The sequence below is a fragment of the Mizuhopecten yessoensis genome, unplaced genomic scaffold (assembly GCF_002113885.1).
Source record: "Mizuhopecten yessoensis strain PY_sf001 unplaced genomic scaffold, ASM211388v2 scaffold10997, whole genome shotgun sequence".
Lineage (NCBI taxonomy): Eukaryota > Metazoa > Mollusca > Bivalvia > Pectinida > Pectinidae > Mizuhopecten > Mizuhopecten yessoensis.
The window spans coordinates 113,788-180,081 of record NW_018408827.1 but is presented as its reverse complement, the minus strand read 5'-3'; the positions used below and the strand labels follow the sequence as shown (position 1 = coordinate 180,081).

At 35.3% G+C, this 66,294-nt stretch overlaps 4 protein-coding genes across 5 annotated transcripts; 1 reads left to right on the top strand and 3 right to left on the bottom strand.

The window, feature by feature from the left end:
- Positions 1–5,919: 5,919 nt before the first annotated feature.
- Positions 5,920–20,221, bottom strand: LOC110464486 (interferon-induced protein 44-like). The gene is made up of 7 exons (XM_021519735.1): positions 20,122–20,221; positions 17,239–17,778; positions 16,759–16,811; positions 14,705–14,902; positions 12,144–12,290; positions 8,911–9,082; positions 5,920–7,847 (listed from the first exon to the last, which is right to left on the bottom strand). Exons 2-7 carry the CDS (start codon positions 17,768–17,770, stop codon positions 7,537–7,539), a joined length of 1,413 nt encoding a protein of 470 aa, XP_021375410.1. The 5' UTR covers positions 17,771–17,778; positions 20,122–20,221; the 3' UTR covers positions 5,920–7,536.
- A 2,769-nt stretch (positions 20,222–22,990) lies between these two features.
- Positions 22,991–35,873, bottom strand: LOC110464496 (interferon-induced protein 44-like). 2 transcript variants are annotated; one of them, XM_021519745.1, is made up of 8 exons: positions 35,827–35,873; positions 35,481–35,557; positions 33,663–34,202; positions 30,869–30,921; positions 30,477–30,677; positions 30,015–30,161; positions 28,216–28,363; positions 22,991–24,622 (listed from the first exon to the last, which is right to left on the bottom strand). In XM_021519745.1, the coding sequence occupies exons 2-8, from the start codon at positions 35,494–35,496 to the stop codon at positions 24,312–24,314; spliced, it is 1,416 nt and encodes a 471-aa protein (XP_021375420.1). In that variant the 5' UTR covers positions 35,497–35,557; positions 35,827–35,873; the 3' UTR covers positions 22,991–24,311. The 2 variants fall into 2 exon arrangements, with proteins under 2 accessions (XP_021375420.1, XP_021375421.1); XM_021519746.1 differs by lacking the exon at positions 28,216–28,363 and having other exon boundaries at positions 30,074–30,161.
- A 4,351-nt stretch (positions 35,874–40,224) lies between these two features.
- On the bottom strand, positions 40,225–56,698 carry LOC110464495 (interferon-induced protein 44-like). Its single transcript, XM_021519744.1, has 7 exons — positions 56,519–56,698; positions 52,653–53,195; positions 51,323–51,429; positions 50,069–50,266; positions 48,151–48,297; positions 44,216–44,387; positions 40,225–42,945 (listed from the first exon to the last, which is right to left on the bottom strand). Exons 2-7 carry the CDS (start codon positions 53,185–53,187, stop codon positions 42,590–42,592), a joined length of 1,515 nt encoding a protein of 504 aa, XP_021375419.1. The 5' UTR covers positions 53,188–53,195; positions 56,519–56,698; the 3' UTR covers positions 40,225–42,589.
- A 2,749-nt stretch (positions 56,699–59,447) lies between these two features.
- On the top strand, positions 59,448–66,162 carry LOC110464507. The gene is made up of 5 exons (XM_021519760.1): positions 59,448–59,864; positions 63,384–63,465; positions 64,941–65,057; positions 65,372–65,547; positions 65,964–66,162. Exons 1-5 carry the CDS (start codon positions 59,544–59,546, stop codon positions 66,021–66,023), a joined length of 756 nt encoding a protein of 251 aa, XP_021375435.1. The 5' UTR covers positions 59,448–59,543; the 3' UTR covers positions 66,024–66,162.
- The last annotated feature ends 132 nt before the right edge of the window (positions 66,163–66,294 follow it).

Genomic DNA, 66,294 nt, shown 5'->3' with positions numbered 1-66,294 from the left:
TTTTATTGGAAAAACCCGTCGTTTTAATTTTTATATGACTTAAAGCCACGATGTTAAACAAAAATATACTATATATTCTATATTTCATCCAGGAGATTCTAGTTGAGCATGACTACTGTCTATTACGTGTACTTATCTTGACATTGTAAATAATTACACTCTATATGTATTAAATGAATTTATTATTTTTAATTGTAACAGTTGTTGGTAGCAGTGACCTGTGCAATATATGCACATGGACTTTTGGTCTAAGCCTGCCAATATTTGTCTAGGATAGTGTATATATATGCTGAAATAAATGTATTTGTACATGTACTTGTATGTGTGTATGAGGTGTGTGAGATGTTTCCTTCATGAGTTACTTCCCCTTAGCCTTGTGTTAATATGAATTATTTTGTGTTATTTTTTTCATTTGCAACATGTCTAAAATATTATGTCTCATTGTTTATTCCACTTTGGCCATTTGATGGAGAGAATTTATATAGGCTTTGCCTGTTATTCAATCCAATTGACTACGACATCTTGTCAATAAAATTTGATGAAATGAAAAAGGACAGGGAAACTCGAGAAAGGACATTATAATTGTTACATCAATTGAACGGCTTGGTAGTTAGCCGTGCTGTAAGTAGAGATCAAGGTAAACGGATCAATCACATGCATTCTTAGTGTGTTTGATTTCAAGTGAGGATATAAACGATCGATGTAGTCAATACATTTGCTGCTATTTATATAGACTGCAAGTGATAAATTTACCTAAAAATTCAAACTGGAGGACTTTGCAAAATCAAGACCTGACATAGACAACATCAGTTTTTGTTTTATTATTACATTAATCAATTTTACAACTGATTATGATGCCTTATTGTAATAGGACAACTGTAAAATCACCTTGAACACTATAAACCTCAAGATCCAGGACCTGTAGATGACCGTTCATCACAGTGTTGTAGTCTTGTCCCTGCATGTCGTACGCATATCCTAATGTGGCAGAACCATTCAATGGGAAAATAACTCCGGATTGAATTATAGTTCCACTAAAGCAATACAAATCATATCCACTTCCAAATGTTGGCCCATAGTTGGCGTGTCCATAGATTGCTTTTTTTCCGTCCGTTTTATTGGGAAACTTCATGGGTTGTGCTGTACCATTATACTTTAGTTTAAACAAAAATGCTTTTGCGTCGATGCTATAGGAATCATTTGATTGCCAGCTTTATTGTACAGGACGGTGACGGTCGGCCCTTTGTTGTCACAGAGACTATGGAAGGTCTGAGCGTTACATCCGTCACGGCTGATCTTGTACAGTAAGGTAAAATTGCGTCGCTTAGACGGGTCAATCCATGTGGAAAGTTGATCCTTATCGTGTTGTTTTAGATTTGTCGTCATAATGTTACCTACAAATAGCGTGTTTTTAGGTCACCTGAGCTTTAGCTCAAGTGACCTATTGCTATCCATTTTCGTCCGTCGTCGTCCGTCGTCCGTTAACATTTTACATTTTAAACTTAAAGTCAAGTTCTGCTTGGCCGATTGAACTGAAAGTTGGTAGGAATGATCGCTTAATGGTCCTGACAAAGTGTTGTTATTTTTCAGGTCAATCAGAAATCCAATATGGCCGCCACGGCTGCCATTTTGAAAAACTATTTCAAACTTAAAGTCAAGTTCTGCTGGGCCGATTGAACTGAAAGTTTGTAGGAATGATCGACTCATGGTCCTGACAAAGTGTTGTTATTTTTCGGTTCAATCAGAAATACAATTTGGCTGCCATGGCCGCTATTTTGTAAATACCTATTTCAAACTTAAAAACAAGTTCTAATAGGCCGATCTCACTGAAAATCGGTCTAGGAATGATCAGCTCATGGTCCTGACAAAGTTAAGTTAACATTGTACTTAACTATTTTTTACTCAAATTGGTACATATTTCAACAACAAAAATAGATACTGTAGGACTCAGGTGACCGTTAAGGCCCATGGGCCTCTTGTTTATAGTTAAGACTGAATAACTTAGATCATTTTGCTGATAGTATTTTGATGCGTACAGGAGAGTATGTATGTGTGGGCAAAGATGAAGGACATTTAATATTGTATATACCTTTGTACACATTGTAATGCATAATGCTTCAATCAATAATTAAATTATCAATATAACTATTTTGGAAATACCTGTTATTCAATGTTTATTTACGAATCAATTTTGAAATATGGCGGAATGTCAATTTATTTTTACATGATCAGTCATAGATCGTCTATCAAAGTGAAACGACATGTGCGTAGAAATAGTGATAAAGACAATTTCTGTTTTAATTGATTAAAAGGAATATTATCTGACACCGATCAGGTACAAATTGCAGAACAGTTTATACATATATGTAGCTTTGCCATATCGTGTATATACATCTAAAGAGATCGTTACAACACTGTCCCCGATGGAATATTTTGAAAGCAGGAGATTGCCAGCAACCATCCGACCTAAATAAGCTACAGCGTTTTTATAGTTAAAGACGGTGTATGTAATTACTGGTTGGTGGTGAAGGATATTTCCCTTCGAAGGTTTTGCTTGGAGGAGATTCCGTTTCGGCCGCCGGAGGTTTGGCATGGCTGTAGAATGAGCTTTCACTTTCAGGGGGTTTCCCACGTTCTCACTCAGTCACGTGATGGGCTCCTCCGGTCGTATGACAAACGTATGGATTTCGTGTTCAGGCGTATGGGAGTCGTATGAAAGGCGTATGAAAGTCGTGTTGAATCGTGTTAAAACGTATGAAGATCGTATGAGTTTCTTTCCACGCTCCCCAACACGACTGAACGACTGAACACGATCTTCATACGATTGAACACGACTGTCATACGACCTTCATACGACTGAACACGACTTTTCAGCTCGGATTAAATCGAGAATGCTAAAATTTATAACACGATTTAAGCCGAGCTGCGACGTGCGCGCGACCGACCACGACCTAACACGAATGAACACGAATGAGTGCGCGACCTTCATACGTTCTAACACGATTTAAGGAAACACGTTAAATCGTGTTCATTCGTGTTCAGATTCGTGAATGTGAGATAGGGGCTTTAGTTTGATATAATTTCAGGAAGATAGATACAGTCAAGAAACTAAAGGTAAATATCACTACTTCTGGTAAAAAGTCTTTTCGCTGCGAAGCCGCCGAGGTGCGAAACAGTCTACCTAATGAGGTACGTTAAGCAGAAAACTTCAGAGTATTTTGTATTTTGTTGCGCACCTGGGATGGTGAAATCTGCAAATACTTTTTTTTTGTTCCTGACTCCATTTTAGTTGTAGTTTTATATTTTCTGTTTGTTTATCTGCAAACTGGTATTCTTGTTTTTATTTTGTTGATTATTCTTATTTTGTGATTTTTGTTAGGTCTATTTCAAAGAAATGACTACATTGTTATTTCATAGCTTTGTCTTATAGGGCTAGGTAGGTAGGGACTGGCCCAACCACCTGTCCGGTCTTACACTCCACACTTATATCATTTAATGTTTTAGTACAGTAGTCTGTATATGTATTGTTATATCAACACAAACCTATCTTTTGTAACTTTGACGTACTTTATTTAACTCATCTATATTTTATTCGTGCATGTAGGCGTATGTTTATTTGCATGCTTTGTTTTGAATTGTTTTAAATTCTACCTGTTTGTCGCAGAAATAGCTCTACCGAGCTAATGTTTGTATGTTTATGGTATGCGACGTTAAATAAATATTCTTGTATCTTGTACCTCGTACCTCTTTCACGGTTGACCAGTGATACAAAACATTTACCCGTTTTCTGGTAATTTACAGGTACAGGTAACGGATATTTGTTTACGGTTTATCTGCATTTACAGTACGTACGTGGTGTGACCGTAAAGCTACAGTACACACGATAATTTAACGGTCGTTCAACGATAATTACGGTATTTCGCCATTCCGTGTTGATGAACATCTTTCGTGAGTAGAGTGTGCGGACTGTCAATACCACGTTGTTCATAAGAAAAAACAAACTTCATCAATGTTGATCAACAGTATTCTGTACTTACACCCAAACTGACGACGGTCCAAACCGTAAAATTGGTCACAAAGTCAAAATCACAACATAGGACAGCTTCACGGGTTCAGGTTTTTACAGGAGCCAGTATGGCTTTGAAAGTCAATCGAGGGATTTAAAGAACAATACGATAATTGCTATTGATTACATCAAGTTGCGGAGGTGTCAGGTGTCACATTTGGCTTTTATGAATCAATGTTTTACATGTACGATATAATCTGTTTGTGTGTGTTTTCATTTAAAGAATCAAGTACATGTATGCGTACGCTCCATTACAGTGATTTGTTTTAGACTTGCGATATGCTTACTCCTTATGAGATACTAAGGGTTTTCATCCAAACAATCTTGTGGACGTTATATATACGCATCGTATAGTACAAGTTAACGAGGTCGGAGACAGCTTGATAGTTCGATTTTAAATGTAACACATCAGAGGTAAAACTTGACGGACTTGCAAATACAAATGAAGACCTAGAAAGACTAGCCAAATCAACATTTAATCACTAGGCCCGTCCATATTTCATACCGAATTCGCAATATGGTGAACCGTTTTTATCGCGTTAAACGAAAGTGCGTTTATCGGAAAAAAAAAATGTTGTAAGCGTGTTTATTGTAAAATAACATACAAGTATTTGTCCTATTGATTACGTATGTATATCATCCATCAATTGATTATAATCATTCGCTATTAGTACAAATCAACGACTGCTAGTGCTATGTCCAAACAGTAAATTTCATACCAAATATGTGAACCAGCTTAACTCGAACACTCGGATAACTCGAAGTTTTCCTACGACCCGGTCGATAACGAGGTTCGACTGTAGATACTCATGTTAATTAGCTGAAATATGGCAATATACTTAAATGAGGAAATTCACAAGTTTACATAAGAATTCGTATTCAATCACAGGATATTCCTTAAGATATCAACCACGATACTTACCGTACAACTGTGAAATAGCTATCGCACACTTGTGCGTACGCTTTAATCGCCCAATTTTTCATTTTCATGTGCGTGTTACATTGTGCGATCCGACAACAGTACCATCCTGGCCTGGGTATTTTGTTAAGTATGCATCGTTTATTCATTTCTCCGTGTACTGTTATTATCAGCAGTTTTATAGATAAATGCTTCATTTGAACAATAAACTATACGGCTTGGGTTTCCTACCGGATAGAAGTTATGACCGCCGGATCAATGTCGTTAAAGAGACGCCAGGGGGAATATAACAGGTGCATGATGATATGATTACTCCTTATGAGATACTAGGGATTTTCATCCAAACAATCTTGTGGACGTTAATAACATCTTCATTTCGTTTTCATGAAGTGTTGTTTCAACAGACGGTAACGATTGTTGGCCTGTGCGTGGCAATTTTATACATGAAGCTGGTTTAGCAAGTAGAGATGGGCAAAGTGGTATTATCTTTAATATGCCGGACACGTCACGAGGTATTCGGAATCCATCTATTTTCAAAGTACCTTCATTTTTTCAGAGCTAGGTAAAAAATCATCTTATTTTGTCTCGTTAATAGTTTGGAATATTTTAAAATGAATTGATCTTTTCCTTTCCATTGCCATTTTTAAGAGCGAAGAATATTCTTAACTTGAAAATCTTAATTTTAAAGTTCACAAATTGAAGTATCTTATGCATGTATGCGATGACAAAGATTTTTTTCTCTAAAAATAGTATAACAGATAGAGAATCAGAACAGATAACTGACTGTGGTACATCAATTGATTTAATGTGCTCAAGGCCGAGATAAATAGCATGGGCGTCTGTGGAGAATATTAACGCATTGTCAAGGAAATGTACTGAGTAATATTAGGATAAGACGAACTCACACCCAAATTGAGTAAACAAAGGCATTAAATATACAGATAACAAGATTTATTCACAAATCTAAAAAAATTAACAATGGAATATACAATATGATTCACACAAATGAACTATGTTGTCAAACTATCAGTGTGGCAACTATTTATACACACTCGAGCCCTCTAGCTCCTCAATGTCTCAAATTTCATCCGGTTCTTTCAAACACACCGAACAAAAATACACCTGGCACATGACAATAAATGCCATGTAGATTGAGTATGAACACACAGATTGAAATATTCATTGTCCTAAAATTACAATATTTCCGGGCTACTTACACTGTATCGAACACAAAGGTTTTAACCAGGTTAAAAGGTTTGTACACACTGTTCTCACTATAACATCGGTGTAACCGATAGCATTGCAAACACAGTTCTAGCAAAGACTAGCATTGAACACACAGTTCTAGAAGAATTGAACACAGTTCTAGCATTGAACACACAGTTCTAGAATTGAACACACAGTTCTCAACTATTTATGTTTTCATTATAAAATCAAGTTTGAAACACAATGTTCAAAACTAAACCTCATAACAACTGTCATGATGACCATGGGGCTTTATAGTAGGTAAAGTTCATCAAACGTCCACTCATATCTTGTCCAGTCAGCTGGCCCTCGTCGACGTCAGCCTTGACCTGTGCCTCCATTAGTAACACTGGCCCCTTTGGAACCCCATGGATGGTCGTTTTCTGTCCATACCCTCTAGGCTGGTACTGTTCTCTTGTTCCTCAAATAGCTGTAACTCCTGCCCCGTACGTTACAGGTTTCCACCCCGCCCACCCACAGGTGTTTTGTTATGGCCCAACATTGGCCTCTCTTCACTTGGCCGCTACCACAGAGGATGTCTCTCAACAGGCAAACATCTCCCTCACAACTTTACAACATTGGGAAATGTTAACGCCCATATAAATAGCACCAGCGAGCCATTTTCCACACCACGGCTCACACCGCCTCACAGTGTCTGCCAAGATGACGGACTCCAACCTCCCCATATGGAACTCACTCAAGTCAGCAATGAGAAAAATGTCATTGTTTACTTAAGTTGGACTCCATGAAATTGCCAGATAATGTTTTTCTTTTATTAACATTGCTAGTGCGTTTGAATACATTCTTTCACATTTGGCAAAATTTAGTCCAATACAATTTAAAACGACATTTACATTATGTTTTCGTATCTTATTTTAATTGCTGTTTTGAAGTATGACCTTACACTACATTGCTGTATGATGGACCTCCAATGGCGAACTATATTTCTTACATTACGTTAGTACGTAGACTTGCACTAGCTTCAGTACCAGCGACAGACCCTAAAAAACGTCACCAATTCAAGTAAATAAAAAATAAGTATTAATTGAAATATAAGGATTGGATCCTGATTTAGTTGATTTCATTGAGGAAAGTGGTGTCTTTTATGTGTGTTTGTTGTGTTTACGGATGTGATTTCACTAACACTGTGACTATATGTTTGAATACACAATGGTATATTTAATAATGTTATTTATATTGCTTATATATAAAATGTAGGGAACTACAAGCTAAATGATTTTTTTGTTTCAATATTCACCTTAACTGCCATACAAATGCTTTTCTCTGTTATATCACAATATAAGTTTCAATCACGGATTTTCATGTGTTGCATCTTGTCAGTCACAATTTCATCAAGTTTGTTGTACAGGTAGTCGTCAGCGAAATTGAGAATTCGTCTGAGGCTGAGAAGTGACAGAATGTTAGTGTTCTGATCAAGCTCTACCTCACATTCGTAGTTTTTGACAGGAAGTATGTGCGACCTGGGCAGCCCCATGACCATGGCAACCCTGTCCACACAATCTTTCATCCTTGGACTGAAAAACACTTTGCTGATATCATTGGAGATCTCCTCACAGATTCTGTCGATTTTCGTCAGAAGTACAACCTGGGGAATCCCTGTAAAAACAAGTTTTGATAGATTCGTTAAGATGACTGAACAATGAAGAAATTGCAACGATAAAAAATGGTTATTCACTGCTTGACGTTTGGCAATTAGGGAAATGGACACAACTAGTTCACCCCATGTCAGTATAATGAGACCGGGAAGTATGCTGCGCTGGGTGCCTTTTGCATGGTATTTCAGTGAGATAACGCCCTTAAGTTAGCATCAGATCCGCGCTATCGCAACGAGGCAATCACATCATAAACAGATTAGTTTACACTATTTAGGTGACGAACTTGTTAAAAATATCCTATCATCTGTATTATCTTTTACAATATTGTCATGATTTAAAAAAACGACACCTGGACAAGGTTCATTTTTTATATAGGTTATGTATGCCACAACTCCTCGTCTTTCTTCTTTCCCAACATCAAGTGATTATCATTTACTTTAGTTTGTCAGGGTCAATTCTTTGAAAACAACGATTAGTCCATCATCCCAGTAAGCAATAGGTCAAATTTCATAGTTTTAGGTATTATGGTTTTTAACAGAACACATTTAAAGTATTTTAGACAAACTTGATCACTCTGACCTTGCATGAAATAACGGTTATTCATTTAAAAACTTTACGTAACTTGCCCTTTATATCAGCAAGCTATCGGCATAACGGCATGACCAATCGTCTCTAGTTTAATCTGAAGTTTGTTTAAATGTTTAATTACATTTGAATCATTTAACATTGACGGCTGTTAAAGGTCATTCTTTTAATCAACTTTAAAGCTCGTCATACATCATGTTACAGACCAATATTATTAACCTATGCCTCTTGGATATTTGGAAGAAGTTTCGGCGAGACGGTGGCCACCTCATGCTAAGCTGACATGCCCATGCAAATGGTACACTGATCGTTAACATTCATTTCATTTAAAATGCTTGTGCTACTTGAGTATCTTCCCAAATCTTAAAATTATATTAATGTTGTTATGCATACATATTTAGCAGTTATACAAAAATACAGACAACCAATAAGTTACAGTATCCCTTTTTGGAAACATCATATCTGTTTTGTAAATTTACCTCTTTGATTCATTCGCAATTGTATGGCCTTGATCCGCTCCATCACTTTCTCGGGGATGACATCCACAGTACTACCATCCAGAACAAATGCCACACAGTGGATTCGTTCGGACAAATTCGGGTTCTTCACAAACCCAAGTGCGTCGGTTGACAGTGGAACAGCAGGGTTAAACTGGTAGAAATACACATGCGTACATAGTGAATAACTCTTAAACCCATTCTGAGTGCTTAATTGAATGTATATTATAAGAAAAGTGCATCTCAAATGTTCTTAAACCATTTTCGATTCTTAACTTTAAGAATAATGTAAACTTTCAACAGATTCTTAAATCTTCCTCCTCGAATTTTAGGCTGAGAACCGGTTAAATATTTGAGAATGGTAAGGAGCATGCTTATATATTTAAGTACGTGCTTGAATGTACAAAATGGCCAACTTACAGCAAATTACTAATAGGGTCTTTTATATGTGGTTAAGAGGGAAATGAACATTTTAACAAAGGGTTTAGAATTAGGATTTAGAATTAGGCAGGTTCCGACCCCATCCGAGTGTACAATTCCCATATTATATATATTCCAAATATACAAAATAAAACGCTCTTTTCCTTACACATCTTTCCCGCAATTTCCGCGAAGGAAATATTGTGAATGCAACGATTGATGTCATATCATTTCTAGAAAATGTTCCATTTCAGACTAGGGGAGCTTATTTATGGAAACCTATTGGTGAAAATTAAAAACTATATTTGTTTTAATATGTTTACCATCACGTTACAACCTGTTAATCTCATTAAATACATTAGTTATCTCATTTAATATGAGATCACTGTTGTGTTTTAATCAGATAATTACCGTATTTTGCCGAGATAAGCATTGTGTTTTCAGGGGATACCCAACGTGTTATCGCTTTTAAATGAATTGAAATAACCAAAGCGTTTTAACATGATAGTAAACAAGTTAAATTAAGATTATTTGTTTTTCAAATTTAACCTGATAAGCTTCTGTACCAGACTTTTAAGTTTTAGTATGGAACGCTTTTACACCTTCCGCGGTAAGATAGGGTGGTGTGCAGGATAAGGGAGATGTGTTCCGTACATGTACGTACATGTTATTTACCTTTTTCATCGCTCTATTGACTTCATATCTGTACAACTTATTGAAATTTCAAATTTTGATCAAGTGCATGTTTGAGAATGCCTTAAAGCAGTTTGCGTTTCAAAGTCCTCCACTACTCTATTATCAGGGATTTATATATAAATATAACATATGTAGCTGTACCTTTGTGTAGAAAAACTATCAGTCATCGCTCTATTAAAACTACGTACATTTTAAATACATTAGGGTCAAGATGACCGTCTTTTTCTGCTTTAGGATTTAATCGCAGTTAAGGATAATAATTAAATATTTTATGTTGATATCAAGCATTCAATGATATGTCTAATATAAAGATAAAACTGGTGTCGTCTTTTATTAATCTCCAATTGTGCTTGAAAAGGTAAGCATGGTTTTCAATGCTTGTATATACAGCAAAATAGTGCAGGATTGTTTATCCTAGTTTTTTATTGATTAAAGTGTTCCAATTAGGGCTACTATGTATCAACAATCAAATTCTTAGTTAAGTTCGTTCTCAAATATTTCAGAACGCCTTTCAGATCCACCATTTAAGAACTTATCAGCTAAGTATGTACTTAGCGTAGGAATTTAAAGTTAAGAATTGAGAATTAAAGATGTTTCGAGATTCCGGGGCCTGGTTTCCAGTTTTTACTTGGTGGCCGACATGTTGCAGCCTGCTAGGCATGCTGTCATCAGGCTATTTAATGATTGTATTTTACCCCTATGACCTTACAATTTGGTTAAGGTTATTCATTTGAACACACTTGTAGTCCGTACATTCCCCAATGCCTCTTGACTATTCAGAAGAAATTGTCTTAGCTGTAACACATTGGACCCGATTGACTATGATTATAAGAAAAGTTATTTTCTTTATGCAAATTTTGTAGCTTTCCATGCTAGCAAGTGTTACTAGCCAAATGTTTTGACTCTAGGCCTTAGTTCTTTCTATGTTAGTTAATCTTTGTAAAAAGGACCCCGTAACCTTGAACATAAATGAAGATTATTTCGTTAAACCAACTGTTTAGTACTCCATGCCGTTAAAGTATTGGAAGCCATTTCAGCATTTAAATAAAGTTGATCACTTTGTCCTAATTCAAAATAATTTATTTTCAATAATTGTCTTTGCACTCAACGCCAGAAAGTTAGTAACCAAATATTACCAATCTAGCTCCTTCTGTTCTAACGTTTAAAGTTTGAGGACTTTAGTAAGAGACGGGACCATTTCATTTCGCAAATGCTACCTGCCAAACGCGATGACTTTGTGCTGTTTGGTTCTAAAAAACAGAAAAGCGATATAAACAGTTTGATTTTCAATATTGGTCATTGCTGTTTACAAACTTATTGTCTGAAATCCCATTTCACATTTTGACTACTGGGACTTTAAAATGTAGTCAAAGTATATTTTGCAGAATTTGTCAAGCTTTATAGCAGGAAGCCACTAGCAAATAAAAAGCCCCAACGCCAAAGGTATTTAACAAGAAGACGTTTTACGAACCAAATCAAATGCTCAAACGTCAAGCTTCATTTTGTGAAGCATTACTAATTGTAATAAACCGCTTCTTGTATATGCCTCAAATGAAATCAACATTTCGGCAGAGGTAGGAGAATCAAATGAATGCATGTACACTGAATATTTTTAAAGCAATAATCAAATATCTTTGGGCGTTTTTTCTGTTATTTTTCTAATTTCGTAATGAAACTACTCGTAATAATACTTTCCACCACCCATAAATTGAATTTTACTTATATCTATGTGTATTGCACCTTTCTGATAAAACTTCAGACCTATGATGTATTGATCGATCATGCATATTATTTAAAGACCAGGGGAACCTTCAAACCATATCAAAGTTTAAAAAAAATCAAATATTTCTGTCAATTGTTTAAAAAAAACGCGATAGCAAATTTCATTTTAAAATCCAAGATGTCGGTCTTGCAGCCATTTTGGTCCTCCGATCAGTTTCGAAATGCACTATGTAGATGCACAAAAGGGAACCAACGCATGACAGCTGTGAGGAAAAAACGAAATCTGTCAAAATAAAAAAGAAACGAATGGCTTGTAACATATTAACCCCAGGAACAAACACAGGTAATTGTCTGTACAAAGACACATACACACTCACCTTGTACTTGTCTGGTACGTGACCCTCAAGTAGATAACCAATCTCATGATCATCAAGACCTTGGTCCTCTTCAAGGCCACGTGTGTCGCATAACCGAAAGTTGAGAGGTTTTCCAGCATATCCGTCCCTTACTTGATATGTCCTATACTAAACGTTGCAAAATAGAGAGAGAAAAACAATAATTACGCTTTCTCAAGTTTATTTTGAATCAGCAAATACAGAGAATTCAGCAAGAACCAGTACCTTAACGAGAACATGACCCAATTTCTAGATCAACTTGAGCCAGATCATAATATTGATAGTTCAGTCACCTCATAATTTATCAAGCCAGTATAGTTTTACATAAGTCAATACATGTGTTAAGTTTTACCTGAGGTTGTATACGGTTTCATGTGAATCAGTTCATAGTTTCAGGTGCAAACACCTGCTTGTGTGTTACCTTCATCTTCAAGATACATTTGTACAAGGTGGTAGATTCTGCTGGTGGATTTCTTAGTCCCTGGAGTTTGCCATTTGATAGCCACATTGACTGTTTTTCTTTTTTCAACAGCAGTTTAGACCTATTGGAATTCAAACACGTTTTGGCCCCTACTATTACCGATGACTCTAAAAGAACGAAACAGCTGCATGATGCAGTGTCATTCATGTTTGGCATCTGTAAATATTACCAAACTTTTGTAATCACAAGTGTGTGTGTTTTACGTTCATTTTTCACTTGAGTAAGTACCTAGTTTTAATGTAGTAAAAGGTTTTATGTAAATCAGTTCAAGTTCATCTATGCCATTGCATACTTTCATGAAATCCAGTTCATAAGTTTATAGTAGTTTCTAGTTTCACGTTAGCCAGTTCACAGTTTCGTTTGATCCACTACAATTCAAGAGGCGAAGATGGCCCTTAGCTAACCTGGATGTGTAAGCAATTATGATAAACAGCTCATCAGAAGTAATCCTGCTAATCCTGCTGACCACATCTATAAAGATATCACTTGTTTAATGGAACTGATTTTAAAGCACCCTATTGTATCAAAGCTAAACGTTTATATAGAGACAAATTACAATGATTGACCACTTCTTGGACTTCTCTTGAAGATGACCTATAAAACAGGTCTGATTGTAGTGTACTACAAACATTTTCCTATTTTTGGTTCGCCTCTCAGCACTGAAGGAGACGACACTTTCCATTATCAAAAAACCGTGTGCCCTAATTACAGGGAAGCCTCCTAACCAGTGTGATTACAATATGCTCAATTTACTGAACACGAAGAGTAGGTTCTTAAAGACTTAAACATCTGCAAGTTACTCCTTTTTGAATATAACATCTAAGCCCTCAACAAAATTAATACTTTCTGAATTCAAAACTCGACCACTTGGTCCGTATGATCAATGGTGCTTAATGATAAGTTTGGTTGTGATCAATATGAATATACTTATGTATAAATTGAGGGTCAAAACAGTTCAACAGGGATCCATAGGACAACCATTGTAACAAATGTACGTATATAAGGTTATGGAATAGGGATCCAATTATATCTGTGTAATTACTCAGAAAATCAAACCTCTGTGGCAGGACTGGGCCCATTGGCAAATGCTGTTAGCATGAGTTCATACATTCCATCATGCCTAGCAATTTCAATATGGCGTTAAGGTGCGGATTTCCATATTGGATATGTTTTGACTCAGAAACTCTAGAAGACGGACCTTAGGATAAATCCTGATTTAGATGATATATTGATTTGTTTGCCACTTTGTGCCCATCGACGATATATGCAGTTTCAGACTAAGTCCATCAGAAGGGTGAACCCCAGCTCAAATTCGTTTTGTATGCCCACTTTGAATGTATGTGGTTATATAATTGGATCCCAGTGGTACAGCCCTATATTATCCGAAATCCCCCAATTCAAGGGCACTATATCCCACCTACCTCAAAGGTCATACCGACTATATGAATGCAAAATTATAATCACTTTGCTGAAAGGATATTTCAAACTCTCCGGCACGCCCCTTTATCTATACAAGATTGAATCTCATTGAACTTATGATCATGCCAACCAAACTTAGTTCAAATCTTATGTCTTATTCAGGAGAAGGCTTTTAAATGTAGACTTGATGGAGAGATGACGAGGTGAGATGGGTTTATAGACAATGAATACCACGCAATGACATGGCATTCTTGTGAAATATACGCCTCGGATTGGCATTTTTGTATGTTATAACTATCAAAATATTTTATTGGGCACTATCACTCATACTTATGACTTGATACAGGTTCAGCTGTTTAAACATCCTTGGAACGTTGACATGTTTCAAGTCATTTCTTCTGTCTTACTTCATTTTGTATCACCATATGCCTTATTACGGTCCCTACAGATATGCTGAATCGTTTTCTTTAGTAACCTTTTCACATGAAACATTGAAAACATGGAACTGATCTGCTGATCCAATTGTTTCATAAAAAATATAATAAATAAAAAATAAATAGAAGTGGCCTAGTCTTTGACGTCATGATGCAGATTCAAAAGAATGTTACACATGTTTTGGTTTGCTATTTAATGTTATACTTACAGATGTTGTAAGACTATGTTCAGCGCTTCCAGCGTTGGCCTGGGCGCTTATGTGTCCCCGGAAGATGGAGTTGATGGTGTTGAAGTAGCTAGACTTCCCTGCCCCGACCTGACCAACCAACAGGATCCTCGCCTGCTGGAGGTCCAATCCGGGTAACGGTTTATAGGTGGCCACCTTGTTCTTTACCTCTTCCTCAAACTGTATACCAAGAAACTAGATTAATTAGAGATCTTATTATCTGAATTGTTTTGTTTCTTAGAAAGCAGCGATGCTACTCACATCCCGTTAATGTATCTGTTTTGGAGATAAAACAAATTACACCATGGTCACATATAATCACCCATGCTCATTTAACTGACCACGAGCAACCACCATGGTGACACCTGACATGACCATACTCCATCATACTTGCCAAAATTGAAACGATTCTACAAAGCCTCATCATAAACTGAATGTCGTCAAAAGAAGTCCGAGAATTCTTATCCCACTTTGAATATAGAATGAACCAATCAATGCCTTATGAAGCCGATATATACAAATGGCTATAACCCAGTGAGCGATAGGCTTACAATGATACTTTGGAAGAAGGCATACATTATTGTGTAAAGTTTTAGAAGGCATTTCAATTTAAGATAATTGCATCAACACAGACTATGGCAGCAGTGATTTGTGTGACACAAGATTTGAAAAAAAATCATCTGTTAATGCAGTAAGCACCAAAGCTAGCCCCATTACAACTGACAGCTAGTACAGGTTGCTCATTTATAAAAAAACAACCTGATATATATGTGTATTTAGATATACTTTACAGTCAGCTTTTGTTGTTCTTTTTTTCCCCCTGATTAGTCTCAAAATAAAATATGCACAACCGATGTCGAAGGGAATATTGTAACATACATATGAAATTTAAAAAATTTTATTCTGTCAGACACATTTTGTGAAATATTGATACCATCTCGAGCTGTCAGAATAAAAGATTACGGCCTTGTTGTCATACTGTTTTTCAAAACAGTCTCATAAAGAAACATGCTCAACTACCAATCAAGGATAACCTTCATGAAAGATCTGTTATACGTCTTGAGAAAAAGAAGTATTAATCTTGATCTATTACAATCCAAGATGGCTGCCTGGCGGCCATCTCGATTTCCTGTTTAGTCTAAAAGAAAACAAAATGCACAAATATTGAACAACGGAAACCTTTATATGAAATTTGAGAGATATCTGTCCAATGCATTGTGAAAAGATGAACGACTACGGACGGAGAACAATTTGATTATGAACAGCACTCTAAAGATGAAGGACTATAAAGATATGTATGTGAAAGTATTCAAATGTAAGTTAGACCATATTTAAATCATGGTTTTGTTGCAATTTGGTTGTCCATTTATAGTAACTGACCGACTATAATTGACCATGGTTAAACCCTCTTTGGCCGTACTTTTCACTCTGTGTAGGAAAACACGCATTATTTACTTTATGGTCTACTAAACTATGTAACATGGACATCTTTGATACTAGACAGATTGCGGTCACTTATGCTGGAATATGTCATAGCAAAATTGAATGCGCAATAAAGTTATTTGATTTTGGTGAAGGCGACACCCGACTACACAGCTAGTTTTACCGGTATGCGATCGCGAGATCTTTTGAAGTACATCAAAGGATCAAACTTATCTTCTTGTCTCATCCACACAGTGCCAAGTTAATAGCTTTCAATTTCGTCATGACATATTCCAGGGGTGCAGAGAAAGGAAGTGAGTATCGCGAATGCTGAAAAGAGTACTTTACGTATGACGCATGACTTATCATAATACCTGTACTATAATGTTCAAAGTAATATAATTTTCACCATTTCACAATATTTACTCTACTGAAATGCTTGTTTTTCTATGATTGATATAGATGCCTAATTAATCGGTTATCATTATCAATCTAAAAAATAACAACAAAAAAGTGAAATACAGCGATACATCTAAACAGTTTAAAACGTAAATACTGTTATACATTACAGTTATACAAATACTGCTATACAAATATATGTATACATTACAGACCTTACGACTCCAGTCCACATTCCGAATCCACGGCTTTTGTAGCAGCTCCTGTTCTGTAAGTAGTCAGATGGAGAGATAATATTGACATGAGCATAAGCCATGTACTTCTTTAAAAAATATTATTGTTGGACAGACAGACAGACAGCTTCAAAACATATATTATGTCATTTCAAATATTACTGTTACGCAAACCCAACATTCATACTTAACCCTGGTACTTACATTCTAAAATGCATTTTTATATCATAACGTACATGTATATCATTTATGCGTCAAAAATTCATTTTTTCACTGAATCACTTTGTTTTGGCTGATTTACTTTATAAACATTGAAAACCATAGTTTATTTTACCAGCCATTTGGAGGATCTAGAACAGCCACTATCAAGAATACCTCAATTACATAGCTTTGATGCAATGAGTAGACGTTTGCAAGCATTTAACATTCAAAATCAGTATTAATGGATGTGCCCCGTGTTACCTTCGATACTGTAGACCTCGAGGTCCAGAACCTGTAAGTGACCATTCATCACAGAGTTGTAGTTCTGCCCTTGTACGTCATAGGTTCCTCCGAATGCGTTGGTGTTACCATTTAAAGGAAAATTATTTCCGGATTTGTTCACTGTAGCAGAAAAAGAATGAAGGTCATGTCCGCCAAATGTTGGACCATAACTCGCATCCCCATAGATTGCGCTTGTTCCGCCTGTTTTGTTGGGAAACTTCATTGGCTGTGCTGTACCGTTATACTCTAGTTTAAACAGAAACGCTTTAGCGTCGACGCTATAGGCACCATTAGAATGCCAGCTGACAGCAGTGTAAGCCCCGTATACCGACTTGTCAGTATTGTACAGGACGGTGACTGTCGGCCCCTTGTTGTCACAAAGACTATGGAAGGTTGGAGCTACACATCCATCACGGCTGATCTTGTACAGTAAGGTAAACTTGTGGTTCTTAGTGGAATCAATCCATTTAGAAAGTTGATCCTTGTGGGCTTGTGTGAGCTCTGTCGCCATTTTGTTTACTTGAAAGAAAAATGATATATATATATATTCAGAAATATTTTATACCTTGGTGAATCTTTCTATGCTCAATGTTCTAAATATGTTCTGTTAAATTTATGTATATGACCTTAATGATATTATTTTATGATATGAATATAATTAATGTATTTATACTGAATCACTGATTATCATATTTCTAACTGCTGTATCTCATGTATATGCTATATGATTCCATGATAAAACGAATACATTTTAGCAAAGATAAGGTTGACTTATAGGCTAATATTTTAGATGAATTATGTGATGATTTACTGATGTATGATTGCATGCAACTCGTCTCTAATACACTGTTATTCAATAGCAATAGGCTCATTTTATAGTGTTGAGAAATATGTTTTAAAATGTGTGTATTTTAATGACGATTTATGTATTTATGTATGTACTATTCAATGAGTTGAGACGTAAATAAATAAGTAAATTTAAATGGCAGTTTTCAGGATATGCAAAACAAATAAATATATTCAACCCATAGTTTGCAGGGCTAGACAATCCTGGATATGAAGGCCTAGTGCCTGTCGAGTTGGTTTTGTGACCAGGTAAAAATTTGTTTCTCCGGATCCCTTCCTGATTAGTCAGTGTAAATCAGTCAACTTATTTTTCATTATGTTTTTTTTTACATATTTTAAAAATATATAACTGATGGAAGACAATCATTGTCATATTGGAATTCCCTCGGTGTCTCTGTGTTTACAGTTATTAAAAAGTATGAAAACGTTCAGTTTGGTAGATAAGTTGAATTACTTGAACATGATTTATTAACAATGAATAAATTGTTGATTGTAAGGATTATAAAATAGAGAAGTATTTGGCACAGTTATGTCGAATTTACTGATAGAGGGGTGTTTTTTTAGCTAATAGTCTGTTAGTTTCCTTTTTCTAATTTACATGTAGACTGCAACGACTATATTTATGTTTGTCGTCTGTTATGTTATAGCGTGTGACATGTCCCTGTGGTTGTCTCTAATTACCTATATGTAGCTTGCTCGACCCAATGCTCTCATACAATATTTCACCCGTTCTCGTAAAAGTGTTATACATGTACATGTAATGGGTTCATAAATTGTCATTACACACCAGCCACATAAACAGTTCCTGTTTTGTTACGATACCGTGATCATACAGGTGACCCTAAACATTGACAAATCGACTTAAGATTGTGAAATACACAGTTTGATCGTAAAAGCTTACATGGACACGCATTTAGAAATAAATTTAGTCAAAACAATTTTTGAAATGTCAGTCAATAAGAAATATGACTTCTCCTCTTTAATCAATCATATACACATCCATTACAACTCAATAAGCTATTCAGCAATATTTGACTGGAGCTCATCCTTTACACTAACTCTTACACCAGGTCTGACAGTGATACTAATTTGTTCAGACTTCTTTAGTTTTAATTGTTGTATCACGTTTGGTTATATAAATATGTGTGCATGAATAAGAATGTTGTCGTAATGATATTGAATGCTTGGGTTTTTCCAAAACCTACTGGTTTACAAAATTCCGGTTTGGTTTTCTGAGAAATGTATTAAAAGAAAGTAAAAGTACATGCTTGTTTTCTATTTAAAACCCCAACCAAACCCGGCCATAATGAACTGGATTGCTAAAAACCTGAGTAGGTGTTATGTACACTTGTACATGCACACATTTTTAGAAAACAAAACTACATTCATACTTTTCATCTTAATGTATGTACCAATGAAACCTTTTATGTCCATACTATTTGTATGTATAGAAATGTGATCAGCCTGCCTGATGAAGGTATAGCTGTATACTGTAGCTGAGATGTAAAAATGCAATTCTGCTTGTAACTATCTCCTTTTCAATATAAAATATCTAGTTTTATGTGTCGGACGTGTAGTGATGGGGTGTATATGGGGTTTGTGAAGGGGGATGTGTAGGGTGTGTGTGTGTGTGTGTGTGTGTGTGTGTGTGTGTGTGTGTGTGTGTGTGTGTGTGTGTGTGTGTGTTAAACTTAAACCACAACTGAAGTTAAAGGTGTATGATTTGACATTAGCACAAGTAGCATTTCCATTTTTATGACTCTTAAATAATGCAAATAATAAACATTATAATATGAGATCTATCAAGGAAACGATCTGAATTCTAAACAACCGACATCCGCCCCTTCACAATGTACAAAGTCCTCGCTACTCGAGTCATCTCCTGATCGCTGTAGGCCTGCATTTGTAAACAATCTAACATTTAATATAATTGGCTGCACACAGCAAATAATCACACAAGAAAACATCATTTGAAAACAACATTGATGATAAAATAAATGCTAAATGCATACTTACTTCCCGTGTTAGCTCTAACAAATAATGACGATCCTCCTGATCGGTATTTCCCTAATTTCGTGGAAAGCCAAAACCGAAAGTAAAACCGGATAACAATGAATCACCGAAACAGAGCGTACGTGAATCGACACGAACTGAATGATATTGATAAAGAAGGAACGAGAGGAATTTTAGTATACAAGATACCAGAGTTTATTACTTAAGTTATTTAAACGTTATCAGCGTGTAGAAATCGGTCACTCTAAGGCTAGTAACACAAAGGGAAACAACTCTATCTTCCTTAAGCCGAAAAGCGATTTCATAACAGATTTTCATCAAAGTTTATGCGAAGGTCATGCAAGAAAACCTTACATGAGTTCGTAAGGTACCAAGGTCAACGCCACAGTCACTGTTGCTATTTATACAGTAAGTCATCTGGATCAAAGCCATTAATTGCTACATGTGCTATTGATAGCAAATTTTCAAAAAATTAAACGAGTTTGAAAGTGCCAAGCTGGAATACATTATTTATCTTACAGATATTTTTTCTGTTTTCGGGGTTATATCGTATTTATCGAAAAATCCCACTTTTGCACTTTGCATAAATCCGCCAATAAAAACTTTGATTTGAACTAAAGGTATATAATATTTCCCTTCTTATTACAATTAAATACATTAATCGTTCAGCTGTTAATTACGTCGTTCAGTTTTGCATATAATTATAAATTTAGTTCGTAATAATTTCTCAACTCCTCTCAGAGGTATAAATATAAGTATGGTAAATATTCCACGAGTTAAAAAATCATTTAAAGTCGTATTAACCTACCAAATTCAGGTGGCATTAATTTAGACTGTAAATCCAATGGCTCACGTGTTGACGTCATCATTTATATGACGTAATAACCGTAAAGTTTGAAACTGATGACACTCATTAGAACAGGGGTGTACTATTCATTGAACAAGGATATACAATACCTTCACCATTTTGAACTATATGCGGTATTTTTATACAAATATTTTAATTAATTTATGATATTAAAATACTAAAAAAGGGAGTAAATATACGTATTGAACTGTGTTGATATGGTAATATTATTTTATACAAATGATATAGTTTTGCCAACAAAACAATCTTCATGTGCGCTACAACGCTGTTTCAGTCATTTAGACTGTAAATGCCATATCAACAAAGTTATGTGCTAAATTGTATAGACAACATTAATTTTTAATAAATTCTGGATCATACTTGTGTTTGGTTCATTATTTGTTAGATATCTTGTGGCCGGTTCTTGGTCGTTGCAAGCAAATGTTTACACGCTGACGTACATATTAATATACATTGTGAAGTAAACGGCATATGGTACAATTTAGACTCACGTATTTTGGTTCAAATATAATGTTATTCCCCCAGTTCTATCGCAAGGGATACAGAACTCCTTGGTTTTAAATTTGCCACTGCTATGTTAAAGGACGAGAATCCCTCAAAGTAAGCATGCTTATTTTATAACATTTCAACAATAAAATATTTCAACTTTATGATAGCGAAATGTTTTATATCAGAGAATATGATATACATGTACACTGCACACAGAGTGTAATGTACTCGAGTGGCGGAACATATGAATATATTTTGAAGTAATTGGAACATGTATTCTGCGACGTAAATGCTACAGCAAATACAAAAATCGGAATGGCTCGAGTGAAATATGGTACATCGTATACGTGTTTATTATATATCCTATCGGTATGTTTTGAATATTTTTTCTTGAATGCAAGCTACATATTATGAAAACGCCTGTAAAACTATCAATAATAAGGTTGTACTGTAAAGTACAGTACTAGTACATAAACATGTACGTAATGAAAAAACGCATCTGGATTTACCTGTGTTAGTTATTTCTGTTTTGTGTGGAAATTGCACACCTCCTTCACGATTGACCAGTGATACCAAACATTTAGCGGTTTTCTGGTAATTTACAGGTACAAGTAACTGATCCCAAGTAAGGCTGCTTTAGATACATTTCATCTGATTTAAAGTACGTACATGATTTTTTTGTTTGTTTAATTAATGATAACTGGTAGCTAGGCCTGGTAAATTTCATAACCAAAGGATGCTTTAAAATTAAATTATTAAATTAAATAATTGATACTTTGTCAAAATAAATATCATTGGTCGTAATGTCATTATAATATGTCATAAAAATTACTGGTAATTACTGACCTGCTGGACAAGACAACGACACTAAAGTTAATCGTGTAACATGTACATTTATGTACATGCGGTGCTGAAGTATTAAAATCTGAAATAGTGACCCCCCCCCCCCCCCCCCCACCCCCTATCCGCCCCTGATGATGTGAACGTAAAGCTACAGTACACACGATTACGCGGTCGTTAAAAGCAATTTTAGTAGGCGATGTGACCGTTACCGTTAGATAAATAGATAAGCGTGTTTAATCTACCTGAAATATGGCAACATACTTATCCATAAAACAAGAATATCAAGAAGGTCATAAGACTCCATTTCATTACTATTGTAGGTATGACGTTATATGAAAATTCTACGTTATCGTCTACTGACAGTTTTTAACTTTCTGTTTATTATCATGCATGTAAGCCCTACTGACAGTTTTTAACTTTCTGTTTATTATCATGCATGTCAGCCTTACTGAGAGTTAAGATGAGCATTCACAAAGTTGCTTTGAATTTTGAGACAAATATAACTAATTCTGAAAGTCATCATATTGAATGCACTATTTAAACATTGTTTGAAAGTATGTTGGAGTCATTATTAAAGAGAAATCATTTTCCTATCAAATAAATTGTGGTTATGAATTTGTTGGTATAGAGCAGCATGCTGATTGTATTTTATTATTTAGACAGTAGAGGTTATTAACACGATGGAAATATATTCTCCTTGATCACACTCCAATAGTTAACTTAAAAAGAAGTTGATTAATGTTTATCAATATGTGCCGCTCAAAAAGATTAGTGATACCCCTATTAAGCCTCCACAAATTTCGTCGACAGCGCAGACCATGACCAACTTGCCTTAATTATTTGTGATTATTGTAATTGATTGGTTTTAAAATTATATTGTATTATCCTGCAACTAAAAGTGTATAAAAAGGGAACACAAGGTGTAAAATCTGACACACGTGTCTGTGTTTACATTAACTTCGGAATCTATTTTAGTTTTGACGGAGAGAAAACAAAATTGTCACGTGACAGATCATGTGATCAAATTGGCAATCTTCGAGATAAACGATATACAAACACCAGCCGAGATTTTCAATTTCGAAAGAAATGTTAATATACAACAAAGTTGACGGAATAGCTACGCATGTTTCTTTATTTTCAGTCTATTTAACCATTTAGAGCACCGATTTCCTGTTTCCTAGGTATGAAATATACGGCAATAGTCCCTTTATAAGCTGCACTATGACCTCATCTGCTGTGTTGTATATATGTTTTCCCTGCTGACTAACTTGAATAAGACTTTACCCCCGTCACCATTGTCACCTCAGTCACCTCAATATTGGTATCCACGAATTGTACTGGCTGCATTACCATCTTGATGCATTGTAAGACATTTAAGTACATGTAGATAAGAAACTTAGCTTCTCAGTTTAATAAATATTTCTTTAAATGTGACACAACCTTGTTTGCATACCTTATCACAAAATCAACGTATAACAAAGATCAGCATAAAAGTTGACAATGTCATAGATCGAATACGCTTTTAAATTCAATCAATATGATGTTTTTTATATCTTTTAAAAAATGAACGTTATACCATCGGGTAAAAAATAAGCCACCAACATCGAAGGCCATCAATATCGATGTGTAAGGTTTAATCATATATGTCGTTGAAAAGTGTAGCATTTACAACATAAGTTGATATCTAGGTTCATATGTACAGTGTTGATACATGAAGATGTAGAAAATAGAGAGCATCGTCTACACGTGTCACTGGATGAAACACATTTGTTATCATCAAATGAGTAGCCATTGATTCTGTTAAAACTTACAAATTTGATTAATCCATAGCCTGTCATTTAAGGTATTTTGAAAGTGTTTTTTTCACAAGAAAAAATAAATAAACGGATGCTTTTAGAAAATCGTTTTTAGTTCAACAGCTATTATCTTGAAAGCTTGATTTACCTAAAAACAAATGATACTAACTATACCATAGGTCCTCTATGTACTAGGTCTAGTCACTAACTTTCAAGCGTTTCATTTTTTCAGCTGCGATCTCATCAGATTTGTTGAACAGAAAGTCGTCGACAAAATTAAGAATTCGTCTGAGACTGAGGAGTGCCAGAATGTTTATGTTCTGATCAAGCTCTACCTCACATTCGTAGTTTTTGACAGGAAGAATGTGTGACCGGGGCAGACCCATCAACGAAGCAACCTTGTCTACGCACTCTTTTACCACTGTGCTGAAAAAGACATTGCTGAGGTCTTCTGAAGTCTCCTCACATATTTCATCGATTTTAGTCAGCAATACCACTTGGGGTATACCTGTGAAGGAAAGAATGGAATTTACAAACTACTCATAACGGAACAGAATTGATTCAATCTTACATCAGAAACTCACTTATTGGAATATAACAACACCTTTCTTAATAAAGCCATAGCTGAAATATATAATAGGGACAGATCTTTATGAAACGAGGTGATCTTTTTGGATCAAACAGTTCTATCATAAAAGAATGAGGGGGTTAAGTTTAAGAAAAAAATGGTATCTTGTTTAGAGTTTAGATATATATATATATATATATACTACATGTAGTTACAACTCTATGTATTGTGTTTGATAATCTGTTTCATGAAATCTAAAAATAAAGAATGTGAGCACGGCAGCGCAAATTTAATAATGGCATGGGCACGTCAGCGCAAATTTAATAATGACATCTGTTTTTACAAATTTATGATTACACTAAGTAGCGGGATGGAAGTATTCTGTGCCTTTCTTTGTTTCCTTTCGCTAGTTTTGTACTACATTGTAGTTATATGTCAGCAGATCATATTGAATTTTTACCAGAACTTAAATGAAACTGCTTTTAGTGCAAGATGCATAAAGCAAGATGCAACACATTCGGCTTATTTATCTATTTGTTTAAACCAGCAAAAAATATATTTATTTACTTGATGGTCACGTGCCTGACAGGTATCAGGTATGTGTTTAAATTACTTACTATGTCTTGCCTTTTCCTTGTAAGCAAAAATATAATCATTAATTCAATTTTACTTGTCTTTTATATATTGAATGATTAATGGAAGATAAAACACGTGAACCCCGTCCCATTTTTTTTTATCAACATTACCTATTCAACTTCAACACTCTTTCAAGAAGCTCAGTTAGTATCCCATTCTCCAAAAATATAAGTCAACCTTGGAAAATTATTTGATTTCATTGAAAAAAACATTGATTGAGTTTTTTGTAGTAATTACCAAAGCGTTCATGTTTCCATCCCTGTTTATTGTCACATTAGACTGTATCCATTCCAGTTTATTGTCATTATATACTGTATCCATTCCTGTTTATTGTCACTATATACTGTATCCATTCCTGATTATTGTCACTATATACTGTATCCATTCCTGTTTATCGTCACTATACACTGTATCCATTCCTGTTTATTGTCACTATACACTGTATCCATTCCTGTTAACGTCACTATACACTGTATCAATTCCGGTTTATTTTCACTTTACATTGTATCCATTTCTTTTTATGGTCATTATACACTGTATCCATTCCTGATTATTGTCACTATATACTGTTTCCATTCCTGTTTATCGTCACTATACACTGTATTCATTCCGGTTTATTTTCACTTTACACTGTATCCATTCCTTTTTATGGTCATTATACACTGTATCCATTCCTGATTATTGTCACTATATACTGTATCCATTCCTGTTTATTGTCACTATACACTGTATCCATTCCTGTTAACGTCACTATACACTGTATCAATTCCGGTTTATTTTCACTTTACACTGTATCCATTCCTTTTTATGGTCATTATACACTGTATCCATTCCTGTGTATTGTCACTTTACACTGTATCCATTCCTGTGAATTGTCACTTTACACTGTATCCATTCCTGATTATTTTCACTTTACACTGTACCCATTCCTTTTTATGGTCATTATACACTTATCCATTCCTGATTATTGTCACTATATACTGTTTCCATTCCTGTTTATCGTCACTATACACTGTATTCATTCCGGTTTATTTTCACTTTACACTGTATCCATTCCTTTTTATGGTCATTATACACTGTATCCATTCCTGTGTATTGTCACTTTACACTGTATCCATTCCTGATTATTGTCACTATACATTGTATCCATTCCTGTGTATTGTCACTATATACTGTATCCATTCCTGTTTATCGTCACTATAGACTGTATCCATTCCTGTGTATTGTCACTATACACTGTATCCATTCCTGTTTATCGTTACTATATACGGTATCCATTCTTGTGTATTGTCACTATAGACTGTATCCATTCCTGTGTATGGTCACTATACACTGTATCCATTCCTGTGTATTGTCACTATATACTGTATCCATTCCTGTTTATCGTCACTATACACTGTATTCATTCCGGTTTATTTTCACTTTACACTGTTTCCATTCCTTTTTATGGTCATTATACACTGTATCCATTCCTATGTATTGTCACTTTACACTGTATCAATTCCTGATTATTGTCACTATACATTGTATCCATTCCTGTGTATTGTCACTATATACTGTATCCATTCCTGTTTATCGTTACTATACACTGTATCCATTCCTGTGTATTGTCACTTTAGACTGTATCCATTCCTTTTCATTGTCACTATACACTGTATCCATTCCTTTTTATTGTCACTATACACTGTATCCATTCCTGTGTATTGTAACTATACACTGTATCCATTCCTTTTCATTGTCACTATACACTGTATCCATTCCTTTTTATTGTCACTATACTTATATACTGTATCCATTCCTGTTTATTGTTACTATACACTGTATCCATTCCTGTGTATTGTCACTATACACTGTATCCATTTCTGTGTATTGTCACTATACACTGTATCCACTCCTGTTTATCGTTACTATACACTGTATCCATTCCTGTGTATTGTCACTTTACACTGTATCCATTCCTATTTATTGTCACTATACACTGTATCCATTCCTTTTCATTGTCACTATACACTGTATTCATTCCTACTTGTTCATCGATTTATTTAGCAATATCTCTAAAACTTTTAAATATCAACTGAATATTTATTTAATGATAATATTTGATATATATATACACATATATATACCTCATATCTTAGCAATTACATATATTGAGGAATTTGTCCTGAAATTTGACCTACGAAAAAAATGAACATAAGTAAAAATAAAAATGATGTCCTTACTGGTCCCTTTATAACCAATATCTTGAGAAAAAGTGATTGCAAAAGTGGAATCTCGAATTCAAGATGAAGCCTCTTTTCAACTCTACCTTTATTAATGCCAGGACGAATTGAACCTAAAAGGAAACCCTGTACGTGTTTTTTTTATGACCATAGCCTAGATATTAATTCTGCAAACAATTAAACTTACATATCATGGCTTACTGAAACGTTATACTCTTACCCTTCATTAATTGTCCAATGTTGATCAAATGTGGTATGTATAAAATACCATTGAACCCCTAAAAACCACTTTATGAACACTAATGACACTTCACACATGTACAGATGGGCATGCATACATGTGCTCTATGCCCCTTTCCGGTAAGATAGCAAACCTGGCTATATTCGGCTCTGATTGTCGAAATTGAGATACTATTCAAGTTCGCTCAACTATGGAATGTATTATTGCATCATATACGATTAATCATTTAGAGTTAGTTTTGAGACTCTGAAATGACCGCCGTTAAAATCATTCAAAACAGCGTTTGCATATATTTTTAAATCCGGTTCCTGATGTTTTCGAAAAAGTTCCGTGAGAAGTTTTCGATAAATTGCGGGTGTTAAATAATAACAATATTTGAATGGCATTAACCAATATATAGCGAGGAATGTGGATACTTATGTAAAATGAATTACCTCTATGGTTCATCCGCGGCTGCATTGCTTTAATCCGTTCCAGGACTTTCTCGGGAATGTCGTCAACATCACTAGCGTCCAGGACAAAAGCCACACAGTGGATTTTATCAGACTGCATTGGATTTTTCACGAATCCCAGGGCGTCAGGCTATATTGGTATAGAGGGGTTGAACTGAGGATAACATAAACAAGGGCATAATTTATACATCTATAAAACTTTGACTGTTTGCTGAACGTCATATAAATATCACTAGTTCCGAAGAATACAGATTCTAAAGAGTGCCACGTGCGAATTGAAATATTCTGTTGTTTTATCATAAAAGAGGGCGTTGCCTGATATTTCTAAAAGACGTGCAAAAATTGGAGCTTCGAACAAGTGATTTGTTTTTGTAATTTCAGGCGTTGCGAAAGCAGTGTTGAGATGATACCGTTGCACAAAATGTTTATTTTAGAAACAGGGTCAGCGGATTTAATTGAGATAGACTATCGGTACCATTTACTTGCATGCTTTCGCATCATCGGAACAGTTATTGGTCATATCTATTTCACACAGACGGGATGGTGTCTATTCTGATTAAGTAAACCTCAGACCGATATCTTCAATAGCTGTGACAACATCAATACATGATAACAACATTAGCATATGTTTACTTCTGTACGCTACCTTCCACATTATAAATCCATTAGCAAGTGTTTTAAGTGTTGGAATACTAGAAAACAGTTGAAAGATGAGGTGACGTCACTACTTTCATTTAAAAAGTACCCCGCGTAAGAATCAAGACCGTCAAATACAAATCATTATTAAATCATGAAAATATTATAAGAAAAACAATTATTTTTGAGCGTAAAAATACATCAGGAATAGCTAATGATTAGATATTTCGTTATCAAAAATAGTCATTTAAATAGATTTTAACAAATGGCAAACAGTTTGTGATGCAGTCCCTCTCGAGTTTATACACGTCTCGTAATGAGAACATTGTTCGAACGACAAACCCTGAAAACAGTGTGACGATCTACTAGTACTTTACTATTACAATGTAATAACTAGAAGCTAAATGGAAGAATATGGCCATGTAGTGGTGTTAAATGGTTAAATTTGTGGGGTTTTCAGCATCGATAAACAAAACATTTGAATGAGTGCGTTCACATTTCTTACTTTCTGGTAACTTGTTTACGTAACAAGATGGTTGGGTCTGCTTGTGGGTAGATGATTATTCCCCAAGGTTTGCAATATATACTAGTTTTAGACTATGATACATGAACTTGTTGTAGCCAAAAGTTGTTAATTATAAGTTGTAACGTTATAAGGGGTTTCATCAGCATATGTATCTGAATATATTCATACTTTATATTCATTATTTGACCTAAGGAGTCCTAAATGTACGAAATGGCTAAATGGTGCCCTGAGATATGTACTTTGCTTGGCTCTCTGTATCAAACAAATAACACTTTGACAAATATGCTTACATACTTGATGTTCCTAGTAATGATTTGATAATGCGTTGCTAACATTCCATATTATAAAATCAGGTGTTTATATATACAAAACGCTACACAATGATGTAACATATCGGTCATTCATTGTTTGTCTGGGTAGGAGAATGGGATACTAATTGAGCTTCTTGAAAGAGTGTTGAAGTTGAATAGGTAATGTTGATAAAAAAAATGGGACGGGGTTCACGTGTTTTATCTTCCATTAATCATTCAATATATAAAAGACAAGTAAAATTGAATTAATGATTATATTTTTGCTTACAAGGAAAAGGCAAGACATAATAAGTAATTTAAACACATACCTGATACCTGTCAGGCACGTGACCATCAAGTAAATAACAAATATCTTGATCATCAATACCTTGGTTCTCTTCTAGGCCACGTGTGTCGCATAACCGAAAGTTGAAAGTTTTGCTGCCATATCCGTCATGTATTTCATACATCCGGTACTAAAATTCGTGAACAAGTAAACAAAATTAAAGCCTGTATTGAGTTATGTAGTCCGGCTTTGGACAAGCATATCGCTGTCTCTATACCTGAGGCATAAACTGTGTGTGAATCAATAGAAGAGGCAAATGGGAAATATACATGTATGGCTTAACTTCAAATTGAAATGCATTTTCCAAGTGGATGTTTTGTTAAGATACCGATAATGGAATCATTTTTCCTATCGATAAAATATCTTTTTTAATGTTAAAAAGAGTACATGCTTTGTAACTGTAATTCTACATTATCCTTGGTTTAATGCTATCATTTTCACTAACGGATGTTGTAAGACTATGTTGTTCCGTAGTTCCAACGTTGGCCTGGCTGCTAATATGCCCTCGGAAGATGGAGTTGACGGTGTTGAAGTAGCTAGACTTCCCTGCCCCGACCTGACCGACCAACAGGATCCTCCTCTGCTGGAGGTCCAATCCGGGTAATGGTTTATAGGTGGCCACTTTTTCCTTTATCTCCTGCTCAAACTGAAACGAATAAAATATATCAATAACACTTAATTGATTGAAAATATAAAACACAGTGCAACACAGTAAAAATTGAATACAACGCATACTATATTATATAATGACGTAACAAACAGCACAATGGAATGATATTATAGTGAAAGGACTTTCAATAGGTAATGGTAGAATAAAAGGTGTTTAGGCTGGCTTACCTTCTGGCTCCAATCAACGTTCCGGATCCAGGGCTTTTGAAGGAGCATGCGTTCTGGAAATGTGAACAATCAAAAGGAAAGACGATATTCATAATGTTGGGAATAGTTACTTATCTTCGATTTGCAGTTATCATTTTGCAAAAATATATGCTGATCATTTTTGTATGCATAAGTAGGGTTAGTTATTATAATGTCATTTATTATTGTGATTTCTTACGAAGTATTGCTCATGTAAAAAGTGTGATTTGTGTTTGATTTGAGGAAAATAATTTAGTAACTTATTTAATCGTGTGATATTCTTCTAGATATTTGCACTGCAATTAATAAATAACAAAAATACAACGAAAAAGTCCTTGCTGTTTTGAGTTTATAAACCATTTATAATTTTATATACCATAGTCAACATATGTTCTGTTAATCGATACTGTAGTTAACGTCACGACGCCCACTTTGTGAAAACATCAAAACATGTATTCTGTAACAATTAAAGGTTTTTGATATAAAAAAAAATAAGTTCGTTCCAATTGTTTATTTTAAGATTTTTCTATAGCATGTGCAGAGTTGCAACAAATATGTACTTTGTTGTTTTTGTTAAAACATAAGCCACATACATCTATATTGTTTCTGTGGGTCATTCTGCCATGTCTTTTTCAGATTGCTCGGCAGTATGTGTAAACAACTTGCGATCATACAATTACTGAAGTATCGTATGTATTCTACACATCCTTTATATATTTTAATGCTAACATACATATCTTTAAGTAAAGGAAACCAGTTCAGTAAATGTCTCCGTATATATCACATAACCTTTGTACACGTCGAGTTGAAAAAATATATATAAAAAATATACCACGGATTCAACTAGTAGAAATGAAAACAGAACCATATCTTTAATAGAATTTAATAGGATTTTAGAGGACGCAGGCGTTGTTGGTACATGCAGATTTGACATGGAACACGAAACATGGAGTGTTTACCATTAAGCAGAAATCGGAAGATCACTTTGTTTACTTCTTATGGTTGTTTTTGTCATGGAATTTTCCTTAATGATTATAACAAATATATTATCTCACTTTCATTCCGTATCAAGAACATAAATAGGAATACATCGTTTGGAGCTATTCAAGGAATTCGTTCTTTATACATGTTTTACAAAAGAATATAAAACTGTAGAGATGGTCTACTCATCATGTTTGCTAACAATATGTATTCGCTGTTTATAAATGGTATAACAAGATAGCATAGACCCTTAAAAATTACGTTCATTCCGTAAATGTGTCCCAGTATGTCAATTTAGGCCAATACAATGTAGAAATTTCATCATTTGTACATAAAATTGTATCATATTTGTATCTGTTGGAAAAACACTATATTTGAATTAAACCTCAACAAAAACATTGGCAAATAATCATTTCATTTTTGTTTTAAATTTAATTTTATGCTTCCTGAATATATCAATCAAACTGTGTATATTTAATTATATTTCAAGCGTTGATATTGTCCGATGAGTCATAACATAACTGCTTTCTGCTACATCAGCCCGCATCCAACTCTGATATTATCACTAAGCTGTCTCTCTTCACAATATAAAAAAAATATGTTTTGGTCGTCTGTACGAAAAATAGACAAAAAAGCACACTAGAATCACTAGCAAACCAAATGGGTTAAAGGTTAAACGACTTAGTAGATTGTAGAAAGGAAATATGCCCCTGCTTTTATGCTTAGGCAGGAGTAAACGGACCATTTTTTTTGGTTTTGCAAAATTAGGTCACGATAAAATGGGGTTTCCTTATGGGTCAATCAGTCCTTGTATAGAAAAAAAAAATAGAAACAGGGCTAACTATGGTATTATGGATTGATTACAGAAAAAAACAAAACTCAAACATTTATATGGTATTTGTATAGAAATCGGACTGGTTTGATCGTCGGCGACCAGATAGGCCAATAGGTTAAAGCGTCCGACTCGAGTTTGGAGGTTCCAGCTTCTAATCCTGGTCTGGCCATGCGTTCTTCATCTTCTGTAACGGTGGTAACAGTAGCCAACCCTTGTTTCAATTATTATGTGAACATTAAGCAAGGGGATACCCGAACCTCAGTTATAAATAGCATTGTCTTCAAAAAAGAAGACTATGAAAAAAAGAAGGGAAGAATGTAGCGGAACTAGACTGGTCGCTGGCGACCTTGTAGCGCAATTTGTTACAGTGTCTGTCTTGGAGGTTCCCAGTCTGGCCGTGTTGTTGTTTTCTCAAAAATATGGTGCGACTTGCGTATTGCATCCTACCCAACTATGTACAAAACCGTATCAAAAACCATGTCACACAAGGAAATGACGTATTTCCCAGTTAGATCATGACAGTGACCGTAAAGCTTGCCCATATTCTTCATTAATATGCTAAAATTGCGACGTGTGAAAACCTTAGGCTTTGGGAGCAGGAATGATGCTATTAAAGACAGGGAAACTCGAGATAGAACATTATAATTGTTACATCAATTGAACGGCTTGGTAGTAAGCCGTCTTAGTAGGCAGTGCTGTAAGTAGAGATCAAGGTAAACGGATGAATCACATGCATTCTTAGTGTGTTTGATTTCAAGGATATAAACGATTGATGTAGTCAATACATTTGCTGCTATTTATATAGACTGCAAGTGATAAATTTACCTAAAAATTCAAACTGGAGGACTTTGCGAAATCAAGACCTGACATAGACAACATCAGTTTTTGTTTTATTATTACATTAATCAATTTTACAACTGATTGTGATGCCTTATTGTAATAGGACAACTGTAAACTCACCTTGAACACTATAAACCTCAAGATCCAGGACCTCTAAATGGCCGTTCATTACAGTGTTGTAGTCTTGTCCCTGCATGTCGTACGCATATCCTAATGTGGCAGAACCATTCAATGGGAAAATAATTCCGGATTTATTTATAGTTCCACTAAAGCAATACAAATCATATCCACTTCCAAATGTTGGCCCATAGTTGGCGTGTCCATAGATTGCTTTTTTCCCGTCCGTTTTATTGGGAAACTTCATGGAATGTGCTGTACCATTATACTTTAGTTTAAACAAAAATGCTTTTGCGTCGATGCTATAAGAACCATTTGATTGCCAGCTGACAGCAGTATACGCCCCGTAAACTGATTCACTTGTATTGTACAGGACGGTGACTGTGGGCCCTTTGTTGTCACAGAGACTATGGAAGGTCTGAGCGTTACATCCGTCACGGCTGATCTTGTACAGTAAGGTAAAATTGTGTCGTTTGGACGGGTCAATCCATGTGGAAAGTTGAACCTTATCGGGTTGTTTTAGATTGGTCGTCATTATGTTACCTACAAATAGCGTGTTTTTTATAGTTAAGGTTGAATAACTTAGATCATTTTGCTGATAGTATCAAAAGCGAAATGTAAATATTTTGATGCGCACAGGAGAGTATGTATGTGTGTTCGAAGATGAAGGACATTTAATATTGTATTTACTTTTGTACACATTGTAATGCATAATACTTTAATCAATTATTAAATTATCAATATAACTATTTTGGAAATACCTGTTATTCAATAGGTTTATTTACGAATCAATTTTGAAATATGGCGGATTGTTCAGTTATATTAACAAGATCAGTTATAGATCGTCTATCAAAGTGAAACGATTAATTGATTAAAAGGATTTTATCTGACACCTATCAGGTACAAATTGCAGAACAGTTTATACATATATGTAGCTTTGTCATATCGTGTATATACATCTAAAGAGATCGTTACAACACTGTCCCCGATGGAATGTTTTGAAAGCAGGAGATTGCCAGCAACCGTCCGACCTAAACAAGCTACATCATTTGTATAGTAAATGACCAGTATGTCATTACATATAATATGTAACTTTACACAATGTGCGCATAATGAGATACTCAATAAGATAAATTACAACCTTAATATTAGACTGGCTACCAGCCCCTAAGTTTTTATGAAGAATTTCTCGGCTGCATTTTACTACTAGCTTATCTCCCCCTGGTTTAGAACAGACATCCAAGTGATCAAATTGTTTTGAGTTAAACCTTTTTCTTAATAATTCAATATTCTAGAGACGGGGCCAGTCTACCCTTAATATATAAGGAATGGCTTGTAAATAAACACAATTTCGTATTAGTCTTTTACCTTTCGTACATGTAAACTTTATTCAAGATGGCGCGGACATCTTGAAAAAGGCTGCCATCTCATTTTACAGCTGAACTGTTGTGTAATATGCTCTCTCTAATATAAGAGAGGAAGTGCTGAATTGAGACTATTATGATGTGGAGATAAAGTAATCGACATGTAAATATATGTCCATTTTTTCTTTTTATTTGTAATATCTTATCATAGGAAGAAACATATTTGATTTGATTTGAATAGACAAGTGTGTAGATATACGGTCTGATACAATGTAAACAAAGCAGTCCTACTTGTTACCCGCTACCTGTTCATTACCAGGTAACGGGAACATGCTTTGTATCATAAGTCCACTGTGAAGGAGGTGTGAAATTTCCATACAAAGCGTTAAAGACACATTTAATACAGGTAAGTACAAATTGTGTTTTGATAACAGTCAAATAACAAATAAACTCTTACCGGCGATCAATTCCATGCAATCAATTTAGTACAGCTGCCCACGTACGTGTACTTGTACTGTACCTGACAGTACAACCCTGTTATAGACAGTTTAGCAGTCATGTATTTATGTGGATAATGTATTGAAGAATTAGAAAAAGTGAAAAATATCGTATATTAAATACTGGGCGACCGATTGTTAAATCGCACAGTTCTCAGGCTCGTATAGATTGTGATATAATAAAATAAGTTTTGTTTTAATTGATATAATAAATTATTGTACCCAACTACATGTATACAGTACAATGTATTACATCGACTTTATACCTTGGAACAAACTGTAATAATTTAAAGACGTCAGACATACCTTTTTCTAGTACGAACCAAGTGCTCACCTGTACTGTGGTAGAGTTGGGTCTGGGGCAGCGATGTTTGATATGACGCATATAACTGATAACGATTATCTTATTTATAGTTCATGTTGCTTAAAGGGTGCCAAGTTGCGGGATAGTAACGCTGTACTTCCCTTCTAGCTGAAGTATCCATTTATACGATAGAGATCGGCGGATGATATATAACCTAGACGGATGATAGTCTGGTTATACAATGTAGAATGTATCAAGACGGAAGCTTGTCCAGTTACATTATTTATCACACACCTGTTGAATTTTGTTATAGTAATACAAGCATTTTTTTATGGGAATCCCCTTGTCATGCGACTGGTATTTGCAAAAGATATCAAAGTTTATAAATTCTTTGTATCGATCTCTACCAAATACGGAAGGTATGTGATAAAAGCAAGACCACACACTTGTGTTTTTCTAACGAATCAGAAAGCACTCATTTATTGCGCGGACGTATATATTCACTCGTGCGCTCCGCGCACCCGTTAATATATTCGTCCGCGCAATAAACTCGTGCTTTCTGATTCGTTTGGTCTTGCATATGTATACAATGTATGACAATCTCTGCGACACTGGTGACAATAAAAATGTCTACAACGTCTGTTTTATCAATAAATAAACTGGTAGAGCAGACTGTATAAACTATTCTTAGCATGATTAAATGTAAAAAAACATTGCTTAGATTGTTGTATTATGTTCACCTATCGCTGTTATGCGGTCAGCGATGCCTCGTTTTTTGAAATATCGTTGATTTTTCTAGTATGTTATCATTGCCGTTGCTAATTAAGTTTACGCAATACATCCCTACATCTCTATGATTGTATCGGCTACATATGGTCTGTTGTCACTACGGTAACTGTCATGTTGTTTATACTGATCTTCTTTGAGTTTAGATAAGGCTCTCGCATCATTTTACGTTGACAGTTGAGATAAAATGTGATCACTCCCGATCATTTTGCCTAATATAGTATGACGTCATAGTAACACCATTAGTTTAATTTGTATTCAAGCACACTTAGCATGTCTGCATCTTATGGGTCGAAATCGAAATCACTAATGAATAAAGCAAATCAATCAGTGATTGAGCTTTACTCGAAATTGCTCTTTACTGTAAGTTGCATAATTGATCAACATATATATGAAACTGCCGTAGTTTTGTTAATGCTTATCAAATACATCTTTGAAATATACGAATACTCGTTTAGTCTATAGCTATTCATTTGACGTATTTTGTCAGGGACTGAGACAGCAAATCTTATCTGATCTCGTGGTTTTGGTATATGTTTTAACGATATATATTTTTAAAGAACAAGAGGCCCAATGGCCTCAGCGGTCACCTGAGTTATAGCATAGGTACTGGTAGCTTTATTTTATTGTTTAGATGTGATGTGGAAATCAACATGTAAACAAAGTAAAATACAATACTTGTCATGTCATCAAAAGATAAGAACTCTAAAAACTATTCAAATACATTATTTTGCTATTGAGAAATACAGTTGTGTGACCGCACAACGCACATCGTGCATACATCGTTCACACAACGTCCGCACATCGTCCACACATGGTGCGCACAACTGTGCGATTTAACAATCTTTCGCCCCGTTGTGCGCTTTTCTCCGCACAACTGTGCGATTTGGTACAATTTGTTGATCAATATTACGGAATGAAAAAAATACGGAAGGCTCGTACACTGTATATATTACTGTAATTTCTCATCACAATAATTAAGATTATGTACGCTTTTACAATGCGTGTTACGCAGTGTTACAGTGACCGTTAGACTGTCAAGAATGGGTTTCGCTCCTAGATAACAGAACAGGTAAATAACAATTTGATGAGTGACCGGAGTTTTACCTGGCCTGTGCCTGACACAAAGAGCTGATATGTGATACCGTATGACCGTTATGAAAACATAACTGGACGTGTAGTATTTGTTATTTGCATTCGTTTTGGTCTATAGCTCCCATTCACCTGGTTTTCACACCTTGGCGAGTTACGTAAGTGTCCCGGGTGAGGATAACTACGGTCCAGGAACAGGTACAAAGTAGCTTTGTTGACCTGTATCGCCAAGACTGTGTTGTAATTTTACATGTGTCGATTTAGGTTGTTTAAAAAACACCGAAAACACCATTTCTAAATTTAAGAAAGTATAGACAGAAAGATAAGCTGATAGATGTAGCTAGAATGTATAAACATAATAAATAATCAGGTCTATGTGTTTAAAAACATGTACGAAACCGTATATGCTGTTCAAGTATTCCTCAATTTACACCAACCACGATTGTTATCGCACAACGTTCGTCCATAGTCCGCACAAATGTGCGCAAGCATTGATCGTCCAATTTTTTATCGTTCGCACTTCGTGCATCGTGTAACGTTGTGCGATCCCACAACTGTATAATATCTATTGTTATTTAGCCAATATTCCTCTCTGGCCAACCCCAGGGATAGGACAGGATCTTAGTTTCTGATACTTATTGATTTCAATTTCATTATAACTATTTCAATCAAGTTTGAATTATTTCTTGCTGAAAATGGACAAGATATAGTCAGAAGTGTTATTTCCCTATATAAACCAAGGAGAACAGATGACCAAAGGGTAAAATAACTAACAGTTTATATAATGTACCTAAATGTGCATCCCAAAAAAGAAATATGAATCTTCTACCACCTGAGTGCATTTTTTTTAAAAATATCAGCCATTTCCCCCTTTTGGCCCCACCTCTCCAGCCATAGGGCAAGGACAAATATCATTTTTTCAAATAGATAATGCACCCAAGGACCTTTCTATCCATGAAGATATTTGTTTGTTACACATATGAGTCTGATGAAGAAGATTTTTGAACTTTTTAACCATTTACTCCATTTAGGCCCCACTCCTCCAGCCCCTGGGGATGTGGCAGGATCTGATTTTCTCCTACATTTTGTACCATCTAATTGCCATCTGGCATCATAATCATTCTAACCAAGTATTAATCATTTCCAGCTAAAAATTGACAAAATATGTCAAAAAGTGTTATTTCCCTAGGGAGAACGGATAGCCCGGGGGAACTAAAATTTACAATTTACATAAATCCTTTGATGGTCTTTCCATTCATGCAGGGAAATTGACTGAAGTACCTCTGAGTCTCAAGAAGAAGGTTTTTGAAATATTGGTTACTTTTCCCTTTGGGACCCCGCCCTGGCCCCTGGGTTTTGGGCAGAAATCCCAATTTTACAATTTGATACCGTCTTCCTCCAAGGATGATTCTTACCAGTCAAGAATAATTTCCTACTGACAATTGACAAAATATACCCAAAAGTGTTATTTCTCTATATAAACTATAGTAAACGTGACCCCCTCCCCAAGGGAGAACGGGTAGCCCGGGGTACTGAATTTTTTAATTTACATAAAGCCCTTGCTGATCTTTCCATCCATGCAGAGAAATTGACTGTAGTACCTCTGAGTCTGGAGAAGAAGATTTTTGAAATATTGATTAATTTTCCCTTTGGGACCCCTCCCTGGCCCCTGGGGTTGGGGTAGGAATCCAAATTTTACAATTTTGTAGCCTAATCTACCAAGGATGATTCTGATCAAGTTTGAAAAAAATGATCCTTTGGTTCCTGAGAAGAAGTCGACAATGTAAAAAGTTTACGCACGACGGACGACGACGGACGAAATGCGATCAGAATAGGTCACTTGAGCAAAGCTCAGGTGACCTAAAAACGTATGAAACGGACGCTTAATTCACATGTGTATATTTGCTTTGTTAATCAACTACTATTTTCTAAATACCCAATGCTTATATATTCATTATGTATGACATTATGACATCTGTCAAGAAAAAGGACATGAAACCTAAACACCCGCCGCTTAAAAATGTGCAAAGTCCGCTCTACTTCAGTCATTATCACGTAGTCGTTTTTTTTTTTTAGATATAATCAACTTATGTACGTGTATTTGGTGGAAGTTATAGCGAGGATGAGAAAATGTTGGAAAAATATTGAATAAAGTTTGCTTGTACTCTGGCATCCCGAGTTATATATTCCACAATATTGAACAAGCATATGTTGACAATAACTATGATATCGATGCAAAATGTAACGAAAGTATCTTTAGTGCCAACTTCAGTGTCTCTACGCCTTTGATAAGCAACGTGACCTAGATAATCTAATAATCTAAATAAGGTTCTTTTGCGCGCGCTTTTGTCATGTGATGCCTATATGTCTTCAGTTCATCACAAGCTGCGCGTTTTTATCAGTTTTGACACTGCGTGCAGTTGTCCTATTATGTCTATTTAACCTGTGTATGTTTGAGAATGATGTTTTTAATTTTAGTCGTCATTAGGTCGTCAGACGATAAATAATCAACACAGACGTCATGCTTTATGCCAGATGTTTATTGCAATCAATCAAAGCCACCAATCTATATCGACATTGCTCGTCACTCATAAAATCATTTGCAAACACTATTTCAAATCACCTTCGCAGTCAGTGCAGCGGAACATTCTGACCATGAGCTTGACAGGTTTTAATTAGATTTAGAGGTCAAATAGATTTCTCTGTTTGAACATTAGCAAAACTTCAAATACATACAAAATTAATTACAGATACCCGGCCTCATTTGACAAATAAAACCTATTCTGCGACTTACTTGTTTACCGATGCATTTGATTTTGATTTTTAGAGAGCGTTGGTCGGTTGGAAAATAATTCACGCGCACTCATGGTCTATCGTCCAATAATCGATGGTAATAAACTAATGAAAACTGTTATTACATTGAAATCATTGTATAATATAGGACAAATGCATATAGTACTGAACATTTATAAAAAAAAACTCACATCAAGTAGTAGAACATATTTTTTTTTATAAGAATTTGACGGGCATTTCACTGTTAGGACTGATTTGGTCTTTGATTACAAACCCTTGTTGAACATCATGGTCTTAACCCTCTGTGAAGAAAAAAGCTTTATGTAAACCATACTACTGAAAGTAAGCTCTATTTTTCGTTAATAAAAATCAAAGTACTGAAAGTATTGAAATAATTCCAAAATTGTAAATTGTAAGTTGAATTTTGGCAGTCATTGTTAAATTCACATTTAATGTATTTGAAGGTAATTCATTTAAATCACGTTAAATATCTTCATTTATGAATTCTCTTTGCTAAATATTACGAACCTTGTCCTCTTCCTATTTTAAATACAGTATCAAGACTCTGGCGTTGTAGGACTTCAGGAGAAGTTTTTGTTTCAAAGATGCTATCTTGAAATAGCACATTTGAAATTTGACCCCTATCGAAAACCGAAAATTTACCTTTGGCACAAAAAAAATTCATGAAAATAAATATGTGCATTGGCGTTCTGCACATCGCACCAGAATATATTGTAAATACCTTAAACTATTTTAAAAATTCTGGTTTACAGAAATCTGAACTTTTTTATTCATTTGACCTCTGCGATCTTGAAAATTTATTAAAGTCAATCTGTTTTACTTACTTGATTGCTTATTACCTGAGCATGTTACATATTAGATAGCAAGACCCTAAACCTTGTAGAACGTTAGAAAAAACTTTTTTAAGTTGTTACCCTGAAATAACAAACATGAAAATTGAACCCTAAATACAACTCAAAATTTGACCTGGTCAGATCAAAATGTTTCCTGCAAAAAATATGCGTATTGATGTCGTCCACATCAAACCTAAATATAAAGTGAATCTATTAAATATTTTCGAAATATTCTGGATTAAATAAATGATTGCATTGAAGACATTATGTAAAATGAGTAACCTCGTTGGATCCATCGTTTTTGGTCACTGCTTCAGCTTGATACGTTCGTGATGACAGTACAAGAATTTATGATTGTTTGTGTTTACGTCCTAATAACTGTTATGGTCATTTAAGGACGTGCGAGGTTTCGGTGGTGGAGGAAAACCGAAGTACCCAGAGAAAAATTACCGACCTGCGGTCATTATCTTGCGACGGCCATACGTAGGCCTCGAACCCGTGACCAAGTACTCGAGGGCTAGGGATCGTGGACGGTCAGCGTTTGCTGAATTTAGAGACGTTATTCGATAACTTGCACCGCTAATCACTTTGAAAAAATGTTACGATGATTAAGCCTCAAATAGTACTGGTCAAAATAATTAACGTAAAGGGGTTAACACCGTAAATTGCAATCAGATGATAGTGCTTATCCAACCAAGCTATCATGGCCAATAACCTCATATGAAGTATGTAGTAAATCCATTGTAAATAACTCGAAATATGTTTATCGAGGGGACACTGTTCAGTAAGTGATTAAATTGGCATACCTCAGTAAATTACAGTTACATTTGTAGATAATTGTGGTTTTTTTGAGAACTCATGGTACATATGTAGTTATAATTCCTATGGAGCTTGTGGTTAATTCATTGTAAATTACTCGATACATCAAGGGGCACTGTTCAGCAATTAAATAAAGGGGCATTACTCAGAAAACTGTGTCTGATAATAATGATTATTGAAATTATTCGAGCTCTTTTGGCAATTATCTTTTCTATGATGTTTGAATTAAATACGTTGCAAAATACTCGACATATCGAGCAATTGATTTCAGCAATTGAAAAAAAGGGACGTAACTCCGTAAATTACTGTCAAATACCAATGGTTATTAAACTCCTCTTAACTCCACGTTTTGTTGATAACAATATTGTACGCACTAATTTTTTGGTGAATAGTGCGGTCACCTAACTGTTAAAGCGGACCTTTATATCAGTATCGCCACAAATGAGTAAAAAGATATAAACAACAATATCAAAACTATACTTAATCTATACGTCTTGCCAGCCTTAATCTCATTCAGTTCGTTGTACAGGTTGTCGTCAGCGAAATTGAGAATTCGTCTGAGGCTGAGAAGTGACAGAATGTTAATGTTCTGATCAAGCTCTACCTCACATTCGTAGTTTTTGACAGGAAGTATGTGCGACCTGGGCAGCCCCATGACCATGGCGACCCTGTCCACACAGTCGTTCATCCTTGGACTGAAAAACACTTTGCTGATGTCATTTGAGATCTCCTCACATATTGTGTCGATTTTCGTCAGAAGCACAACCTGGGGAATCCCTGTAAAGAACAAGTTTCAATAAATTCGTTAAGATGACTGCACAATGAAGATATGACATCGATACAAAATGGTAGTTGTTATTCCCTGCTTGACGTTTAGTAAATAGGGAAATGGCAACAACTAATTAACCCATTTCCAGTATAATATGATCGGGCAGAATGCTGTGATGGGTGCCTTTGGCATGGAATTTCAGTGAGATAGCAATATGAAGTCGGCATAGCCTTAGTAAACAGCTAAATGTATACTACTTAATGCCAAACTACTATTACTTTTTATAAGATTGTCATGAACTACATAAACACATGGGCAAGGAATTGTTTTTATTTAGGTAATGTCTGTCACAACTCCTCGTCTTACTCATCCAACACCAGTGACTATCATTTATTTTACTTTGTCTGGCTAGTCTTTAAGCAATGTCCAAAGTTTGATATCTTTACATATATTTTTGTGAATTTCCTGGATTTTTTAAGAAAACGATGTATCTTAAATAGTGTTGCTATTTGTCAGTTGTCATTAATCTTATAAAGCAGATACAAATCGGTATAAATTTGTGAATATGTATGGTTATCCTTTATAACCATAATTTTGGACCACAGTGGTATAATGCTACTACATGATTACCTACAGTACCTTAGTACTCATGCAACCTAAAATGTTGGTCAGGGTCAATTCCTTGAAACAACGAATGGTCCATTTCCCCAGCAAGCAATAAGCAATATCTCATTATTCTAGGTATTATGGATTTTAACAGAAACCATTTGAAGTATTTTAGACGAAACTAACCACTCTGACCTAGCAAGTAAATAACGTCTATTCATTTAAAAACTTTGCACAGCCGGCCCTTTAAACCATCAAGCTATCGGCAAAACAGCATGACTAAAGGTCTCTAGATTATTCAGAAGTTTGTTGAAAGGTTTTGTTTCATTTAAATCATTTAACCTTGACGGCTGTGAAGTGTAATTTATTAAACAAACTTTACATCTCGTCATGCAGCATGTTACAGAAAAATGTTATGAACCTATATGCCTCTTGGTTATTTGGAGAAGTTTGGGCGAGACGGTTGCTACTTCATGATCAGTTCAAATGCCCTTGCAAATGGTTAACTGATCTTCAAACTTTATTTCATTTTTAAATACATGCGTATCCTCAAGACGAAAATTATATAAATATGCACATATATTTAGCAGTTTTACAAGAAATACACGCAACAAATAAATTCTCCCCTTTGTGAATTACATTGAGAACCCTCGATCATATGGCTAAATTTACCTCTCTGATTCATTCGCAATTGCATGGACTTGATTCGCTTCATCACTTTCTGTGGGATGACATCCACAGTACTACCATCCAGGACAAATGCAACACAGTGGATTCTATCGGACAATGTCGGGTTCTTCACAAACCCAGGTTCGTCTGGCGATAGTGGAACAGCAGGGTTGAACTGGTGCAAATACAAATACGTACATAGTGAGTGGTACAGTTGTGGGATCGCACAACGTTACACGATGTGCGGTGTGTGCACGATGTGTGCACGGTGTGTGAACGGTGTGTGCACGATGGGCGAACGATAAAAAGCTGAACGATCATTGCTTGCGCACATATGTGCGCACGATGGACGGACGTTGTGCGATAACAATCGTGGTTGGTGTAAATTGAGGAATGCCTTAACAATTTATACGGTTTCGTGTTTAAACATATAAACTTGATGTTTACGTATGTTTCTATATTCTAGCAACATCTATAAACTTATCTTTCTGCCTATTTATTCTTATATTTAGAAATTTTGTTTTCTGTGTTTTTTAACAAACTTAATCGACACATGTAAAATTACAACACAATCCCGTATACAGGTAAACATAACCACTTTGTACATGTACCTGGACCGTAGTTTTCCCCCGCCTGGTGCATTTACGTAACTTGTCGGGTAAGGCCGCGGGTGTGAAAATCCAGGTGAAGGGGAGCTATAGGCAAACGAATGCAAATAACAAATACTATTCATTACGGTCAAACGGTATCGCATATCAGCTCTGTGTGTCAGGCACAGGTCAGGTAAAACTCCGGACACTCGTGGAATTGTTATTTACCTGTTCTGTTACCTTGGAGCCAAACCCATTCTTGACAGTCTTACGGTCGCTGTAATACTGTGTAACACGCATTGTGAAATTGTATAATCTTGATTATTGTGATGAGAAATTACAGATATATACACAGTGTACATTATCGCATACAAGCCGTATTTTTGTCATTCCGGAATTTTGATCTAAAAATGATACCAAATCGCACAGTTGTGCAGAGAGAAGCGCACAACGGGGCGAACGATTGCTAAATCGCACAGTTGTGCGCACCATGTGTGGACGATGTGCGGACGGTGTGTGAACGATGTATGCACGGTGTGCGCACGCTATTTTTGGTGCGTTGTGCGGTCCCACAACTGTATTTATACGAAACCTTAAACAACCAATATCCAGTAAGTCCACAACGTGTTGTAGTTCATCTCCTTGGTTATAGGAGAATGCCTTAAAATACACAGTGTCCTCTGTAATTGAGACATGAATGTAGAAATCACACGTACCAAACGTTGAAGCCTGTTTCTAAGTTTTTACCTGGTGGACGACATGTTGCAGTCTGATAAGCGTGCTGTCATCAGGGTATACAATGATTGAAATTGACCCTGAACGTGAGTCAAGGTTATTCTTTTTGAACAAACTGGTAGCCCTTACAATTTTCAATGCCTCTTGACTATCCAGAAGAAATAGTTTAGGCTTTAATAGATTTGACCAACGTGGTCCTGAATATAAGAAAAGTTATCTCCTTCATGTAAACGTCGTAGTATTCAATGCGAAGAAGTGTAACCAGCCAAATGTTCTGAAAATAGGACTTAGTTCTGCCAACGTTATTTTATTTTTAAAAAAGGATCAAATTTGTCCCTTGTAACCATGAACATAGATCGAGATTATATTGTTTAGCAAACTGTTTAGTACCCCATGCCGTTCAGTTATTAGACACAATCTCAGCGAGTCAAAATCATTCATTTTCAAGGTTCCTTTGCATGGGACGCCTCTAGCCCCTTAAAGTCGTTTTAAGTTAGCGGACTTAAATAGGATTCAAGGCCAACAAGCTGCTTGCTAAACGTCATGACTCTGTTTTGTTAAAAAGAAAAGCAATTTAAATAGTTTAATCACGAATACTGGTCATTGCTGTTCAAAAGCTTTAAAATACAGTATTTTTTTCGCAGACTTTGTCGATCTGCATCGTAGGAAGCTACTTACAAATACAAAGTCGCCGCGCCAAAGATGCTTAAAAAGAATTTACTTTAAAAACCAAATCAAAGGGAAAAAACCTTCATTTTGTGAAGCATTGCTACTTGTAATTGACCATGTGCCTCAAACGAAATCAACATATCAGGTGAAGTAGTAGAGTCAAATGAATGCATGTACTCTTACAGTTGTGTGATCACACAACGTTACACGATGTGTGGTGTACGAACGATGGGTGTACGTTTGTGCGCACGATGGACGAACGTTGTGCAATAGCAATCGTGGTTGGTGTAAATTGAGGAATGGCTTAATAATATAAACAGTTTCGTGTTTAAACAGAAAAACTTGATTTTTAAGTATGTTTCTATATTCTAGTTACATCTATAAAATTATCTTTCTGTTTATACTTTCTTAGATTTAGAAATGGTGTTTTCGGTGTTTTTTAAACGACCTTAATCGACACATGCAAAATTACAACACAGTACTGTATACAGGTTAACATAAAAAAAAAATGTAGCCACTTTGTACAGGTACCCGGACCGCAGTTTTCCTCACCCGGGGCACTAACGTAACTCGTCGGGGTGTAAAATTCCAGGTGAAGGGGAGCTATAGGCCAAACCGAATGCAAATAACAAATACTAAACGTCCAGTTGTGTTCTCATAACGGTCATACGGTATTACATATCAACTCTATGTGTCAGGCACAGGCCAGGTAAAACTCTGGTCAAAAATTGTTATTTAAATTTACCTGTTCTGTTACCTTGGAGCAAAACCTATTCCTGAACGGTCACTGTAATAATGTGTAACATGCATTGTAAAATTGAAAATAATCTTAATTATTGTAATATGGTGTGTTGATCGATCACACATTTCTGAAGACCAATACATATCAAAATTTCAAAAATATCTGTAAACTTCTTGAAAAAATAAAGATAGCAAATTGTAATTGTCAAAATCGATGATTGCTGAATGACGACCATTTTGGTCCTCGAATCAGTCTCTAAATGCATAAAAGGGAACTTATGTGAAGAACTACGCCGAACTTCCTCAAAAATGAAAAAAATAAACAAAATGTCAAAATTTTAAACAAATGGCTTTTGGCCATTTCGTTCTTACAATCCAACTCTAAATGTTAAATTCACAACCAAGTACAGAGGGAAACCCGCATATCGAATTTGATAAATATCTGTCCGGTACTCTTTAGAAATAGCCAAAACATGATTTGTTTAAGTACAGACAACGGCAGATGATGGAGAATTTAAGATTAACATGGCACTAGTAAAAATATTCTTTTGAAAAACTGTTTGTTCATTTGTAACTAAAATGTAGCCACACCAGCACTAAAATTACACTGTATCAATATGGATAACATCACCTGGTATTTAACCTCTAGATGGTTGTATGTTGATAAGAATCAATTCCGGAATGTTTCCAAACTATTCCTGGCAATCGCATATACTTTTGAGCAGCAAAAACAATAACTCCTGGAAATGTTCTAATCACTGCTAAGTATTTGCTTAACAAAGAACACTCAAAACACTGCTACAATACAATAAGTATTTCTGCTGCAATTGCCTAACTAGTCTTTAACAGAATCTGCACATGGCCTGTGTGTGTCAATGCTAATCAAAATCCTCCCAAATAAAAAAGACCAGAAAAAGAGCATAACTCTAAAAAAAAATAGCTTAAATACAAATAACCACAAGCACACAACTTTTAGTTGATCACATAAACAAAATTAAATAAAATATGCCTCAGGAAGAAAGTAGCAGTACTATTGAAAAACTTCCCTCCACTGATGGACAGAAAGATAGACGGTGGGACAGACTAACGCACTGAATACATATATATATACATTCTATATGTAGATACTATTCAAGTTAAGCACAACTATTCCCACGAAACAAAAACAGATAATTGTTTGTAAAAAGAAACCTACACACTCACCTTGTACCTGTCTGGCACGTGACCCTCAAGTAGATAGTCAATATCGTGATCATCAAGACCTTGGTCTTCCTCAAGACCACGTGTGTCGCATAACCGAAAGTTGAGAGGTTTCCCAGCATATCCGTCCATTACCTGATATGTCCTGTACTAAATTGTGCAAAATAGAGAAACTAAAAGCAATAAAAATGCTTACTCAACTTGAAATTGAATCAGCAAATGCAGAGGATTCAAAAAGAACCTTAACGAGAACGTGACCCAGTTTCTAGATCAACTTGAGCCAGTTCATAATAGTGAAACTTAAAATTTAAATTCAAATTTAAACACGTTTTGGCCCCTACCATCATCAATAACTCTAAAGGTACGAAGCAGCTTAATGATGCAGTGTCACTTATATGCATTTGTTGGCATCTGTAAATATTACCAACCGTTTGCAACGACATTTGTATGTGTTTTACGTTCGTTTTCACTGTTTATATGGGCCAGTTCATAGTTTCATATGATCAACTTTCCTAGTTTCACGTAAACCAGACCATAGTTTGATTTAACCTAGTTTAGTAACAAGAGGCGCACATGACCCGTTGCTAACCTGGATGTATAAGCAATTATGGCAAATATCTCACCAGAAGTAATCAAGTCAAACCTGCTCATGAGACCACTTATATAAAGATACCACTTGTTTATAGAAACCAGTTTTGAATCTTCCTATTCCGTAACAGCTAAACGTATATTAAGAGACCAATTGTAATGGGTGACCACTTCGTGTGCCCTGATGCCAGGAATGCTTCCTAACCAATTTGATTGAAATATGCTCAACTTTCTGAACATGAGGAGACGGCTTTTAAAGATTTTAAAATCTGCAAGTTACTCCTTTTTGTATAACCTCTCTGATCTCAATAAGTAACATGTTTTCTTTATTCAACAATTGACTACTAGGTACGTATAGTCAATGATGCTTAATGACAAGTTTCGTTGTGATCAAAACATAAAATATTGTATATAACATTCAATATAACATAAATCACCTCAAATATTTACCCTGCGTTTCTTTATCCTTTTAGTGTATACATACATGTATATATATGGGGATCACAACCGTTTCCCCAGGGATCGACTTGGCATTGGGAGCAACCATTGTAAGAAATGTATGTACATGTATACATGGTAATTGGATATGGATCTAACTGTAATAATTCAGGAAGTCAATTCCCTGTAGCATGGCCAGGTGTTATTTAGGAGAAGGATTTTAAATGAAAACTTGACGGACAGATAACAAAGGATAATGGGTTAATTGACTCTGATCGAGACGACAATTTGCCGATAATTATATGTGCCACCGATTAATGTTTTAATATGTGAATACATTGACATACTACCAACAAATTATTTTTACTGAGAATTATCAACTGATAATATGGAGACAAATAACCATCAATACAATACCAGTACAAATTAGTGATAGGGATGGGAAATTCCTAAATTATCAGCCTTTAGTTTTGGTGAAAATGATTTGCTCTAATATGCATGTTCAGTTCTCTTATATCATTTGTTTTTCATTTTAACAGATGTAATATCTCATCTTGGCACTTCGGCCCGCTTGAATGTGGAAGGCCTTGAAATTGGGATGCAGAAGGCCAGAGAATGTCACAGAAATAAAACAAATGAAATTATTTGCAGCGCTAGTGTTTTATGGTCATAAAACACAGAACATTTTCTTCAAGTAAATCAACCACATGCTTTATTATTATATCCATGTGTTGGCATGGTTACCTAAACAGCGTGTATGCATATACACCTAGTCATTGTCAGACCATTTTGATTGACAGGTGCAAATCTGTCAGTTGTAGCTTGGTCAATGATTTATTATACAGGAGATGGGGTGACTTTCATGTCATTTTGACATATTTCTAGTTATACTCACAGATGTTGTAAGACTATGTTCAGCGCTGCCAGCGTTGGCCTGGGCGCTGATGTGTCCCCGGAAGATGGAGTTGATGGTGTTGAAGTAGCTGGACTTCCCAGATCCGACCTGACCGACCAACAGGATCCTCGCCTGCTGGAGATCTAGTCCGGATAATGGTTTATAGGTGGCCACTTTGCTCTTTATCTCTTTCCCAAACTGTATGTATAACATAAATTAATAATAAACTCTTTCTCACAAAAGTCTAATCAAAATAAACGTCCGTCATTTATAGATTGAAATCGAAACGAAAAAGACAGCATTGCTCTTGACTAATGAGTACATGTACCTAGTATGCCAAATATAAATTACAGTATACTGATTCATACAGCTGTTTCATCCTTTTAGGACTAATCGGTGATGCAAGGGACCAGAAAGTTAGAAATTAAAATTAGTCTTAACCAATTTTGAAATAGAGCGGCAGGTTCGTAAAATCATCCCTTAATTGATGAATTTGAAGACTTAGAGAAGTACTGATAAAATATACTAAGTTAAAGCGGAAATATCTTTCTTCGTTATATACTTGTTTTAATTTTACAATTTTATGCAAAACATATCGGTAAAACTTTATTTATACACATCTAAACGCTTGAGGTTCATTAACAACGAGGTCACAGAAAACATAGCAAGCGACCACCTCTTTAACTACAAGAAAACCCACAACAGTAAGTTCTCTTAAAGTATGTACTTCCGTTCGAAGTTATAAAACCCTGTATCAAACTTGTTTTGACATATGAGTAAAACTTGCGCAACAATCATCAATCTGCTACAGTTAAGAATGGCGACACAGTGACGCTTTTAGCGATATATCTTATGTTAAAATGGAAAACGTTAATAAATACACATTTTTGGGATATCCAAATGGCGTAGATTTAGTTGATTTTTTATAAAGCGGTATGCAAGCGATAGGCATCTATTTTAGACACGTTTTTCAGATACAAATTTGGCTTCAAGGTTGCTCAGAATTTCAGTTTTCATTAAAAAAAAATTAAACTAGATCAAAATGAGATTTGAAGGTGTTTTAAACCTCGGAAAAAAAGAGAACATCCTGAAAGTGATCCTAAAAATTACTGCCATATTTTGATGTGTCAGTTTATTAAATAAATCGATTTATTTGATTTTTTAAAACATGTTCAAAGTGATGCCCACAGGCAACAACACATTTTACGTAAATCAATAAATTTCCAAAATTTATCAAACAAGTCCTATACATACGGAGGAACTCCAGTCGATATTACGCATCCATGGCTTTTCCATGATCTGTTTTTTTTTCTTACTTTGCAGTAATTCTTCTTCCTCTATCTGTTCCTTCACTTCTTTCTCTGTACCAAAAACATTAAAATTATATAACATTATATCGTTGGATCTATTCTAACAACTGTGACTATCATGCACTGCCTGTGAGTGTACGAAGCTTGATAGAAATCATTTCCTTTTTGTATTTCAATATATAAGGCTATTAAAAAGGTGATAAAAAGATTAAATACATAAGTATTTCAAATTGTAAGTCGCGTGGTACACGTGTAATAACCTTTTACAGCGTGGTCTTAACCTTAGTATCGCGTTTTCAATACCTTATAATGGGATTGTTATTATCTTGTTATCGCGTGATCATTACCTTGTAATCACATTATCATTACCTTGTTGTCGCGTAGTTATTACCTTGTTAACGCGTGGTTATAACCTTGCTATCCCGTAGTTATCACCTTGTTATCGCGTGGTTATAACCTTGCTATTACATGGTTATTACCTTGTAATCGCATGGTCATAACCTTGCTATCGCCTGGTTAATACCTTGTTAACTCGTGGTTATTAATGTGTTATCGCGTGGTCATTACCGTGTGATCGCAAGGTTTTTACCTTGTTATTCCTTGATCATTATTTTTTTTATCGTTTTGTCATTACCTTGTTATAGCGTTGTCATTAGCTTGTTATCGTATTGTTATTAACGTGTTATCGCGTGGTTATTTCCTTGTCATTGCGTTGTCACTACCTTGTTATTCCTTGGTAATTATCTTGTTATGGCGTTGCAATTACATTGATATCGTTTTGCTTTATGAAGGCAAGTTTTTGGTATTTTAATTTGTGATATCCGGATCTTTGGTTTATTTTGAATTATATTGAATAGTTGTGTAGTTATTTTGTTTTGGAAGGATTTCATTCCAGTCGTAGTTTACGATGAAGTATACAACAAAATATCAATTTTGTTAAACGCAAGTGATTTTGGTATTTATGGTATATTTGTTTGCATTTTATTTTTGTTTGTAAAAATCCTTTTTTTCATTCCTCCTAAAATATCTTATTGAGAACTTCTCAAAACTGTTTGAACAACTCTCCGATATATTATTTTATGTCATAATATTATAATCGCTTTTCTTTAGATAAAATCTGTCAATAATTAAAGAGATTTTCACAAAAAACTAGTTTTCGACAGAAATCCAAACCAATGTTGTCACCTAGTTACCTTTTGTTCCCTTCGAATGTTTATATATACATGCATTCGAAGGGCTGACAGTTTAAGCCTCATGTTCAATTTAACAACTACCTCGAACACTGTAAACTTCCAGATTCAGGACTTGTAGATGACCGTTCATCACAGTGTTGTAGTTTTGTCCCTGCATGTTGTACGTATAGCCTATACTGGCAGAACCATTCAATCGGAAATAATTACCGGATCTATTTACAGTTCCACTGAAGCAGTGCAAGTCATGCCCACATCCAAATGTTGGCCAATAACCTGCATCCCCGTAAATCGCGTTTGTGCCGCCTCTACTTGTGTTAGGAAACTTCATCGGCTGTGCTGTACCGTTATACTCTAGCCTAAACAAGAATGCATATGCATCGGTGATACATGAACTGTTGGAATTCCAGTTGGCAGCTGTGTACGCTCCGCACACTGAGTTATTTGTATTGTACAGGACGGTGACGGTCGACTCTTTGTTGTCACAGTAACGATAGAAAGTCTGAGCGTTAAATCCGTCACGGCTGATCTTGTACAGTAAAGTAAACGCATGGCTTTTTGACGGGTCAATCCATTTGGAAAGTTGATCCGTGTGGGTCTGCGTTAGCTTGGTCGTCATTGTGTTAACTGCAAAAAGATACAGTTTATGGAGCCAGAACAAATGCAGGAAGCCAATGTCCTCATAGACTTGCGCATATTTGACCATTTGGATATTTTTACAACTAACGGTGACCGACCATTGTACTGTATTGGCAAATACGAGGAAAACCGACATAAATAATATTTTAAAGCCCTTTAAATTATCCCAAGCGACTGTCAAATTTACGACTGCTGCAAATACAGTTACCTTAATGACAAATATTTTCATTAATAAATTCCCATACTTACATGTATCATTTTTTTGTAGAGAGCAACCATCATAAAAGAGAGACTACATGTATATATGTTAAAACACTGAAGTACCCATTTATTAACCATACTAACATACACAACCACATCTTAGAATCCATCTAAGTTAGGAGGGTAGCAGAGGAAATCGATGAACAGAGACAAGGAGGACACCAGCAGCAGCATCTTTATGACCACATCTAAATATCCACTAAGAGGCGGAATGGATAAACATGCTATCCGTTCCGTACCTGCCAGCAGTAAAAGGGTATTATTTGTACGAACTATCCCTATATTTTCTGACATTTGGCGTAACTGACTCGGTGCCTCGTGGATTAGTAATTTGTTTTTATTGGTTTAGAGTCGCGACACAGGTCATTTGCTTGGCAAAGGAAAAACAATTTTCGAAACATCCTAAATAAGCTTTCAACAACTGTTCGTGTACCAAACAAACTTGGCACATATTTGCATATGTACATTGTAAATGTAAGTGTTTGTGGGTGATGTGTGGTTGATGTGTGTATCTCTCCTGATGAAATGGGTTATATTCCCTTGCAGTATTTGCAGTTTGCATAAAAATAACAACAAACAGCAAGTATCCCCTCGCAACGAAAGTTCTAGGGGTTATAGGATTCCGCCCGTACGTACGTATATTGCACTCTTTGTCATCGCTTTACCGACTTTATTCCTCAAAGGAATTTCATGAAACGTTATACAAGTGTTTGGTATGGCAATGCCGTGAACATATTGGCGTTTCAGGTTTCTACGTTGAAGGTCAAGGTCATTGATACCATTTTTAGAAAAACTTTGTTGAACAATTATTACTTTCGGCATTCTACGTTGAAGGTCAAGATATTGTTACTATTTGTAGAACAAACTTTGTCATCGCTCTAGCGACTTTATTTCCTCTTACATATGTCGCAATGTGTGAATGAGAGGATCTGTATCACTTGTGATGTCTTGGTTAACTTTAAGACAGCTTCCTATGTTAGTTATAAGTGTATACGTAAATTATTTGTTAGTTGTATATCATTCCAATTGTTGAATCTTCCAGAGAGTGTCTTTGTGTTTGCACTTCAGAGCTCAGTGAGTCGAAAGATATCACGATACAATTCGTGCTGTGCTGTAGAGGATTTGACTGACAGCAAATGAAATGCGTGTACAAGACGAGTTTATATATCCAGTCACCCAAAACTGTAAATATTGTACATTTTATCATACATTGTATCTTGACCATATATAAGATTAGATTCATGCTTAATATGTAAATAAATAAATAAAGCCTTTATATTATTATAAAGATTGTAATCACAGCGTGAACCTGAATCCATGTACATGTGTTTTGTGTACCGAAAGCGGGAACATATAGCATTTACCTGGCTGATGTTTTGCACACATGCGGCGTTATCAGTAACTCGAAACCACGTATTCAAAACCAGACGTTGACTTAAGAGGTTATCTCAGCTGATCTATTTCATTATAAAATGTCTTAAATTTCCTTGTGTCTATGTTGTTCGTTTTATAACTTTAGATAGACCTGGTCACTGATTATTTGACACGTCCTGGTCCTGACAATATTCTAAATGTGGCTACTCCAATAACTGAAAATATATTTCATCTTATTACCAGATGTTCATTTCTGTGTACTGGATATACATTATACATGTACATAGTCGTACAAATATGAGATAACCGATTTAAATCAGGGTCAATCTTTAGTTTAACATTCAATGTATGATGAGAGTTTGTAATCTTTTTCATTATCTTTTCTTTTAGAGAAGTAGATTAGCTTGTTTCATAAGTTATTGACAGTAACTATTGTGAGTATAATTTTTCTTCTTACATTGATTGTAACCAATTAACTTTGCAAAAGTTGTTTGTCATCCATTCATTTAATAATTGCTTTGGATATATTGTATTTCAGTATATAACTAGAAATATTACGTATGCAGTGTTGAATCGCAGGACTTGTAAGCGGATTGAAATTAAAAAGTACAATGAATTGCAAAACATGGTTCTATAATATGATTAATGATAAATACGTCGATAATACTAGCATAGTATGGGTTTTGAATACATTAGTTACAGCCCCATAACATTAAACATAAGTTTACCTATTCCGATCTAATTTGTACATTGCAATTAAACCCCTTCCTTACTAAACACACATATATGTTCAGCTTACTTGACCTCTTCTCTTTAATTAATCAAAAAGATATATCTAACAACCCAAAAAGCTATTCAGCAATATTTAATAATTTACTGAAGTAATCATATCACTGACTGGAGGTCATCATTGACATTAACTCTTTCGTCTGGTTGACCAAGTTTGATTCAGACTTCTTCAATTCTAATTGGTTGTTTCACGTTTAGTTAAATAAATAGCCCAGCCTGCATGCATATCATTTTTGGAAAGAATATGATTGGTTTATAAAATTTTAATAAAAATGTTGTGCTAATGACATTGTATGCTGGGTTTTCAAAAACCTACTGGTTTACACAAATAAATAAATAAATAACCAAGCTTGCGTGCACATGCTTTTCGGACAGAATATGATTGATTTATAAAATTATAAATACAAAATTTGTGGTAGTGTCATTGAATGCTGGGTTTTCATAAACCTACTGGTTTACAAAATCTTGTTGGGTTTTCCTGAGAAGAAAAGCAAAAGTAAATGCTTGGTTTTTTAAACCCAGATATATAAATATAAGTGGCTGTTATGTACATGCACACACTTACAGGAAAAAAGCTGAAACCACAATTGAAGTTAGAGGTGCATCACTTGACATTAGCAAACGCAGTATTCTACTTTTTGTGACTCTTACATAATGCAACGAATATACATTATAATATGAGATCGATCCCGGAAGTGATTTGAAATCTAAACACCCGCCACCCGCCCCTTCACAATTTACAAAGTCCTCTCTATTTGAGTCGACTGTAGGCCTGCATAATTGGCTACACACAGCAAATAATCCAAAAAACTTTATTAACACACACAACAAATAATTGCATTAGAAAACATCATTAATCATTAAATAAATGCTAAATTCATACTTACGTCTGTCTCAGGATTACATCATACTGACGGTCCTCTCGATAAGGTTTCCGACATTTCCTGGTTAGCCGAAACCAAAAGCGAAAGCGGAGAACAACAAATCACTGAAACAGCGAACGGGAATCCACACGAATTGTAAGATATTGCTAAGGAAGGAACGTGATGAATTTCCAGTAAGATTATGATTTCAAGTTATTTAAACGTTACCAGTTTATAGAAATTGGTCGCATTAGAATCACTACAATAAAAGGGAAACAACTCTTACTTCCTTTGCCGAAAAGAGAATACATAAAATATTTGTTTCAAAGTTTATACAGAGGCCATGAGGTCGTATTCCAGGGTACCAAAGTGAACGTCAATGTCACTGCTATATATAGGTCAACTGGATCAAAGCCATTGTTACATGTACTAGTGATAGATAATTATCAAACAATGAAACTAGTTTATCAAGGCCAAGAGGGAATACATGTCTTACAGATGTGTCTAGGTATTTTCTATGCTTTTCGGGTTATATCTTATATAAATGTAACGAAACAAACTTTGTGCACTTAGCAGAAGTCCACGAAATTTAACATATATTATTAACGCATATAAAAAACTATTACAATTAAATATACGCAACCAACTGATATGAACAAAACATTAATCGTGCAGCTATTTATTACGTGTAGTCAATTTTGCATATATTTATTATATTCAGTTAAAATTATTGCTCAATTCCTGTCAAAGGTATATATGTAAGTATTGTTAATATTAAACATGTCGTACTTTTACCACTGTATGTCGCTATATAAACCTACCCAATCCAGGTGGCATCCACGTGTTGACGTCATCATTGCTATGTCGTAATAACCGTAAAGTTTGAAACCATTTACCCTCTTTAGAAGAGGGCTTTACTTTTCAATGCACAGGCATATACAATACTTTCACTAATTTGAACTATAACCAGCATTTTAATAAAAGTATATTAATTAATTTATGATATTAAAATACTCTTAAATGGTAAATATACGCATTGAACTGTTTTGATTTGGCAAATATAATCTTATACAAAGGGAACAGTTTTGCTATCAAACAAATTTTCATGTGCGCAACAAAGCTATGAATTCGTTGAGACTGTAAATGCCATATCAACATAGTTAAAGGCTAACTGGTATGAAAAACGTTTCTTTTATAAAGTCTGGAGCCTTCTTGTATCTGCTGGTTAATTATTTGTTACATATCTGGTGCCGGTTCTTAATCGTTGCAAGCAAACATTTTCCCTTACGTACATATTTGTAAACAGTATTATGCTATGTTTCATATCAGATAATACCATATACACAATGAACAGGGTGTAACACATTCAAGTGGAGGAACATATCAATCTTTTTTTAAGTACTTATGTTGGTAAATGCATTCATGTAAGTGATATAACAAAATAACATTCCACGTGTTACCAAAAAGTATTACATATATATGTTATTCAGACATGTTTTCAAAGACATTTATTAAATCAAATGTCTGATGATTAATAATGTCTTATTCCATATCTAAACGCGATCTTCTGAAAGAAGGAAAACTGTTATGCCCAGTAGATCAATAGAAATTGAGTTTAAAAAATGCATATCTTGTAAATAATTTATACATAAATTTAAACTTATAATAAAAGGAATAGAAAACTGTTCATGTCAATATTGTCCCATGTCCATCTTCCTCATGATCCATCTCTGCGGGTCGGATATCGAAAACAGAATATACCTGCTATAACATCTGCATGTATCTTAAAAGGCGACTAATGTTTGAACCCCCAGCAGAATTGGGGATTGGCCCTCTATTCCGGGAAGGGACCAAATAGATCTGCTGCATCCATTGCAATATTTGGGATCTCAGTATCTCTCTCTGCTTCTAACTACAGTGAACCTTTTATTTTCTAGCGCCTTGCTTTGCAATACCTCTCTTTTTGGATTTGGTGGTGATCATTTGACAAGGTGGTGTAGGCAATGGGTTCTGTCCCAAGGCCGGGACATACCAGAGTCCTTTAAACGGAAGTTCTTATTCCCTACTTAACGTTCACCATTAAGGGTAAGGGCAACTATTTCACCCGTTGTCAGCATAATGTGACCGGGCGGAATGCCGTGCTGGGTGCCTTCGGCATGATATTTCAGTGAGACAACATTAAAAATTGTGCATCAGATCTGCGATTTCACAAGGAGGCAATTTCACGAACATACCCTGCCTTCAGCACACATACACACAATCGCGCATACACATCACATGGAGGTATATCCTTAAATGACCATAGCTGTTAATTGGACGTTAAACAAAAAAACTAAATCCTCATGATCAGTAATATACATGTACCAGCTAGATAGCTGAAGTAACAAAACAGTTCTTAATACTTAATGTTAACACTTTCCGGAGCTATTGATATTTTTTTTTATTTTTTGTTTAATTCGTGTTTATCAGATTTCTTAACAGTATTATATGATTTCTCTCCCATACAGGTGGAGTAGTATCTAGCTGCCCTTTGTTACACGTAAAGGTATGTTATCATTCGGGTAATCGACCTGACGGTACAGACAACATGATCAATGCACAGCGTGGAAGCTTACATTGAACGGCGAGCTCCCGCTGTGCGCAGTTTTTCTTTAATTGTGATTAAATTATGTTTCTGTTGGGGTCAATATCACTGATGATATTTACGAAAAATATGAACATAATTAAAACGCTATTTTTATATGCCATATATTACCGAAGTTAAGCAAAAACCTCTCTTAAACTGACATCAACAAATAATATACACATCTAGTTTATATATATGACACGTCGTATCTTGATTGAATTGTTGATACTTTATCTAAGGTAGAACGTGAATAGAACGACAGATAGTATTGCTGCTATCTTCATAAACAACTGATAGCATTGTGTTCAGTACTCATAGTATCTTAATTATCATACATGAATAAAAGGATTCTAGCTTTCACTGATAGCTGTACTGTTTAAGCATTGGTTAATAACATACAACAGGATTGCAATATTAGTCAAGATGCGGGTTTGGTTTGGTTTGGCAACAGTTGCTTTGATTCTGATATGTAAGAAGCCGTTACATGCAGAGGAAATATGCTGTGCACCTGATCAGTTCGAAGGAACTGCTTTCGTAGGATATGGGAACGTGTTTATCGATAGAAAAGCAGGAGCAAGTCAAAAGTCTCCCCGAACAGCTTACTCTTACATCAATGGGACAGTGGCGCTCTCATACGACTACACCAACAGACGTCTTCTCTTAAAACTAGCGGGAACAGAGGTATCCCCACTATTACCTAAACCCGAACCATACAACACAATTTACCTCAGCGACTTTGGAAAGGTGAGTATGACGTATATTTGTTTCTCTCATTTCCCAGAGCTGCCCAGGGTAGGAAAGGGTTGTAGAAAATGTCTAAGTTACACCAAATTTGACGTGACGTGACGTCACATTGGCTCAACACTAACGTGACGTCACGAATTTGGAACTCTCCGATGCCGCAATGCGGAAAAGGCGACGTAATGAAATTAAAACCTTTTACGATATATTTACCGTACACGTTAGAAAGATGTGATTACTTTTTCTGTGCAAACAGTATTTGCAAAAAAGGGATATGTTAAATCTGGCTGGCTGATTCGTTTTCGCCTAGAAAGCTCAGGAAGGGAATTGTATATTTTCAAAATTGTGGCCAGTCCAAACTCATGTTCGTGGTTTCTGAGCTTATTCTGGTTGTTAGAATGAGAGAAAAATTATCTAAAGTCGACAGTTTAGCCAAATTTGAAAATCCCGAGGGTGGAATTTCCCTATTCTACACCCATGGGCATGAAAGAGTCTTATATTATTTATCTATGACTAAATGCTTAAATTCAAATAAGTTAAACAGAACAACACATTAGTTAATGTATTACCGACAGGTGTGGTCGGTCATCCACTTAATAGACAAGAAAAACAGTATTTTAATTGATGAAATGTATTTATTAATGTTATCTGCTGAGGACAGGGACGATCAGACCACGTGTCTGCAGGAGGCCTTCTCATTAGTTGCATCATCAATCTGTCAGGTAATTTGTAACAAAGATTGTTTATATAAAGTCGATGGTGAGATGTTTGGCCTGAAATGGTTAAGATGGAGTACTTCTACCGCTGAGTGACCGCCATCATCCTATTGATTGTTCTGCCACTTTAGGTGTGCGCATAAAAGGTTAAAAAGTTAAAAACGTGAAAAACGTGTGTGCTTAACAGTAAGTGCAAGTTAAAACATTTGGGTGGTGCAAGTTAAAACATTTGGGTGGAGTCTACGTCTGAAGGTGAGCCTTGAGGGCTTCAAAGCTCATAGCGGCTGCTGTGCTGATGGGCAGTGCGTTCCAATCCTTGATGGTTCTCGGATAAAATGATCCCCCCTTGTTGTGGTGTTACATGATGGAATCTGGATGGATTGGCTATGCATGTAAAGAGTGAGCCGGTCTGGTGGTAATAGTTTGCCTGATGTTTCAATGGTGACTAGGCCGTTGTGGATCTTGTACATCATCACTAGTCTAGCGTTTCTTCTCCTCTCTTCTAAAAATGTCCACTTCAGTTGTTCAATGATGGAGCCAACAGATGAGGTGTTATGGTATCTGTTTTTGACATATCTCGCAGCCCGTCTCTGTACCATGTCCAGGCGATATTTGTTGTTCTGCTGGTATGGGTCCCATGTGGTGCATGCATACTCAAGTGTAGATCTCACTAGGCTCATATAGGCTTTCTCCTTTAGATTACTGTTGCTGATGTTGAGATTTCTCTTTAGGAATCCTATGGTGTTATTTGCTCGCTGTCATATATTTGAGATGTGTGTATTCCACTTTAAATCTGAAGATATGGTGACTCCAAGATATTTAGCAGATGTTACATGTTCTAGTGTATGACCATGAAGAATGTAGTTATACATGGTAGGGGTCCTCTTCTTTGTAATTGATAGAACATTACATTTATCAGGGTGGAACTTCATCATCCATTTCTCTCCCCAGTCTGACAGTCTGTTTACGTCTTCTTGTAGATGGTCCTTGTCAGCATCCCATTATATCGTTAAATAGACTATGGTGTCGTCTGCAAATAGCCTTACTTGTTATCCGGCATATCGTTAATGTAATATAAAAATAGATACGACCCAAGCACCGACCCCCGAGGGACTCCTGACTCCACACTGATGTAATCTCCTGCTTCCCCTTCTACGAGTATGGGCACTAATATTGTATATACCATTTTGCCTGAGACCAATCAAATACCTAACCGCGTGCCTTCAATTTTTCAAGGAGTGCAGAGAGCGAAAGTGAACTTAACTGCTGGAGTATTGAAGATGGTTTTCTGTGCATTGCAAACACCATTAACAGCTGGTCCCGCTAGTCCCTGGATAAACTTTATTATTCTGGTTTCCATACACTTTCAATTCATTTATTCTGCAAGCTTTACGGCTTATGAGATACATTACATATAACATGATACATTTGTAGTTACAATTTGTACAAAGTTCATGCAGTTGTTCAGGAGAGTGACAATTGTACATTGATACATTAACACACTATGGAAACATGTGCAAACACACACGAGATATATAAATGTAGAACTATAACGACAGAGAGCGTTGCAAAAATGCAAGTCTAATAAATTTACCAAGATTAGATAACTCTTTAACATGTTAACACTTAGTAACTGAATACACTAGGACGACGGAAATAGGAAGACTTCAAATATCTGACTCGTAAGTTTGAATACAGAGGACACTTCAGGTTGAAATGCAATTCGTCTTTAATATCTCCATTATCACGCAATGTACAACATCTACATTATCACACAATGTACAACACATCCATTATTACACAATGTACAACATCTCCATTATCACACAATGTACAACATCTCCATTATCACACAATGTACAACATCTCCATTATCACGCAATGTACAACATCTCCATTATCACACAGTGTACAATATCTCCATTATCACACAATGTACAACATATCCATTATCACACAATGTACAACATCTCCATTATCACGCAATGTACAACATCTCCATTATCACACCATGTACAACATCTCCATAATCACACAGTGTACAACATCTCCATTATCACGCAATGTGCAACATCTCCATTATCACACAATGTACAACATATCCATGATCACACAATGTACAACATCTCCATGATCACACAATGTACAACATCTCCATTATGACACAATGTACAACATCTCCATCATCACACAGTGTACAACATCTCCATTATCACACAATGTACAACATCTTCATTATCACACAATGTACAACATCTTCATTATCATACAATGTACAACATCTCCATTATCACACAGTGTACAACATCTCCATTATCACATAATGTACAACATCTCCATTATCACACAATGTACAACATCTCCATTATCACATAATGTACAACATCTCCATTATCACAAAATGTACAACATCTCCATTATCACACAATGTACAACATCTCCATTAATCACAAAATGTACAACATCTCCATTATCACACAATGTACAGCATCTCCATTATCACACAATGTACACACCCTATTTGCTCTAGCTACATTAAAGTATCTTCCACTTTCTACATTTATCTTGTGTGAAGATAATCTAATAGACGAAATACTCTTCTTATACATTTGGTCAATTGGTTCTTTCAAGTAAAATTGTAAACAAAAAGTATCTTCTACATGTAAGTGTTGAAACAATGTTCCTTTGGAGATATTACGTACATACGACTGCCTTACAACTTAAAGTTTCAAATATTGCAAATGGGCAAATGAGGGCTTCTTCCTGACTTGTACAGTTTTATAATCCGTACGTGTTTTTGCTTTAGGGCATTATGTACCAGGTTGGTGCTGACGGCTCGTGTCAGAAGTCAAGTCTTGAACAAAACATGACCAGACAATGCATCCTATGTAAGTAAACAGTTTACATATTGAAATCATGCATTTGCATAATATTTACCAATAAAATTGAATTAAATTGAAAAAAATTGACACCGCATTTTGAGATTCTATACGAATTCTTTTCATTCTGGAAAATTAATATTTGAATTGTAACATGGATATTTAACATGAATTTATACCAATGGGAACGAAACTGAGACGCTCCAGCTTGATAGTTGGATACGAAGACGGTCTTCAAACAGGATTCGGCTGACTAATTTTTTCGACCGATTTTGATACTATCCTTTCTTGTAAACGGTGTAGTACATTTGTAGTTTTGTTCCTTTTAATAATAAAACTAATGAAGTTTTGTCATCGATTGTTTCAAAGATTCAAAGCTTATAACAGGAATTTTACGTAATCATATTACACGTAAAGCATTTGCATACAAAAAACCCCCACGTTTTTGCATCTCCTACGTGTTTAGTATTTGTAATGAAATGTCGTGTTTATAGTTCCTTTCACCAGTATCTTAAATACAATAAACACAACGTATATATAAATGTAATACAATAATCGTCTTCGAAAGACTCTAAACAATACCGGAGCATTGGAGATTACACCAATATAGTTCATTGATCGCGGGGTTATTATCTTAAAAAAAGATACATCTGATGTTTTATATCTAACCAAGGGTTTTAATTGACTACCATGATTAAAACTAACATTAACTTGATAACCGACAGCGCTTAGATTGGACTGGACACATCATGACGATATTATTGTAGTATATTTAACAAGGACAAACAATGCGTTTGAGGATACCAGTCCTACTGTACTGGATGATTCCGTACAAACAGTAATTTCTCCTTCATGGGTTTAATTTCATTAAAAAGGTTGCTGTTTTCGTTTTATGTTTAAGCTCATTGTGTTTGTCCTATTGTTTAGATTGATCCATTTCTGTTAAGGCGGTTAATATAATATTTGTCTAATGTGCATAATGAAGCTGCATATTTATTTTTAAAGCTGGAAATAAACTTTAAGAAACATCTGTGGGCGGAATAAAAAAAATAAACAATTATACACCGAGACAACCCTTGATAAACTTACTTTGTACACTGAGACATCTCCTAATAAATTTATTTTATACACAGATACAACCCCTTATAAACAGCAGGTTAGATTGTCGCCCTTACATCAGTCATCACCCCTCTGTTTGCGGCTATAAATACATGTAGCTCCTAAATCATGAGCCTGTCAGCTAGTGTACAGCATCCGTCCTGGCGACCGTTATTTATCTCTCACGCACATCCACACATATACTGAGCTGTTAACAAGAGAAATATGGCGAATTATCAACTTCCTGTTTATTTTTGGTTGTCTTGAGCTGGAAACATGTTTCTGAGCATACGTAGGGTATTTCATTTTGTTCAAGTTGATTAAAAGCTTTAAGATACTTTGCACAATTACCACCTCTGGTATCTGTCTTTCCAACTTTTATTTAGCTGGTGGAACGGAAGTGGTGCATGGATTTCTGGCAGGCGCTAATACCAATGTAGCAAACTATATGTTTGATGTCGAAGGATCGATTCCATTAAAAATCACAGCATCTGTCATCAGGGGTAAGTATACTATACATGTAATGTCTATAGACTTATTTTTTCTTCGTTCACCCTTGTTCGTTACTTAACAAGAATATTTAGGTACATAGAGAAGAATACAACTTGCGATTGAAGAAATGCTTACTCCTTACTTATGAGGCAATTTGGGTTTTCATCCAAACAATCTTGTGGACGTTCTTGATATGTTTCGTTTTCATGTACAGTAGTGTATATTTGGTTCCTGTTTTTGTTCTGTCATATTGATTTTGGGTTCTGATTCCGTGCTTTTGTGATACATGTAACACTGCTTTTCTTCCTTTTTGATTTTTCAACAGACGGCAACGATTGTTGGCCTGTGCGTGCCAATTTTATACCCGAAGCTGGTATAGCAAGCAGAGATGGACAAAGTGGTATTATGTACAACTTTGACTTGCTGGACACGTCACGAGGTATTCGGAATCCGTCTATTTTCAAACCTCCACCCCAATGTAACGGAATTCCATTTACAAAGGTACGTTATGGTCGATGTTTTTTTCAGAGATAGTACAATTTTTTATTTAGTTTTGTGTAATTAATTGTTCCGACTGATTTTAAATTAATTGACCTTCCTTTCACTTCATTTTCTCTTGTAGCCAACTCTATTACAACAATGTTCTTCCTTTGTCTTTTTTAAAATTGGAGCTTTTTTCTTAACTTGATATTCTTAATTTCAATAGTAAGCCATTGGAAATATCTTATTTCTTTTATATCTGAATATCACAATTGTCGATGTTAATATCCATTAACATATACACATATTTTCATATCACAGAAAGTCCTAAAACTATTTAAAGCAGCACATTGTGGAAATTTAAGGGAAAAATGATAATTCAGACAGAATTATGCATTATTATGTGTTATTTTTTAATTCCCTTTTGTTTGTTTCAGAAATATACCCATAAAATCGATCCTTTTCGATTCATTTTACATCAATTTGGATTACATTAGTAAAGGCAAGCAGCATGAATGTGTACCGCAAGATCTTCTTGTACATTTAATGTAAATTAAACATTATGTAATTTAATTTACTTGTTTTGAATGCTATTGGACATAATTTAGTAATAAAATGTTCCCCAATGTTATGGTCACCTGTACAATATATTTTTCTTTTGTTTTATTGTTCTCTCTTTATATATTTTCTGGATTTATGTTGATGCAAAATACCGATTGTTATCATTAATATTAATTTAAAATATTTTAAAAAACAGTTTAAGAGACA

Excerpts from the sequence above, each read along its gene's own strand:
- LOC110464495 (XM_021519744.1), bottom strand. The coding sequence starts at position 53,187 with ATGACGACCAAGCTAACGCAGACCCACACGGATCAACTTTCCAAATGG. Across the intron at positions 50,267-51,322 it reads ATATCGACTGGAGTTCCTCC|TTTGGGAAAGAGATAAAGAG; the intron begins GTATGTATAGGA and ends TTATACATACAG. Across the intron at positions 44,388-48,150 it reads ACGTGCCAGACAGGTACAAG|TTCAACCCTGCTGTTCCACT; the intron begins GTGAGTGTGTAG and ends TATTTGCACCAG.
- LOC110464507 (XM_021519760.1), top strand. The coding sequence starts at position 59,544 with ATGCGGGTTTGGTTTGGTTTGGCAACAGTTGCTTTGATTCTGATATGT. Across the intron at positions 59,865-63,383 it reads ACCTCAGCGACTTTGGAAAG|GGCATTATGTACCAGGTTGG; the intron begins GTGAGTATGACG and ends TTTTTGCTTTAG. Across the intron at positions 63,466-64,940 it reads GACCAGACAATGCATCCTAT|CTGGTGGAACGGAAGTGGTG; the intron begins GTAAGTAAACAG and ends ACTTTTATTTAG.
- LOC110464496 (XM_021519745.1), bottom strand. Across the intron at positions 30,162-30,476 it reads AACATAGTCTTACAACATCC|TACCGGATGTATGAAATACA; the intron begins GTTAGTGAAAAT and ends CACGAATTTTAG. Across the intron at positions 24,623-28,215 it reads GCCGCGGATGAACCATAGAG|GTATACCCCAAGTGGTATTG; the intron begins GTAATTCATTTT and ends TTTCCTTCACAG.
- LOC110464486 (XM_021519735.1), bottom strand. The coding sequence starts at position 17,770 with ATGGCGACAGAGCTCACACAAGCCCACAAGGATCAACTTTCTAAATGG. Across the intron at positions 12,291-14,704 it reads AACATAGTCTTACAACATCT|TATAGGACATATCAAGTAAG; the intron begins GTAAGTATAACA and ends TGCAACGTTTAG. Across the intron at positions 9,083-12,143 it reads ACGTACCAGACAAGTACAAG|TTTAACCCTGCTGTTCCACT; the intron begins GTGAGTGTGTAT and ends TATTTCTACCAG.